Source organism: Hyperolius riggenbachi, chromosome 3, assembly GCF_040937935.1.
Source record: "Hyperolius riggenbachi isolate aHypRig1 chromosome 3, aHypRig1.pri, whole genome shotgun sequence".
Taxonomy (NCBI): domain Eukaryota; kingdom Metazoa; phylum Chordata; class Amphibia; order Anura; family Hyperoliidae; genus Hyperolius; species Hyperolius riggenbachi.
The window spans coordinates 297,039,136-297,111,224 of NC_090648.1; the positions used below are offsets into that span (position 1 = coordinate 297,039,136).

Here is a 72,089-nt window from a genome sequence, read left to right on the forward strand (position 1 = left end):
GCCTGCGAGCCGCCATCGGCGGCCCGCAGGCTATTCACGGAGCCCCCCGCCGTGAATTGACAGGAAGCAGCCGCTCGCGCGAGCGGCTGCTTCCTGATTAATTAGCCTGCAGCTGGCGACGCAATACTGCGTCGCTGGTCCTGCAGCTACCACTTTGCCGACGCGCGTTATGAGTGCGCGGTCGGCAAGTGGTTAAACAAGTGCATAAATACGTGTAGAAAAAGTTCTGTTTAAGTGCTCAATTAATGTGTATAGATAAAAATATGAAAAAATAATAATAAAAACATTTTTACATTTTGAAATATAGTTATATTGTACTTTCAAGTGATACAGCCTTAATAGTACTATAGGACCTTGTGAACAAAGGAGCAAAAAACAAAACAAAAACAAAAAGGATGTCAAGTTAATTTAAAAATATGTTAATACATACAAAGCCTGAAGGACACAAAGTCTTATTTTCATAATAAGAGTCCAGTTACTGGACATTGGGGCTCAATCAAAAATACAGCCTTAGAAAGGCGATAAACAACAGTGTTAATTAAAAATGTACGACATAGTAGCAAAGCATTATATGGCAGATTAAACAAAGGAAACACAGGAATACAAAACTAAAAGGGGTTTCAAAAAGGCTAATTAAATAAGGTGACCTCAAAGATGACATTAAAATTGGGATTGGAATTTATTGTTAAACAAATGGATGTCTGTAAACTGAGTGATAAAAAATGATTGTTTGAAACCCAGAGTTAGGCCTCTTTCACAGTGGGACGTTGCGTTTGATGCGACGTTAAGGTCGCATAACGTGCCCCTAATGCAACGCATTGAAAGAATATAACTTGGACTTTACAGTACACTCTTTAGCCCTGCGTTTGGTGCGCCATTTTCGTCGCACAGTGATGGAACGAAAACGGTGCATGCGTTACATTAAAAAGAAAAAAAACATTACTGAGCATGTGCAACACACACACAACGCAGCAGATTTATTGCTAAACGCACAGCATGCAGCACTTTTGTAAATATTGCTACACGTTACACACAACGCAACGTGTGCACTGTGAATGTTGCAGAGACTTAATATTTCTATACGTTAGTCCACGTTAAAACATTTCCTAACGTGCGACTTTTAATGTCGCACTGTGAAAGAGGCCTTAATGTCTGGAACTGCCAATAAAAAAACTAAAATATGGATTAATTGTTTTAGTAAATAGAACAAAATTGCCATTATCCGTGGATTTTTAGCATTCCATGGAGAAATAATCATCACCATGTTGTGGTCACATGTATGTAACTTTTTGTGGGTTTTCTCAGTAACTCTTTCATATGTTGCTCAGGGTCGGGCCGAGGCAGAGGCAAGAGAGGCTCCAGCCTCAGGGCGCATTGTAAGAGGGGCGCACAACTCACTCAACTATCATTCTCCTTTTGTGTTTGAAGCAGAGAGAAATAAGAAAAGGGGATACATGGCAGTGACTGCAAGCCAGATAACTAGAGATTAAGGTGTTGGGGGTCCTGGGGTGCCTCTTAGTCTAATAGCAATCAGTGTGTAACGGCTGGGGTGGGAGGGATGGAGGGGCGCACTTTGTGGTCTCAGCCTTGGGTGCTGGAGGACCTTGTCTCGGCCCTGATGTTACTGTCCATAACATGACAACTATGCTGTCCCATCAGTTAATTAATATGACTGTGTAAAAATGACTGTGAATATAACGCTCACTCACACTTACCCTTTTTAGACGCAACCTAAAAACTCACCACTTCGGGTAAGCACACTCTCTCACTTAGAACACCCTGGCAACTGACCAGACCACCATTATACTATGGCATACACAGCTTCCCTTCACCTATTGTCATATCCCTTCACCCTTTAGACCAGGCATGGGCAAACTCACCCCTCCAGCTGTTACGGAACTACAAGTCCCACAATGCATTGCAGGAGTCTGACAGCCACAGTCATGACTCATAAAGCCAAATGCATTGTGGGACTTGTAGTTCCGTAACAGCTGGAGAGCCGAGTTTGCCCGGGCCTGCTTTAGACTGTAAGGCCAATTGGCCACCAGTGCTCTCTTCCCCTTGTCTCATAATGCTGTGTAATGTGTGTGCAAATCTTCCACCATTATGTAAAAATCTGTAATTTATTTGTTCACTGCATAAGCTGTAATCCATCATTGTCTTGCACTGTTATTGTAATTGTTGTATTTTTTTATATTGTATTGTTATACCTTTAAAATTGCAGATATGCTCCCATGCATTCTCTGTAGCTTAAAAAGTCATGTTACAGGGTTTGCAGGAATGTATGATCTGAAAATTACATTTCTCTTAGACTAAGTGCACAATGGCATTGTGATGCAACATTAAAGTTGCAGCGCAAAATTACAACATAGCAAAAAAGTCGTAACGCACATTAACACTGCATACAGCTGGATAGTGTAATGGTTAAGGGCTGTTCCTCTGACACAGGAGACCTGGGTTCGAATCTCAGCTCTGTCTTTTCCGTAAGCCAGCACTTATTCACTAGGAGACCTTGGGCAAGACTCCCTAACACTGCTACTGCCTATAGAGCGCGTCCTAGTGGCTGCAGCTCTGTCGCTTTGAGTCCGCCAGGAGAAAAGCGCGATATAAATGTTCTGTGTCTGTGTTAGATACAGTGAAGCATGCAGGCAATAAAAGGTATGCTTCCCTGTATCTGTTAACGTGTGAGTTTAGAGGTAATGCACTGCAGCAGTTACAATAACGCAACATCTACAACGCAACGCTAACATCACACTCTGAACATCGCATAGCCTTAACATTGCAGTGCAGTAAATAGTGTTATATAACTTTATAACGCAGGACAATAATGTCTCACTGTGAATGTAGCCGGTGGCTTCCCAAATGTGGGACTGGAAGAAAGAGAAAGAGACAGTGCAAGCTCAATGAGCTGAGAAAATTCTTATGAATCAAATCCTATACCCTAAGTAGAGAAAAATATATCAATATATATGAAAGTTGAATGAACTTGTTGCATTTAACTAGAAAATAATTTGTTAAGGAATAAGAAACCTGTGTTGCAAAATAATGAATTTAGAATGTTTTAAAAGTTGCTAGTTTACATAAGAAACAATAACATATGGTGCTGTATATATTCCAATTCTCATTTTTGAAACTGGTGATCAAATGAACAGCAGCAATATACATAAAAAGAATGTTCATAGACAGGTCCAAGTTTATCATTACCAATAATGATGATGACTGTTACTTACTAGAACTTTTGAATTTAAAATATAAAGCCTGAAGTTTTCATTGCAGGTACACACAACAGCAAATGGTAATTTATTAAAGCTCTAGCTCAGCCTTACATTTTTAATGAATATGATAGTACATTTCCATCAACTGGAATGGAAGTCAAAGTTGAAATTCAGAATCTGAAATTCACAGAACTCAGACATGAAAATTCAAGTTATTTGAGATATAGTTCAAGTTATTCACAAACTTTTTTTTGCCATAAATAGCGAAAAATGTCTACTGAATGTGTTAAAGGTACATGAAAGTGAAAACTGTAAGTGAACTTGTAACCTACTGTGAACATATTCTTGCAAATTTGATCTAACCATAATTAATTTAAAGGTTAGTGCAAAAATATTGCAAACTCAGAATACACAATATTTGGAATTTGTTAAGATTTCCATGTGAAATTTCAGAATTTTGCAATATCATGCATCTTTTAATTAACCTTTTTCTAATTAACCATGCAAAAGCTGTACTAAATATGCCTGTGTGGTCTCTAGTAGATTTTTGATGCCAGAGAAATAGAAGTTCTTCTCCAAAACAAAGCAGATCACCTGGCATAGGCTGCCTCCTCCTACTGTACTCCTTGTAGCCAGTAATGTAACAATAGTTCTCCACTGCCTAATGTGTAATAAAGTATTTCACTCAACCCACATCCTCCCAAGTGTCTCTGTAAAAACCAATGTGTACCTCTGGTTCCCCTGACATAACTGCAGAAACTATTCACTCTGCTCTTTTGTTTACAATTGTTTGTCTGGAGAGGAAGTGGGAAAGGGAAATGTCTTATTACACACTGAGTAGGGAGAAGCTAGCCTAGAAATACAGGGTAGCTTTGTGTTCATAGAAAAAAGACTAGCTGGTCAAGCTGCATCTGACATTCACACAAGGAGTCAGGATACCAAACCAAAAAAGCTAGGTAATAAAAAAATGCACAAACCTTTGCATTACAAAAAACAAGAGCCTGAACCAGGGCTTTAATCATTCAGCAAGCATTGTTTTTAGGTTATTTGACCCAGGAGAAGGTTGTGAACTTTCGCCCACATAATAGCCAACATTTTTTGAAACCCCAGACCAGGTTTGCTAAATTACTCATATTCTATCTAAGCACTGTGAAAGTTAGTAAAACAAGGACATAGCTTTCACCTTGTACAATGCAAATAAGTAAAGCATGGTGTATGCATGAAATAACCTTAGCAACTGCTTAACTTAATTTCCTCACTGACCAAATTACACTTTTTGAATAGTGGATGTACTTTACTTTGCCTTATTGAATAAGCTTATCGTTCTTTGGTTATGTATAGCTTTTGCTTTGACCTAGTCACCATTATTGATGTTGTTAGCTAATAGGTGGTAATTATTCTGTTAATGAAACGTGCTGCAATGAGGAAAATAAAGGTGGTCGCAATTTGATTAAATTACATTAAAGGTCTTCCTTTCTATCTTAAAATGTAAATACAAATAAAGTGAGAAAACAGATAGCAGACTTGAGTCCCTTAAGACAAATGTTGTTTGAAGATAACCTATTACAGTTCAAGAGATGGATGGCGTAAGGAGTAAAATCAATGGTATCCTAGTGAAACAAGTTTGAGCTCATTAAAGTCAATAAAACAACTCAATTATAAAGGATCCAGAAAAGCTACAAAACAGCTTTGAGAAGATATAGTGCTATTTCTATTACTTCAGCTATCATAAAATGATCAAAAAATTAGATGAAGAATCATATTATCTCTGTCTGTAAATAAAAGCCATGGATGGGCTCTTGAGGAGGCAGTCAAGGGGACTGTACAGAGTATAGCAGCCTTTTTTGTCCCCAAATGCTACAGAAATTGTAACGTGCAAAGCTTCCATAGGAACTTAGGCCTGCATTTTTGTTCATTGTTCTTACCTGATTCACCTGATTCTTCACCTGATTTTTATCACATTCTTTTTTTTTTTTTTTTTTTTATTTAGAGTGTTTGTGTTTCATATTTTTAAATATATTGTTAATTGATCTGTCTTTATGTAGGCACTATTTTCCAGCAGCATCGTACCAGTGTGACAGGGTGTCTACTATGAACAGATCAGTCATAAGCAGTAATAAATAATAAAGTGAAGCATAATCTCCAAATATTCCATAGGATCAACAGTGGCAAATCAAGAAATAAAAAAGGTCTCTTTTTTTAAAGCAGGAGAACAAGTATGTAAAGTACAAACACAGAATAGTATCAGCATGTACAAAATAAAATTTGTCATAGCATATAGTTTTTAAAAATGTAGAATGATATAAAGGGCAATGTAAATCCCCACTGCTGTAGTGGCTGGATAGCGTACTGGTTAAGGGCTCTGCCTCTGACACAGGAGACCAGGGTTTCGCAACTCAGTTCTTCCTATTCAGTAAGCCAGCACTTATTCAGTAGACCTTGGGCAAGACTCCCTACCACTGCAACTGCCTATAGAGCGCGTCCTAGTGGTTGCAGCTCTGGCGCTTTGAGACTGCCAGGAGAAAAGCACAATCAAAAATGTTCTGTGTCTGTCTGTGTCTATCAAAGCAACCCCACAAATGTCAAACCACCCAGGCAGTATGTGTATGCAATAGTAGGGGCATATATAAAAAAGGGTACTGGGGAAATTTGGAGCAGGGTTAAGACATGAGCAGAATATCAGCAATACTATCGATATCCTACTATAGGGTGCTGCATAATAGAATGTTGGTAATTTTACCGATATTCTATTATCGCTTTGCCTAACCTTCCTCTCACACTATCTACTCCTAAAACTAACCTACCACTATTTAACCCTAACAATAACCCACTTTACTTACTCCTAATGCTAACCCACCGCTATCTAAGCCTAACTTTAACCTACCCCTGCCTACTCCTAAAGTTAACTTGGTAACGTACCCATGTCATTGCTATCTCCACCACAATCTCTGCCACTTTTGGTATCCCTGTCACCCCTGACATTTCAGTTACACTCATCACCTTCAAACACCCAAATTATCCACTGGGTGCTGCTATAGCTTCAGCTAGTATTGTGGTCTCTGCATTGCCCATGTTTCCTAGCAGCCGTGGGCACCTACATTTTCCCCAATTTTTCCCTTTGTACTGAGTGTCCCATGCCTCAATATTATACAAAAAATTCAGGAAGTAAATAAACATAACCAGGAAATAACTGACAATGACAATGATTTTTATAACATAATATGACACTTACAGATAAGTACAAACAATGTGCTGCATACACACTTTTTAGAAATGAAAGCACCCATACTTATTTAAGTCCAACATAATGAAATGCTTATCACACCACTAAATGTACAATAATAGCATTTTGTGCAGTAACCATAGCCACAGCTCCCCAACTATGAACTTGACTTCCCCGCAAATTCAATGTAGAGCAAAGAACTACATAAAGGTATGTACTGTATATTTACCTCTCATCTCATCTGCATGTCTTCTTTTCCTGTGTGTCTCCTTTTCCAACTGTCCCACCTAGAAAGAGATTTGGGAATGGGTGGGAAAGGGATTTTTTTAAGAGGAGGGAAGAGTTTAGAAAGCTTATGAAATGCATATCTGATTATAAAATCGTATTCAACATGCAGTTAATGCAGGTATTATTATGTTTTATGCATTGTATGTTGGCTATATAGCTATTTATTTTCATGTATTGCCTATGTATGTAGTGATGAGCATGTACTGTATATGTACATAACAATAAACACAAAGTACTTGCAAAAAAAGACATTAAATGATAGGGACTTGTGCAATAGGACCTTAGATAAGGATCCAGATAGTAGATTAACACACATTTGTGTTTCCAAGTACAGTATGTGAGTACCCACACAGCAGATAGCCAATATTGCAATGCTGGAGGCAAAATTCTTGCAGGTAAACACATATAGATGATACAGTACTGATGATGTCAAGCTCCACACAGATAAGCAGATCTCTGGTGCTTTCAAGATATAAGCAGATCTCGGGTGCTTGCAAGATATAAGTTAACACACATAGTTATTGTAGGACAGATTTAATTTGCCGCTTATTTCATTTCAAAGGTTTAAACACTAGTACTACAGTAAAACAACTGTTTAAGTCACTCTATAAAGAATCATATAAGTTAGAGCAATGCCACAGAAACAGCCACCTAGTTGGATTCTTCTTGCATGCTGTTGCCAGATGAGGATATCAATGTCCAGCATGTTCTCTCCAGTGGACTACACACAGCTATTCTGCAAATAAGCTCTGGGTGTGGGAGTGGTAGGCAGGGATACTCATCACAAGGTCATGATCACAAGTAACTCCTGATCTTGAACCATTTTTTTTGCGATCACGAGGTCATAATTGGCATAAGTGATTGGCTCTTGATCACAAATGACGATCACGAATGTACTCGTGGTTGCATTCGTTACCCGACTAGTCATCCCGAGTTACTCGTGATCACTAGTCTGTATTCGTGATTAAAAACCAGCCGACCGGCAGTTAATAGCAAAGCCCCCTTACATGCCAGAAACACCAAATGTGCCAGATATGTTAAGAAGAACAGTGGGAACAAAAGGAAAATGTATACTTTTTTTCTTTGAAGCTAAAATCGATTTTCTCAAAAACTATAAGGTCTTTTTGAAAAATGTTCCTATTGTTCCCACAGTTCTTCTTAACATATCTGGTAAATTTGGTGTTTCTAGCAAGTAAGTTTTGCTATTACCCGTTAAAGTCGGTGGGTTTTAATCACAAATTCCACTCGTGATTCATGATTACATGTGGTTATTCGACTCAAAACCGCACTCAAGTCGGATATCCCTTTCTATCGTGTTCGTGATGAGTCAATTCGTAAGTGGGTGGAGTCAAATTCGTGATCACTCAAATTTGTGATTGGGGGTATCCGAGCACCACCGGTGGTAGGGATGGTGAATCCTGCTTCACTTGTGTAAATACCTTGCCGGGATCTATATCCTCAATATGCATTTTTCACCACACTGCAAAATAAAATCAACTGCTCAATTAAGGTTTCAAGCTCTTACCATAAAAAAAAAAAGATGGGGCAACTAGACCTGTACAACCATCGCCATTGCAAAAATACCAAAAAATGTTGTGCTCACCAGCAATTAAAATGCAAAACTTTATTAATTATCAAAAGTGCAAAGATGCAACAGATTATCCCTGCTTACAAAACCCACCCCAGCCATTCCTCTCCACTAAACACATAATCCACAAAAGTACATTGCGTGGAAAGCCCCACCTGACACACACCTGACCACTAAATAACAGGACCGCCCTGCACACACCCCACAGACACACCACTCTCTCGGGTGCCCTCTGGGCTATTGTGCGGCAGGTTGAATCATCGTCCAGCAGTAGTGACAGGTACCCAGCCTGCAAACACCAGGGCAGAAGCAGAGTACATAGACTTGGAGACTGCACTTCTTGTACTACAGCAAAATATCTTATAGACATTAGTGAGGTTAAAAAAATGAGGGGTCTTTATAAACAGTAATTTGGCTATACTGCCTGCAGTCATATAACCCCAAAGCTCTATTAATTAAGCAGCCCCTCCACCATAAGGCAGTGCAGCAGCACTGTTAATAGGGATGCTGCAATATATCCAGCAATATGGAACTTATTAGAAAAAGACAGAAGCTCTGAAGTGTGGTTTGCCTTCTTAAAACAGAAGGTATTTGCGATAATGCAGATTTAAGTCTGTAACTGTGGTTACCCACGATGCACCTCTGCTGAATATGTAAATGATCTCTTAATGCCCCTGAAACCAGGCTTACACCCAGAACCGCTGGTGTATAGCAAGCCTCTAGTTTTATACAGTATAGAAGCTCTGAAGTAAAATTACTGTATAATTTTTAAAACTGTCACTAATGATTATGAAATGTGCAGGTAGAGAAAAGTAACTACAAAGGGAATGCAAAAAAAAACCTGTAGATTTAATTCAGGCATCTTACATTTGATTTTCCTATCCCAGATGGTTGATAGGTGATTGAAGATTACCTAAGTTGGTCCATCATGGGCCCTTGAGGTGGTTTCATAATTGTTACAATGTTTAGGTCGTTCATGAAAATAATATGAAATGTCTGAGGTTTGTGAACTTTTCCTCCATTAGAATCAACAAAATTCACACTGTGTACTAACATTAACCTGCAAATAAAGCATTCATCTTGCTGCCTGTCCCCCAGTACTTTCTACAAGCATTAACAGTTAGTCATCAGCAAGATAGATGATTCAATTTATCACAGGGTCTTCATAAAGTTAACGGTACCGATAGTTTGGTTCTAACTTTGTAAACTTCCTGTACATTTTTCATAAGAGAAAGTTTCTAACACAATCTCCCTTAGGAAGAATTCTGACTGTGAACTTATGAGCCTTTGAACATTCTGCCGCAAGACTCTTATCTTCCAAGCTCTAGGGATATGTAAGGAAAGGGAGAGTGATATCACTAAGCAGGTAATGCTGCATTATTTCTCTCTTCCATCAAGGTGCAACTTAACCTTTGTCTGACCTCAACAGTGTCACAGCAGTTATATATCATGCGAACCGACGTCTTAACTGCTTGTAACACAGCAACTCTGATGTTAAAGCCTAACTTTCTTCATAACAATCACTATTGCAAAATTTGGTAAGTCAGTTTCTTGTTATACTGATTTGAATTTAGGGCTAGATTTCCAAGGGACATATTTTTGCTACTGCTTGCCTAGTTTTGTTAAACACCCAGTCAATTTACAAAATGTTTCAGTGTTATGATTGCTGAATACAGAATATTTGCCATTGGGTGCAATATGATCTATGAATTGCAAACACTTGCTAGGCTAATATTTAAAATAGTGATACTCTGTATTTAAAGAAGTAGACAAAGATCATTTATTTTTACTCCCCTTTAAATTAAAAGAGTAAGGTCGAATTTACAGTGGGACATTGCGTTTTAATGCGACATTAAAGTTGCAATGCGTCTGCGTTAAGAGGTAACGCACTGTAAGCAGTGAGTTACCACAATGCAACATTTTTTACGCAACTTTAATGTCACACTGGGAACTGCAGATAGGATTAGCATTGCAGTGCAGTAAGCTGCGTGATAAGACTATATAACGTGCAATCATAACGTCCCACTGTGAATGCAACCTAACTAGACTGATTGTACAAGAGCTCTTTTTAAAGCATGACTCTTGTGTAACAAAAAAACAAGAGGTACACTAAGTTATAATGATGTGGCAGGTTGGCGTTTGGCTTGTAGATCCACCCCCTCGCAGAGAAAAGTCTCTGCCTTTTCTCTATCTCCAAAAGGCAGTATGGAGCTAGTGGATGCCCCTTAGATGCGATCTGGCCCCCACAGTCTGGACTTGGCTGCTCCCGATAACCACTGCAGTAAAAGAAGAAAAGAGAGGGGCGCTCTGAGTCCGTTGCACCGCTAGACTGTGCTCAAATAGGACAGGTCTCACCTGTTTGTGGTGGGGCTTGCACAGCGTACACAGCCCGGATCTGCCTTGTCCCTCTTAGCCGAGCCGGGGACTGAGCTCTAACGCGGGGCGGAAGTGACGTCACTCGCTCCTGGAAGTAGTAGGTCAGTTGCTGGGTAACGCCAGACAGCTCTATACGGAGCTTCTGGCCCTATACAATGTATATTGCTGAGCAGGAAACTTCACAGAGGTGAAGGTAAATAAACTTGGATATAATAGGGATATAAAATTTTATTAAAACAACGCGTTTCGCGGAGATACAGTCTCCGCTTTTTCAAGTTAATGCTTATGGAACTAGACATCTCTCGGAAATAAATACCCTCCCCTCCATACAAAGGCCCGACTTGACCAATCCGCACTGCAGTGGGTGGGGTCCAGGAATTCATATTGCTTCTAAGTAAAGGGCAGGTGCCGTAAAGCACCTAATAAGGGGACAGGGGATAATATATAGGAATAATAAAATATAATATAATATAAGGAACATAGTGGCCTGAGGGAATTATAAAAGGGACTCTACATACATGCAGTGCCCACTGATCTCACATGAACATAATCTAAAAATAAACAGACTAAAAAGTATCAAAAATTTACTTTACGGCACCTGCCCTTTACTTAGAAGCAATATGAATTCCTGGACTTTCCTGGATTTTGGCAATTATCCCTCTATAAAAATCTTTTTTGAGGTTATGCTAAAATCGATTGCACAGATGGTACCCAAGCCACATCATATGTTAAATCTGAGTAGGAATGAGGTTTCAGCCATGAATAGTTTGAAAACAAACAGTCAGTTTATCATCAAAGAGGCTGATAAAGGGGGCAACATTGTGCTATGGTCAAGGGAAATGTATTTGAAGGAAGCTCACAGACAGTTGGACAATCGCACTAATTATGTGGTTCTACCCGGTGATCCTACCGAATACTATCAGACCCAGTTGGAAGTGTTATTATTTGATGCTAGACAAGGTGGTGTTATTTCTCCTAGGGAATTTGACTTTCTGCTTCCTAAGTGGCCAACTGTACCCACTTTTTACATGCTCCCGAAAGTGCATAAGACTATTGACAATCCACCTGGCAGGCCCATAGTGGCGGGAATTAACAGTCTGACTGCTCCAGCATGTTCCTTCATAGACTTCTTTCTGCAGAAACATGTAACATCTTTAGATTCCTATCTTCGTGATAGTATGGATTTGCTTCGGATTCTTGATGACATTAGGCTGCCATCTGGTACGTTGCTGGTTACATGTGACGTGGAGTCACTTTATACTAACATATCACATCAATGGGCTATGCACTCTGTCAAATATTTTTTGAATATGGAAGATCTTACAAATTCTGACCTGCATGTGTTTTTGTTACAGCTGCTGAATTTTGTTCTTGGACACAATTACTTCATTTTCAACGGGAAGTTCTATAAACAGGTATGTGGCGTGGCAATGGGTGCCAAATGTGCACCGGCCATAGCTAATCTGTTCCTGGGATACTGGGAGCGTGAGATAGTTTTTGGGGATCTCTATGTGGCATACCACCCCTACATTTTGGGGTGGTATCGCTACATAGATGACCTGTTGATTATGTGGAATGGCCCAGAGGACAAATGCCGACAATTCTTTTCAGAACTGAATAACAACCACATGAACATTTTTCTTACCATGCAGATATCCGCCTCTGAGGTGCAGTTTTTGGACTTGACCATACGGGTTGAGGAGGATGGGTCTGTCACATCGGATTTATATCGTAAGCCCACTGCCGTAAATAGTTTTCTACACTATCAAAGTGCGCATAATCGGTCTCTTAGAAATAACATTCCAGTTAGTCAATTTTTACGGTTACGTCGACTTTGCTCTAATGATGATGATTTTTACAGACAGGCACGGGATCTACAGGGGAGATTCCTGGCTCGTGGATACCCCAGAAAAATCGTCAGGAAAGCCTTTCATGTCGCCAAGGCCAAGGACCGTACGGACTTGATCAATAGTAGACCGAAAATTCAATCTAACTTGGTGAGATTAAGCACTACGTTCAATAACGGGTGGCCGGATATATACAAAGCACTACAGCGTGCATGGCCAATTCTACAAGCTGACCCTGATCTGGTTAATCATATTACCCCTCACCCGTCTGTGACGGCCAAAAAGTGCCCATCATTAAAAGATAAACTCTGTCCTAGTCACTTTAGTTCAGTTGTTGGCCATACTCAAGGGAACCGCATTTCTGGAAGTTATCCATGCGGATCTTGTAATGTGTGTCCTTTTATGCAGAGACAATTATCGATTACAAATCCAATGCAATCTAAACAATTTAAGATCGAACATTATGTTAATTGTAGGACCCGAGGTGTTGTATATGCCTTGAAGTGCAGTTGCCCAAGAATCTATGTAGGTCAGACAAAGAATGCTTTAAAAACTAGGATCCAACAGCATTTGTCTAAAATTAGGTTGGCAGCAAGGGACTTTGCAGAGGGGAAAACCCTTACCTCTGTAGCGTCTCATTTTTTACATGTGCATTCTAGCAATGTTTCCAGATTGCAGGTCTATGGCCTGGAGCAGGTTAAAACAACAGTAAGACGTGGGGATATAGTGAAAAAACTATTGCAGAGAGAGGCCAGATGGATATACATGTTGGATGCCAAGTCTCCACATGGCCTGAATGAAGAAATTGATTTTTCTGGGTTTCTGTAATGGCTACTAAGTTTGTATGTTATAACAATATCTGTAATACTAATACTCATATGTTTGTTCTGCAGATTGGATATGGGTTTCCTTGTTCAAAAATAGATATACCATGTTTTGCTGCATTTATAATTGATTATGGCGGACTCCTTATTGTATCGTGGACTTTGTGTCATACCTGAGATGGATGGACTCTGTTGATCTTGGGACCTTTTGCTATGTTGGACCTATTGGATGTCGATTCGTCGTTTATGCGCGGGTTTGTTGTGGATCAAGGACTTTTTGAACTGACTTTGCCCTTTTCGTCCTTGGATTGGACCTTCTTGTAGACTGTACAAACTGCAGTGTTTCTCTTCACTTATTGGGAGGGGATGTTATGTGATATAGAATATGTATGTTCAACAGTTGTTGCTGTTTGTGTAACTAACAATATAAATTGCTTTACAGGTAAAAGAGGCTGAAACACATGTATATAAAAGTGTATTATGCGCTTTTTTGAATTATATCATATGTACTATTCCCTGTTCTTGAGTTGTGCATTGCTCTGATATTTACTTCCTGTTTGCGCTCCAGCGTGGTCTTAGTTGGCCTGGTATCCTTTCCCTCCCCCTATAGCCTTTATTGGCATCATTGGGCGGCTCTGATCATGTGCCTCTTGGATGCCGTGTGACGCTGACGCGTCACGCGGATAAACACACGCGATTGGCTATGCGTACGATGAGGCGCGTGCGTATGACGCATGCGCTCCACGCGGACATTTTGACGCGTCATGCGGACACGTGACACCCGCCCCTCTCCACTATATAACTTGGCGTCCTTCGCCATTTTCAACACATGGAGATTCCCCAGCTCTTGATAAAGCGGCGTAATAGCCGCGGAACCGGTGGAGACATCCGCCTGGGGCCCTTCTTCTCCTCCTTGCCAGCCTGATGTTGCGCTCCTATTTTGATAAGTATATTGCACATGTGTCCTCCGTGGTTCTTGTCCAGTATGCAGTATCATAGTCACTTTTGTTAATGGTGTTTCAGCCTCACTTGTATTGTGTATTCACTTAGGGTTGTTTGATCATATTGCATCGTTTTGTATTATTGCATCATATTGATAGCATTTAGCACTGTATTGGGGGTTACTGTCATTAGGACAGAATTGCACTTATTATTAGTGTACTGGTTAACAATTGAACCCGGGTTCATACCCAGCGGGTGGCTCTTATGTGAGCACCCCTGAGGTTGATCTATGACAAGTACATTCAGATCGGTCTATTGAGCGCTGTTATTTCATGGTTATTGATTATACAGGTGGCATATATGTTTTAATTGTTTTTATGTGTATAGTGATGTTATTGTACTGAATAAATTGCATATATCCTTTCATTACTGTATATGTGTGGTGCTGTTTCTAAAGGGCCTAGTTTCTTTGCTACTTGTATAATGATATGGTAGGACATCTTGCTGGGTACACATAATGCAATTTCCCTTCTGACCAACCAACAACAGGATTGATCGGGAGCAGTGTGGATACAGATAATAATGAGCACAGCCGACAATGGTAATGAAGGAGAAAGTGAAGCATTCACACAGCAGGGCACAGTGCTGTGCTCATACCTGACTCTGTTAAGTTCCCCAGAGCTGCTGCACGCTCTGTACACACACTGCTGCTACATCCAAAGTTAACTGTAGCTGGGAAAGAAAGGTGACAGTGCTGTGGGCTGCAGGATGCCTTCAGACAATCTGGTGTCTCAACTTGTGCCTGTCCCCAGACACTGCACTCGCCCTGGTCTGAGGGGGGATTCTGGGCACCTATAACCCCCCCCCACACACACACACACACACACACACACACACACACACACACCCCGCATTTGCCTATGCAGGCAACTGGTATTTTTTAAAATGGGAAAAATATGGTAGTCTCCATATTCCTTAGACAATGGTTTCCTTTGGAGGGAAATATACACTGAGAGAAATATTGAGGCTGCAATTATTATTGTATTTTTAAAATAGTAGTTTCAACTTTAACTGGAGTAAGCGAGCAATCAACTCTAAAATACTAGTACAAGCCCTGATCCTTTCTGGTCTCAACCATTGTAATATGTTTATATCTTGTATTCCATCAACAAGCTGTAATGATCCGCTCAGCTGGATGCACTGGCAGACAGCTGTTTGACCATTCCTCTAGTCTGTGGGCTGCAGGTCTCTGCAAGAGAGACCTGTCTTTCCATTACAAGTTTCTGGTCTGTTCTGCTGCTGAGGAATTTGCATACACTCGTTATGCAAATCCCCTACCTGCCTCCTTTGATGACTGGCAGTATAAAGAACTATGTTTCCCAGAGTCCTTTGCTGGTCATAAGGGTTAGTCCTGTGGAACACTCTTGGAGTGTCAGCCTTGCTCATTGTTTGAAGATTAGTTTAGAGTAATTCCTGGAACTGCACTAGGCAGATTCCCTAGTGCAGTTAGGATTGCATATCTGTTTTGTTTGTCTGTTGCGATTGTTCTGTCCCACCGGTGGTCGACAGGAAGTCATTCTGATCTTGTTCTTGGAGTATAGGTGGAGCAGCGGTTGCTACCAGCTATCTCCTCTAATCTGTCTTGCCTGGATCGCACTCGCCTTGCGCTAGTGCTGTGGATCCGTCTCTCTCACTTATTCCTGTTTTCGTGTATCTGTCTTGTCTGCTACGAACTCTTGCTGGAGGCTCGGTGAGGTAACCGTTAAGCAAGCGCTCGCGTCCTCTGTTTCTTGTTTGTCTGTCGGTGGTTAGTTAGGCGTGCTTGTCTCTGTTGTGCTTATCACGCGGAGACCGCGCATAAACGCGTGCACTGTTGCGAATGAGTGCGGTGTTCGCGTTTAGCTAGCGTTTGTTATTTTCCTTATCTTCTCATTGTATGATTTGCTGTGCCTTTGCTACTCTTGTGCTCTGCCTTGCTGTAGCCTTGTGTCACCTCTGGCAATCGCCTCTCTCGCGATTGCGTTCCTACTTCATATTTGCTGTTGTGTATGCACCGTCGCGGGTTGGTGACTAGTTTGGTGCACACACATACAATCTGTCCCTGTGCTCATTCTCTTTCGCAATCGCTTCTCTTGCGATTGCATTCTCACTTGGTTTTCTTTGTTGTGTGTCCGCCGTCGCAGGTTGGCGGCTAGATTGGTGGACATACATACATTCCTTATCTGTGCTTATTCAGTCTTGTGTCGCTGTTAGCAATCGCCATCTCTGGCGATTGCCTTCTCTCCTGTTCTTCAAGTTTGTGTATGCACTGTCGCGGGTTGGCGACTAGATTGGTGCACATACATACCCTCTGTTGCTTTGCTCTCTCTCCTTCAGGGCTATCTTGCCCTGCGTTTCTTCCCTTCATGCAATTCCTGTCTTGCGTCTGTGGCAGGGCAGAGGAGCTGTTCCTCTGCACTCCACAGCTCCTCCTGCCGACAGGAATTTCCCTCTACAGGTGCATTGCACCTTTTGCTGGGTTCCCTCAAATTACACGCTTGTGGAGGATTTCCGCAGTGTCAGCGCACGTCTTGTGCGCTGATAACGGAGAGAATTCCACAATCGTTACACAAGCCTCTTAGCTCCACAATACCAAATTGGGTAATTTGGACACCCCTGTGCACCTGGTACTTTGGACTCTACATAGATCGCAATGTTAATGCCAGCTATTGTAGTGCCTAGAGAATAATTTGGGCACCGGAGGCACAGGATTTAGCCAGACCTGGAAGAAGTTAAGTTGCAGTAGAGGAATGTCATAACCCAGTGCATCTCAAACCTGTCCTGGTGACTCCCCAACAGTGCATGTTTTGCAGGCAACCTCCCCTATGCACAGGTGGGGTAATTAGTGTCTCAGCTAGGTGAATTCCATGTAGCTGAGACACTAATTACCCCACCTGTGCATAGGAGAGGTTGTCTGCAAAACATGCACTGTTGGGGAGTCACCAGAACAGGTTTAAGAAACACTGCCATAATATAATAAATAACAGTGGATAGATGGTGCAGATAGTGGCAGAGGAGAAAACAGTGGTAAGGGTGGGAATGGGGTTAATATTAGGAGTAGGAAGTCAGTAGGTTGGTGTTAGGCGTATTTAAGGGGGGGTTAGGTGTAGGTAGTGCTAGGTTAGTGTGTTTTAGGGGAAGGTAGAGGAAGATTTAGTTTGAGAGGAATGTTAGGTAAAGTGATAGTAGAATATATATAATGTTACTTATATTCTACTATCAGCACCTAAAAGTAGAATATCAGTAATATTATGGATATTCTACTAGTGACTTCACCGGGTGCCCAAAATTACCAGATGCCCTTTTTCCAGCATACACATACAATCCTTCATAAACTCTACAGCTAGATTTCTTCTCACTAGTCTTCATCTGATGCTACACTCTGCTAATCTCTTTCCTGGCTTTCAGATAACATCGGAATATGGGATCCTGACACAGTAGAGAAAGCGATGAGACTCTTTTCTGCAAGGAGGTGGTCCTATGCACCTGAAGCCGGCAGACACAGGACTGTGAGTGGGATTTGGAAGAAAAAGACCTGGCAGGTTGTTATAACTTATAGTAGAACATTATCAATTAAATGTAGAATTTACACTAAATTTGCTCTTTAAGACTTTACTAAAGGCAATTGCAGATGAATGTAATTATACGTGATTTCCATCTAATTACAACTCCTAGCACTGCTGTTCTATGAGCTGGGGAAAATTTCTATTGTCCATGAGTTATAAAATCTGTGTAAAAATCATAACTATATGGGAATTGGGCAATAATGAGTATGTAAACAAGTGTTAATAGTGTACTATTGTAGACTGCAATTCTAGGGTACGGAGGGAAGTTAGAGTTAGGCTTCAGGAAGGGGCTAATATTAGGAGGGAGGTTAGGGCAAAACACTGGGAAGGAGATTTAATGATTAGGGGCCTGGTTTGGATTAGGTGTTTGATAGAGAAGGTGCATAGAAACTGTTGATGAAAATAGAGTTCAAAGCTAATATAGTAGTATATTCATAGACTAATTCTTAATACAAAAATATATCCCTATCTATGCTCTCTGCTCTTGAAATGATCTACTAATAGAAATAACCTCTTCTTATACATTGCTTCAAGAGTTCTCTGGAATTGCTTTGACATTATGGAACCTCTTCCCTCATCCTATCAACCTGCTCCTACCTTCAAAATAATTTGAAAAGTTCATCAAAATATACATCATCAACAATGCCAGCCCACCTTCTCTCCTGTCCTGTTCGCATTCTTCCACCTATTGTATCATACATACAATACCTAATCTCCCAGACTGTAAACTTGTTTAGGTAAAGCGTGCTTTCCCCTTTCAGGATATTTGAAGGCAGGAACTGATAAATGTATAGAGGGACCATTTACTACTTTGTACATTGTTTGAAACATGATATTGTTGACCACTAAAAAAATGATTGTAGTTGGTGGCCAGAGGTTTGCCCACTAAGTGGGATCAGCTTGTATTTTATGAGTGCAAGCTCTGTTAAAGGACACCCAAGGTGACATGTGACATGATGAGATAGACATGGGTATGTACAGTGCCTAGCACACAAATAACTGCTGTGTTCCTTTTTTTCTTTCTCTGCCTGAAAGGTATGTAAGTGGCTGACTCAGTCCTGACCGGAAGTGACTACAGTGTGAACCTCACCGATAAGAAATTCCAACTATAACACACTTTCCTAGCAGAAAATGGCTTCTGATAGCAGGAAAGAGATAAAAAGGGTCAATGGTTCATAGATTTTAGCTGTGGCATACTTCAATGAATGTGTAATTGAGCAGAAACAATAAAACAGTTAAAACTTAAAAAGTATATTTAAACATTAAAAAAATGTGGAATATCTTAAAAAGTCATTTTGAGGAGAAGGAAGATAGATACAATTGTTCATTTAATTTCTTTATTTTTGACTTGGGTGTCCTTTAAATCTCCAGTGAGTCTTATGGAATAAGCAGCTCTTGCTACTCTGTGGAAACCGGTTATGCCACATTAGCAATATGCCCATTACATGGCTAACAATTTTGCTCATGTGCATTGATAATTTGCATCGTTAAAGGTGGCATATAAATAGACCCCATCATTTTGTATAAACTGATCATAAACTATGTGAAAATGCATCAATAACTGTACTGTCTGAAAAAAAGTTCCAATCATTTTCTTGACTAAATTTTCTGTCTTGGTAGAATAAATTATTGTTGCTTTTCCAAATAAACTGAAAGAGATTAAATATTGATTTCATTTTTATGCGCCACCCTTTGTGAGAGTAAATGTCAAAAGGAGGTTGAGGAAATATTAACTGTTCATTTCATAATATCAGGGCAAATATTTCCAGAAATACTTTAATATTAGCTACATTGTTTTCTGATAGGCTGAAGCTCCTTCAAAGTAAATCAATAGATTCTTTTTTTTTGACCTGGGAAATGCATCTGCTTTTTAATAAAAGCTTTAATAGCATCCTTGGAACCTGAAGACTTAACACTTGCTTTGTAGTGCAGAAAGCCCAGTTATACCTTCCCTGTGTTCATGTAACACTTCTAAAAATAGCAATAGAATATGTTAATACTAAATATAGTGGATAAATTGTATGAGCAGATTTCAAGGTTTATGCACATCTGCTCCCCATCTCTTATACACAATGAATAGCCCACATTTACAGACAGAAAAAATGCCCACATACCTTTTTTTTCATACCCCAGGATTCTGGTCATGTGACTTGTGTACCTCTTTCAAAAACTTCTTTGAATCAGCTCACTGGGAGTATCCTTGGTTATGTCAATGAGATGCTGCACTTTTCTCCACCAACCTGATTTATGCAAAGGGATGTAACCCCAGCTCAGGCTCATCTATCTGTCTAAAGTCTTGTGTACATGAGTGAGGACTGTCACCGGAGGACAGTGCAAGGCTGTACAGACATGTCACCAGCCTATTGCTATGCGTTAAGGAGGATGGCTGATGGAGTGCACAGAGTAAGCAGGGTGAGTGGGGTAATAATGCCCTTGGTAAGCTCCAAGTGGAGTCATGTGATTCCGATACTTCCTCCTTTGAAAGGAGGAAGTATAAAGTTACATGAAATGCGCCATGAAGCACAAGTGAGTTAACTCCCCCTGACCCTGTCTACCGGTTCAGTGCTGAATGGTGCCAAAGTGTGCTGTTAGTGTCAATGCAGAATGATGTTCCAAATTCGAAAAACAACATCAGTCAGTGTTTGGCAGGGAAGGGTTTGGGAGAACGACAGGAGCAGCAAAGAACAGATAAAAAGCTTTATTGTAAAACAGACACAGATTAAGATGCTAAAATTAATACAATAGTGTATCAACATAATTTATCACCATGTAATTTTTTTTTTATTTAACATTTTTTATGTTGGAAAGGATAACGATGACTAATGTATCCCTGTACAAATTTACCATAGAGGGGGCAGATATGTGGAGGCCTTTTGTATTATTACAGTGCCTTTTGGAATTCACCATAAGCCTCCCTCATACGTTTACCTCACTTCATTCTTGGGGACTATAGATGGGAATTAGGGGCCCCATGACCTTGGCCTCTGTCTTCTTGGCTACCCAGCCTTCATACTTAGGTAAGGAACTAGTAAAGTTTGCATATTGCAATCCTTAAATCATCCCCAAGAGTTGCTAACCTTTAGGCACCTTTGATACTGGCGCATTGCGTTGCCCTGTTTTGCCACAGTGTAACATCACTCCAATTAAAGTCTATTAGGGATACCATAGTTGCGCTGTTCAATGTGCCAGAAGTCTCCAATTTCCCATGCGGGCCACACAGGAGCAGCAGTGTGTTGTGGCCAGCATGCAGGGTGATATGCGGTGAACCAGGAGTCCTGTAAATCTATGGCGACGCTTTTTTTTTTAATTGTTTGGTGTCAGCATTATGGCGAGCATGCAGGGAAGCGTATTTTTACGATACACTTCCATGCAATTCTTAATTCAGCCCCAGGAAGTGAGCGCTAGAGAGCCTCACTTCCTGCTTGGCCTGCAGCCAGAATGGCAATTACCGCGCACTGCCACAGTAATCTTCAAAGGCTTTTTTGGCATTTTGGTGCCATCAGCCGATCGCATCACATTAAAACCGCAGGTCAGTAGTGTGAAACTGGCCTTAAGGTAATTGGTAAAACTTCATTGGTAATTGGTAAAACTTCATTGTTGCAGATAGAGCTTTGGACTTGCTACATGTGATCTATAGGACACGTGTTCAAACACAGCTACTACTGAGTGTTTAGCACACAACTATGCATTTTTGTCCTTTCTAACCATAGTATTCTGGCTGACATGACAAGATTATCTATTTATTCTATGGGAAATTTTCATTAGCTAGGCATTCATAGAAAATCATGTGATTGATTTTATCAAATGTTTAATTTGTAAGCCTTTGGCTAGTTAGTCACAATCATCTGATAATTTCTCACTTCTGCACTCATTATTTCAAATCAATCCCATTTTTCTGTGTATTCTACGTTAGGAGGATTTTTAGAAATAATCAAGCCTCACTAGACAGTGTAGCTTTGAGGCAAAATTCCAAAGCATGAAAGAAAACTAGCCATTTGCTTCCCAACTTTTCTATACAACTAAAACAGGAGTTTGTATCATAAATGTGTTTTTCCATTTAATCATTAAGCCCATTTCTCTATAGGTGCTATGCATTAGCCTTATGATCCAATATGACTGCATCCACTACATTTCAGGCCAAGCTACTTAGTTAGGATTTCATGATCAACACCTTATCAAGAGGTCAGCAATTTTTGCCTTAGCATGTATTTATTTTTAGTGCATAATGAAAAATTTTTTAGCCACAATATTCAATTATAAGAATGGAACATCTCAGAATCCTTGTCTGATTTTGGTAAATAATGACTATGGATAAGCCATATTTTGTGCTTGTCACCAAAGATGTCAATGTTCCCTTCAAGTTGGAATTACCCAAAACCACTGCTACCGAAATGTTATTGTTGCAATTACAGTGGAGAACAGAGCCGCTGATAAGGCATCACAGGGGGGAGAGGTGTATGGGACCCCAGGGATTCTGGGCCCTGGATAGGGGGGGCCCTACCATGAAACAAAGTGAAGCACATGAAGGCACTTAACACTTGACCAGAGCTTCAAGTTCAGAAGGGAATGTTTGCTGGTATAATATAGATCCTGAATGTCAGTCAATTGTAGCTGTCTCTCTGGACCCCCATATTGTGTGTTTGCATTTTGTGTGCTCTATACAGTATGTACAGATGGTTGTGCTATTTTTGGATCTGAGGGCTCATGTACACATATAATGCAAATGCCAATGCATTGTCCATCAGGCATTGTGTAACTCTCCCTGTGCCTTTGTACTCTTGAAAATGAACTCCTTTTCAGTTGCAAACAGCCCAGAAACACTAGAGTTGAATATGTCATCTATAAAAATGCATCCTGGCATGTGGTTATGCAGACTATAGAAATGCATGTTAATATAAAGGCTTCACATGTCTGTGCAAATCATAGAGCATGTGAAATGCACCAAAGCTGGCTATCTATCTATCTATCTATCTATCTATCTATCTATCTATCTATCTATCTATCTACCTAGCGCCTACTACGTTTGCTTCAGGCAGTAGAAAGTATAGGACCTGCACTGGGCCCGGCAAATTTGTGCCTGCCTTGCTCTCATTGCCTTTAGTGACGTGTGCTGGAGGGTGGGGTGCTTTTTAGCAACACATCAATGTTACATATGAAAGATGAAAAAAGCGTGAGAAGCCAACACAAAGGGGTTTGTATGTTCACCGACCAGTGTATGGCCATCTTTATGCTTATTTTAAAAAATAAAGGTGTCTGATTGATCTGGTTTGATCTGGATCTACGTGACGCTAAGCTATAATTTACACGATCTGTCTATGTGAGCATGTTATAGATTATCTGAGAATTATATTTGAAACAAAAGTGTCAATGTATTTGTAAAATTCATAATCTGTAATTCAGTTTTTTTATACAAAGAATCTTGTCATTCAGAAATAAATAGTGTATACTCTCAGTATTACCTTAGAATATGACATTTTTGTGGACTGTGCATTTTCCCAGTACATGAACTATAAAGAAGTTTGCTGAAATCCAGGTTGCTTCAAGCAGTGCTTCTGAGATAGTTCACTATATTATTACTAATAAGTCAATCAGCTAGATTTAGGAAATCTGAGCTGAAAAGGAGCTTTCACTGGATTTATAGATTTTTCAGATGGATTTAGCAAATCTACTGTGAAGTACGTCAAGCCCTGAATAAGATTTCACTGGTATTTAAATTGAAAACTTTTTCTGTACCATAGAAAAGTGGATTTGCATCAGATTCAAGAGAAACTTAGCTGAGCAAATCTTCTGGGAGATTTACTGTTCCAGTTGCAATCATCATTCAACCGTAAATGTTACAGAAAAAAAATATTTTCTTTAAATAGAAGTTCTTTAGTTCAGGCTGGCAGCCTTCACCTGCCTGGCCAGCATTAGGTATTTAAAGAGGACTGCACTTGCAAAGCAATAATTGAAGATAATGCTCACAATTCAGGTTTACCCATACTTGAGGGAGTTAATCCATTTAAGCGTGACTCAATGTGCAGATTTTAATTTTAAATATAGCAGCCATGTTCAGCCAATGCATGTGTGGTGCAATGAGATGCTAGAAAATGGAATTTAGCTGATGTGAGATCATGATGATGTACATCTCCTCTGGATGGGACCTGTCTAACGACACACTGGGAAATGATGCCTACCTTATAGGAACCTGAGAGTGAAAAAAGCTGCCTTCTGTAATGGTCAATTAATCCCAGAAATATTCATCATGCAAATGAACAAAACTGTTTGTGCATTGGTGCATGTCGCATGTACCATGTCCAGTAGTAGCTGGATAGTGTAATGGTCTCCTATGGTCCTCTGACATAGGAGACCTGAGTTCAAATCTCTGCTCTTCCTATTCAGTAAAATTTTAAAAAGATATTTTTGTGTAGGATCCTTTATGTTGTGAAGGATCAAAAACACAGTTCTCTTTAAGGGCAGTCCACCTTGCCCACCATGACTAGTCTATTGCTTTAGAAAAGGACTCATATGATCTGAGATTGCATCGATCATATGAGACCTTTTCTAAAGCAATAGACTTCCTATTCAGTAAGCCAGCACCTATTCATTAAGGAGTTCTTTGGGGAGACTCCCTAACACTAGAGATGTCGCGAACCTCCGATTTTAGGTTCGCGAACCTCCGCGAAAGGTTTGGTTCGCGAAAAAGTTCGCGAACCGCAATAGACTTCAATGGGGAGGTGAACTTTGAAAATTTAAAAAAAATCTACTGGCTGGAAAAATGATAGAAAACATGTTTCAAGAGCTCTAATACCTGGAGGCACACCTGATTGAGTGAAATACACATCATTGCTGGAGGACCCGCCCTCCCTCCCTCCCTCCTCCAAGCAAGGTCCTTATACCATTTGACTCAGTTGTCTGCCTACACTAATTAGTTATGGGACAGCTGCTACACACTCTGCTAGGGAGATTTTAATTAGCCTCTTGTGGGTCCCCACCTCCCTCCTCCCAACCTAAAACCCTTCTACTTACTCCCTCCTACCGGAGGGAGGAGGGTCTCATCTGCCAGGGAATTATACTATTTCAAAAACCAGTTTACATCATACCATGGCTGGGAATCGAACCCAGATCTCACTGTGTGGTGGGCAAGTCACCCTAACCACTGTACCACTACAGTAGTAACTGAAGCTGGCCTAAAATTTACCATTTATGCTCAATTCAACAGAAACATTAGGTTGCTTAAAGGGAACCTTAACTGAGAGTGATATGGATGTTTCCTGTAAACAATACCAGTTGCCTGGCAGTCCAGCTGATCTTTGTGACTGCAATAGTGGCTGAATCACACCCTGAAACAAACATGCAGCTAATCCAGTCTGACTTCAGTCAGAGCACCTGATCTGCATGCTTGTTCAGGCACTGGGGCTAAAAGTATTAGAGACACAGGATCAGCAGGCAATTCAGGCAACTGGTATTATTTTAAAAGGAAAAATCCATATCCTTCTCCGTTTAGGTTCCCTTTAAGGATTTAAAGGGAACCTAAAAGGAGAGAGAGAGATATTAATCTACCTGGCTATCTGGGGTTCTCTTTGGACAACTGTTGAACACAAAAGACAAGGCCATGTCTGGCTACATATCCGTAAGCAGTGGCTGCATGGTGTAATGGTTAAGGGCTCTGCTTCTGACACAGGAGACCAGAGTTCAAATCTCAGCTCTGTCTGTTCAGTAAGCCAGCACCTATTCAGTAGGAGACCTTAGGCAAGTCTTCCTAACACTGCATGATTCTGCATGGAAGTACCCACAATCATATTAAAGGGAACCTAAACTGAGAAGGATGTGGATTTTTCCGTTTAAAATAATACCAGTTGCCTGACTCTCCTGCTGATCCTGTGTCTCTAATACTTTTAGCCACAGCACCTGAACAAGCATGCAGATCAGGTGCTCTGTCTGAAGTCAGACTGGATTAGCTGCATGCTTGTTTCAGGGTGTGATTCAGCCACTATTGCAGTCACAAAGATCAGCTGGACTGCCAGGCAACTGGTATTGTTTACAGGAAACATCCATATCACTCTCAGTTAAGGTTCCCTTTAAGCAACCTAATGTTATTGCATTGAGCATAAATGGTAAATTTTAGGCCAGCTTCAGTTACTACTGTAGTGGTACAGTGGTTAGGGTGACTTGCCCACCGCACAGTGAGATCTGGGTTCGATTCCCAGCCATGGTATGATGTAAACTGGTTTTTGAAATAGTATAATTCCCTGGCAGATGAGACCCTCCTCCCTCCGGTAGGAGGGAATAGGGAAGAAAGGGAGGAGGGAGGAGGGAGGTGGGGACCCACAAGAGGCTAATTAAAATCTCCCTAGCAGAGTGTTTAGCAGCTGTCCCATAACTAATTAGTGTAGGCAGACAACTGAGTCAAATGGTATAAGGACCTTGCTTGGAGGAGGGAGGGTGGGCAGGCCTCTAGCAGTGAGACCAGTGTGTTTGGTAATAATGTGTCTGCTGACAGTGATATGGAGGGTCAAAGTTTTGCTCAATAGAGCATTATAGGGCGAATCGAACTTCCGCAAAAGTTCACCTGGAACCGTTCGCGACATCTCTACCTAACACTGCTACTGCTGACTGCGCTCTAGCGGATGCCTCGCAAGTGCTTTGAGTTCGACACGAGAAAATTGCTATCCAAATATAGGAAGTAATGTCCCATTCAGTAGTGGCCTTCCTCCATCAGTATAACCAAATCTGAACCTCCAGTAGTGTCTTTTCTCTCCAAGTATTGCCATGTCAAGGTGCACTACAGGCCTCTTGTCCCATCTGTAAGGACTTTGCCTTTCCACAAAGTGGTGCATCAGATTACAGGAATGTGTACCTTTCACATAATCCTTAAAGTAGTTCTTATATGCTGACAACTCTGCATCCGTGTAAATGAGCTAAACAGATCTGCTAACTAGCACCTGTGCATGATTCTGCATGGAAATACCCACAATCATATTAAAGGGAACCTAAACTGAGAAGGATATGGATTTTTCGTCCACGCTCAGCCGGCGCCCTTTTTGTCCTGCTACTGTTTTTGTCCACATTGGTAGCTGCATATCAGCTTTGTGTGTACTCTACCATTGTGAAGTCATATGTTTATCTGTATGCTTACAGCACTTCTTTACACAAGTAGCTCAGTCATTCATGGAAAGAGTATCTCCCTAGGTACAGCCACCCTGCTTTTGCCTGTGGGTCAGCAACGCATAGCTGTATGTTGCATAATCAAACCTATGTGCAGACCAGAATGTATTTGTGATTGGAAATTGTAGTGTAAAAAGGGTTTAAAGACTCAAAATGAGTGGAAGTAGTGGCCTGTGAAAGACATTTTACACTGCAATAATTTAATTAACTCACATAATCCATTATTCATTTGGCCATCCTGCCAGTTCATTAATCAATCACTTTCTGTGTTGGTTGGAAAGAGCCTGTTGTAATGTGTACATCCAGGCACACACTGGATACTTATAAATTACAAGAAAACATTATATGCTAGCCAAGTACGTACCTTACAGAATTCTCTGCCAAATTCGGGAGAAATTCACACCTCAATAATGCAATTGTTTATCAAACTGGCCAGGCTGTCAGTTCATTAATCAATCACTTTTTATTTCTATATGACCGGTGAAAGATCCTGTTGTAATGGGCATACAAGTGCTACTTTATAATTTAACTAGGAACATTTTATTTTCCTCAGACACCAATATATTTTGCTGAAAGATTTTTAGGGTTTTTCCTTTTGCCTTTCATTTTATACTGTATCGATTTAATATTCAAAAATCGCAATTAATGAACATCAATTTTTTGAAATGTCACTTCCTGTTACTTTCTTCGGTGCATGCGTGCTTTTCTCACAGGATCCACAATACTTGTGCATGTTCCCAACATTAAATGACAATCGCCAAAAAATACATCCTTTAAGATTTTGTGTGAACATCATCATTTCTTAGCTTAGCTGGTGGAACAAGGGTCTAGTAACAATGACAACTGACCGATCCTTCCCAAAACAACCAGTTTGTCAGAGAATTCTTTAAAGTAAGTACCTCACTTTAGACATGAAAAAGCATTTACTACCATATTACAGTGTACTGCAATATATGATAATGACTGTGATACTGGTTACAGCTTACTAACTATTTTACGTTCATATCTAGAGAGTAAAGTATTTTATTGTATGCAAAATGCTGTGAGTAGTCAGGAGTGCCTGATCTTTGCTTTGGAATATCATAGGCAAGAAATTATTTTTTCTTCTAGATTAAAGGATACCCGAGTTGACATGTAACATGATGAGATAGACATGGGTATGTAGTACGTACAGTGCCTAGCACACAAATAACTATGCTGTGTTCCTTTTTTCTTTCTTTGCCTGAAAGAGTTAAATATCAGGTATGTAAAAGGCAGTTCCTGTCTGAGTCAGGACTGGGTCAGACTACAGTGTAACCCTCACTGATAAGAAATTACAACTATAAAACACTTTCATAGCAGAAAATGGCTTCTGAGAGCAGGAAAGAGATATACGGGGTCAATAGTTCATAGATTTTAGCTCTGCATACTTCAATGAATGTGTTATTGAGCAAAAACAATAAAAAAAAACTTTAAAAGTATATTTAAATATAAAATAAAACTGTGGAATATCTTAAAAAGTCATTTTTAGGAAAAGGAGGATAGATACAATTGTTTATTTCATTAGTTTATTTCCACCTCGAGTATCCTTTAACACAGGGGCAAACAGAAACTGTATTTACATGCAGAAGTACAGTTAACCTGTAAGCCAACTATAAACTGACTGCTGGAGTATCTGATGTAGTGATCTTCAGGTTTCTTTGGAATTGGAGAAATAAAACCTACTCAAATCCACAGATAATACAATTACATTACATCTAAGCCTCCAAATTTATTTAAATCCAAAACAACTTCCTTTAGCAATGGAAAGCATCCATCTATCCCGCAGGTCATGGTGAAATGCACCAAGCATTTTTACCATGTCACCATGTTTTCATGCTTACACAAGAAACTTGATTTAAAAGTCCACAACTGGAAGACCTTCAGCAGACTGGCACATGGTAAGAGACAACTTTTGAACTAGAAAATTTCCAGTTACATCGATTATGTAATGGCAATTATGGCAACACAAAACTGTTGCTGCTAAGCTATTTCAAAAGAATTCACCACTACTAGAATCCAGTCCAACTCGCTGAAAATGTCCATTAACATGTAATACCTAAGGCTTGAGCTGCAGATTAGACTTATAAAACACCAAAGTTCTTCCTAAAATACACATAATTCTATTGTACATCACATACATAATACAACCTACAGTGTATCTTCTCCACTTACATACCTTAAAGGATACCCAAACTGAATTGTGACATAATGAGATAGACATGTGTATGTACAGTGCCTAGCACACAAATAACTATGCTGTGTTCATTTTTTTTTCTTTCTCTGCCTGAAAGAGTTAAATATAAGGTGTGCAAGTGGCTGACTCAATCCTGACTCAGACAGGAAGTGACTACAGTGTGACCCTCACTGAAAAGAAATTCCAACTATAAAACACTTTCCTAGCAGAAAATGGCTTCTGAGAGCAAGAAAGAGGTAAAAAAGGGGAATTTCTTATCAGTGAAGGTCACAATGTAGTCACTTCCTGTCTGAGTCAGGACTGAGTCAGCCACTTACATACCTGATATTTAACTCTTTCAGGTAGAGAAATAAAACAGCACAGTTATTTGTGTGCTAGGCACTGTACATACACATGTCTATCTCATTATGTCACATTTCAGTTCGGGTATCCTTTAAGAAAAATAAACACTCCTTTTCAGGTCATTCGATATGTATGTCATGTACTTTATTAAGCTGTATTGTAGAGATATATCTGTGATTATTCTGATTATTGCCTAGACAACTGCTCTAAAAGTTTCATTTCAATGCAGAGAACAGTAAAAGTTTATACTGCCCTGCTTATTTTTCAGCTTGCTAACTTTTTGAGTTTTGTGCATTTAAATAATATCACTCCTATGCATTCCTAACATGAACTGGAAGAGAGGAGTGTCAAACTTTGCTGCCAGTTACTGGATTAGGTAAGGTGTTGACAAATCAATGAGTAGCAACAGATCCTCCTCTGTGCACCTTATTATTCATGCAGTAAGGTGCAAGATTATTGGCAATCTACAAACCAAACAAAGTACCTTTGTCACGGTTGCAAAGAAGTGCAAGTAGGTAGTGGTTGTGCACCACCCAAAAGAAGGGCATGTAAAGTAAGCTCTAGTAGTGTAATGTGCTACAGAAGTATATGCAAATGATGTACCGAGCACAAGTACAGAGGCCCCAACACTAAGAACAGATATATGAAAAAAAGGCTTTATACAAATATTAATACAAAATGCGCAATTAATTCATTAGCAGCTTGGTACACTAATAATAGCAAACCCACCCAATAAGAACAATTTAAAGCTTTCCACAAAAGCTGCACTCTGTCATAGCAATAAAGTTGCTATAAAATGTCAAAATAACCCCTTTCACGCTGCAGGAAGCAAAGAAAACCTCCAGAGTTCCAAAGCCTGGTGTGTAAATTAAAACTACACATCATAAAAATAAACAAAGAAACTGAAAGCTATGGAAATGCAAATAATTAATAGCCTCAGAATCTCTTCTAAAGGCAGCAAATGTTTAGTTGTAATAATAAATGTGCAAAAAAGGGAACACTGTAAAGTGTTGTGCTAAAAAGGAATCACAATAGTTGGATATAAAAATATAATAATACCTATTGAAACATAGTAGACAGATATATAGCACAGTCAATTAGTAGACAGATATATAGCACAGTCTATTACGAAAACATGTAAAAATAAAAACCAGCCAATATAATTACCAGACTATGGGGTAATGGATGGCTCTATGCATTACATGATCACCAGGGCAACTTCTTCAATATAATGTGTCCTATGGAATTGGGCAAATTACGAATATTTAAGGGCCACATAGAGCACATAGATGATTAAACAGAGGTAAGCGATGGCCATGGCATTCATTGTTTAAACTCTGTCCATTCAAGTGAATGGATGACCATCACCACAATCGTTTACCATCATTCATGCAAATACTGCGCTTGATCACATTGTTTACTTTTCTCACTTTTTCCTGGATGTTACATGTAGTGTCCAAGGTCAACTAACAGCAGCTTTTCCGTGTTCCCTTGCGGGGTCAAAAAGCGGTGCAAAAATCAAATGATGGGAAGCACTGCCAGATGTTGCCAAATGCTTTGCTACTCACTCACATAAAAGCATTTGAGTGGCTGCTTCTGATACCCATCTGAACCAGCCCTTAAACCGGACCTGAACTCAGAATTTGCTCTGAAACGTTACACTTTAACCACTTAAGGACTGCAGTCATAAAACCCCTTAAGGACCAGAGCCTTTTTTTCCATTCGGACCACTGCAGCTTTCACGGTTTATTGCTCAGTCATACAACCTACCACCTAAATGAATTCTACCTCCTTTTCTTGTCACTAATACAGCTTTCTTTCGGTGCTATTTGATTGCTGCTGCGAGTTTTAGTTTTTATTATATTCATCAAAAAAGACATGAATTTTGTCAAAAAAATTACTTTTTTAACTTTCTGTGCTGACATTTTTCAAATAAAGTAAAATTTCCTATACATTTGAGCGCGAAAGTTATTCTGCTACATGTCTTTGATAAAAAAAAACCCATTCAGTGTATATTTATTGGATTGGGTAAAAGTTATAGCGTTTACAAACTATGGTGCCAAAAGTGAATTTTCCCATTTTCAAGCATCTCTGACTTTTCTGCGCACCTGTCAGGTTTCATGAGGGGCTAAAATTCCAGGATAGTACAAATCCCCCCCAAATGACCCCATTTTGGAAAGAAGACATCCCAAAGTATTCAGTGGGAGGCATGGTGAGTTCATAGAAGATTTTATTTTTTGTCACAAGTTAGCGGAAAATGACACTTTGTAACAAAAAAAAAAAAAAAAAAAAGTTTCCATTTCTTCTAACTTGCGACAAAAAAAAAATGAAATCTGCCACAGACTCACTATGCTACTCTCTGAATACCTTGAAGTGTCTACTTTCCAAAATGGGGTCATTTGTGGGGTGTGTTCACTGTCCTGGCATTTTGGGGGTGCCTAATTGTAAGCACCCCTGTAAAGCCTAAAGATGCTCATTGGACTTTGGGCCCCTTAGCGCAGTTAGGCTGCAAAAAAGTGCCACACATGTGGTATTGCCGTACTCAGGAGAAGTAGTATAATGTGTTTTGGGGTGTATTTTTACACATACCCATGCTGGGTGGGAGAAATATCTCCGTAAATGACAATTGTTTTCTTTTTTTAACACACAATTGTCAATTTATAGAGATATTTCTCCCACTCAGCATGGGTATGTGGAAAAATACACCCCAAAACACATTATACTACTTCTCCTGAGTACGGCGATACCACATGTGTGGCACTTTTTTGCACCCTAACTGCGCTAAGGGGCCCAAAGTCCAATGAGTACCTTTAGGATTTCACAGGTCATTTTGAGAAATTTCGTTTCAAGACTGCTCCTCACGGTTTAGGGCCCCTAAAATGCCAGGACAGTATAGGAATCCCACAAATTACCCCATTTTAGAAAGAAGACACCCCAAGGTATTCCATTAGGAGGATGGTGAGTTCATAGAAGATTTTTTTTTTTTGTCACAAGTTAGCGGAAATTGATTTTAATTGTTTTTTTTCACAAAGTGTCATTTTCTGCTAACTTGTGACAAAAATAAAATCTTCTATGAACTCACCATACTCCTAACGGAATACCTTGGGGTGTCTTCTTTCTAAAATGGGGTCATTTGTGGGGTTCCTATACTGCCCTGGCATTTTAGGGGCCCTAAACCGTAAGGAGTAGTCTTGAAACCAAATGTCGCAAAATGACCTGTGAAATCCTAAAGGTACTCATTGGACTTTGGGCCCCTTAGCGCACTTAGGGCGCAAGAAAGTGCCACACATGTGGTACCGCCGTACTCAGGAGAAGTAGTATAATGTGTTTTGGGGTGTATTTTTACACATACAGATGCTAGGTGGGAGAAATATCTCTGTAAATGACAATTATTTGATTTTTTTTACACACAATTGTCCATTTACAGAGAGATTTCTCCCACCCAGCATGGGTATGTATAAAAATACACCTCAAAACACATTATACTACTTCTTCTGAGTACGGCGATACCACATGTGTGACACTTTTTTGCAACCTAGGTGCGCTAAGGGGCCTAACGTCCTATTCACAGGTCATTTTGAGGCATTTGGATTCTAGACTACTCCTCACGGTTTAGGGCCCCTAAAATGCCAGGGCAGTATAGGAACCCCACAAGTGACCCCATTTTAGAATGAAGACACCCCAAGGTATTCCGTTAGGGGTATGGTGAGTTCATAGAAGATTTTTTTTTTGTCACAAGTTAGCGGAAAATGACACTTTGTGAAAAAAAAAACAATACATATCAATTTCCGCTAACTTGTGACAAAAAATAAAATCTTCTATGAACTCACCATACTCCTAACGGAATACCTTGGGGTGTCTTCTTTCTAGAATGGGGTCATTTGTGGGGTTCCAATACTGCCCTGGCATTTTAGGGGCCCTAAACCGTGAGTAGTCGTCTTGAACCCAAATGTCTCAAAATGGCCTGTGAAATCCTAAAGGTACTCATTGGACTTTGGGCCCCTTAGCACAGTTAGGCTGCAAAAAAGTGTCACACATGTGGTATCGCCGTACTCAGAAGAAGTAGTATAATGTGTTTTGTAGTGTATTTTTACATATAACCATGCTGGGTGGGAGAAATATCTCTGTAAATGACACATTTTTGATTTTTTTTACACACAATTGTCCATTTACAGAGAGATTTCTCCCACCCAGCATGGGTATGTGTAAAAATACACCACAAAACACATTATACTACTTCTCCTGAGTATGGCGATACTACATGTGTGACACTTTTTTGCAGCCTAGGTGCGCTAAGGGGCCCAACGTCCTATTCACAGGTCATTTTGAGGCATTTGTTTTCTAGACTACTCCCCACGGTTTAGGGCCCCTAAAATGCCAGGGCAGTATAGGAACCCCACAAGTGACCCCATTTTAGAAAGACGACACCCCAAGGTATTCCGTTAGGGGTATGGTGAGTTCATAGAAGATTTTATTTTTTGTCACAAGTTAGTGAAAAATGACACTTTGTGAAAAAAACAATAAAAATCCAATTTCCGCTAACTTTTGACAAAAAATAAAATCTTCTATGAACTCATCATACACCTAATAGAATACCTTGGGGTGTCTTCTTTCTAAAATGGGGTCACTTGTGGGGTTCCTATACTGCCCTGGCATTTTACAGGCCCAAAACTGTGAGTAGTCTGGAAACCAAATTTCTCAAAATGACTGTTCAGGGGTATAAGCATCTGCAAATTTTGATGACAGGTGGTCTATGAGAGGGCAAATTTTGTGGAAACGGTCATAAGCAGGGTGGCCTCTTAGATGACAGGATGTATTGGGCCTGATCTGATGGATAGGAGTGCTAGGGGGGTGACAGGAGGTGATTGATGGGTGTCTCAGGGGGCGGTTAGAGGGGAAAATAGATGCAATCAATGCACTGGGGAGGTGATCGGAAGGGGGTCTGAGGGGGATCTGAGGGTTTGGCCGAGTGATCAGGAGCCCACACGGGGCAAATTAGGGCCTGATCTGATGGGTAGGTGTGCTAGGGGGTGACAGGAGGTGATTTATGGGTGTCTCAAGGTGTGATTAGAGGGGGGAAATAGATGCAAGCAATGCACTAGCGAGGTGATCAGGGCTGGGGTCTGAGGGCATTCTGAGGTGTGGGCGGGTGATTGGGTGCCCGCAAGGGGCAGATTAGGGTCTAATCTGATGGGTAACAGTGACAGGTGGTGATAGGGGGTGATTGATGGGTAATTAGTGGGTGTTTAGAGGAGAGAAGAGATGTAAACACTGCACTTGGGAGGTGATCTGATGTCGGATCTGCGGGCGATCTATTGGTGTGGGTGGGTGATCAGATTGCCCGCAAGGGGCAGGTTAGGGGCTGATTGATGGGTGGCAGTGACAGGGGGTGATTGATGGGTGGCAGTGACAGGGGGTGATTGATGGGTGATTGACAGGTGATCAGTGGGTTATTACAGGGAATAACAGATGTAAATATTGCACTGGCGAATTGATAAGGGGGGGGTCTGAGGGCAATCTAAGCGTGTGGGCGGGTGATTGGGTGCCCGCAAGGGGCAGATTAGGGTCTAATCTGATGGGTAACAGTGACAGGTGGTGATAGGAGGTGATTGATGGGTAATTAGTGGGTGTTTAGAGGAGAGAATAGATGTAAACACTGAGCTTGGGAGGTGATCTGATGTCGGATCTGCGGGCGATCTATTGGTGTGGGTGGGTGATCAGATTGCCCGCAAGGGGCAGGTTAGGGGCTGATTGATGGGTGGCAGTGACAGGGGGTGATTGATGGGTGGCAGTGACAGGGGGTGATTGACAGGTGATCAGTGGGTTATTACAGGGAAGAACGGATGTAAATAATGCACTGGCGAATCGATAAGGGGGGGTTTGAGGGCAATCTGAGCGTGTGGGCGGGCGATTGGGTGCCCGCAAGGGTCTAATCTGATGGGTAACAGTGACAGGTGGTGATAGGGGGTGATTGATGGGTAATTAGTGGGTGTTTAGAGGAGAGAATAGATGTAAACGATGGATTTGGGAGGTGATCTGATGTCGGATCTGTGGGCGATCTATTGGTGTGGGTGGGTGATCAGATTGCCCGCAAGGGGCAGGTTAGGGGCTGATTGATGGGTGGCAGTGACAGGGGGTGATTGATGGGTGGCAGTGACAGGGGGTGATTGACAGGTGATCAGTGGGTTATTACAGGGAAGAACGGATGTAAATAATGCACTGGCGAATCGATAAGGGGGGGGGGGTTGAGGGCAATCTGAGTGTGTGGGCGGGCGATTGGGTGCCCGCAAGGGTCTAATCTGATGGGTAACAGTGACAGGTGGTGATAGGGGGTGATTGATGGGTGATTGATGGGTAATTAGTGGGTGTTTAGAGGAGAGAATTGATGTAAACGATGGATTTGGGAGGTGATCTGATGTCGGATCTGCGGGCGATCTATTGGTGTGGGTGGGTGATCAGATTGCCCGCAAGGGGCAGGTTAGGGGCTGATTGATGGGTGGCAGTGACAGGGGGTGATTGACGGGTGATTGACAGGTGATTGACAGGTGATTGACAGGTGATTGACAGTTGATCAGGGGGGATAGATGCATACAGTACACAGGGGGGGGGGAGGGTCTGGAGGGGTCTGGGGAGAATCTGAGGGGTGGGGGGGGGGGGTGATCAGGAGGGAGCAGGGGGCAGTTTAGGGACTAAAAAAAAAAATAGCGTTGACAGATAGTGACAGGGAGTGATTGATGGGTGATTAGGGGGGTGATTGTGTGCAAATGGTGGTCTGGGGGGTGGGCAGGGGGGGGTCTGAGGGGTACTGTGGGCGATCAGGGGGCAGGGGGGGGCAGATCAGTGTGTTTGGGTGCAGACTAGGGTGGCTGCAGCCTGCCCTGGTGGTCCCTCGGACACTGGGACCACCAGGGCAGGAGGCAGCCTGTATAATACACTTTGTATACATTACAAAGTGTATTATACACTTTGTAGCGGCGATCGCGGGGTTAACAACCCGCCGGCGCTTCCGATTGGCCGGCGGGTTGACGTCGCGGGTGGGCGGAGCCTATTGCCGGTGGATGCGCGCGCATCCCAGCGCGCGATCCCCGGCCAGAGAGTGCCCCAGGACCTGACGCCAATCTGCGTTACGTGGTCCTGGGGCTGCCACTTTGCCGCCGCCAATATGAAGTAGGCGGTCGGCAAGTGGTTAAAGGAGTTGTTGGGGGAAATATAGTAAAATGAATGGTACTTACCGGAGGCTTCCTCCAGACCCAAGCTCCCAGGACCTCCCTCGCCGCAGCTCTGCCCGCAGCCATTCGCCTGCGCGGTCCGCTCCGGCCCATGTGGCGGTGATTGACAGCGCCGATCGCGCAGGCGCAGTACAGAGCGACCTCCAGGTCGCTCTGACGTCATCGCCGGGGACCGGGTCGAAGCTCCGGCGAACGGCTGCGGGCAGAGCTGCGGCGAGGGAGGTCCTGGGAGCTTGGGGCTGGAGGAAGCCCCCGGTAAATACCATTCATTTTACTATATTTCCCCTGACAACTCCTTTAAATAGATTTGTAATATATACCGGTAATATATACCGGTATATCTTTTCACGCAACTACATATGCAGTTTTGAATTGAATGTCATGCATGGCGCACTTTTAATAAGGTTCGCATTATACACTATTGCAATGGTCATTGGTCAGTACCTGATGTTCCCAGTCTCTATTGTTTTTAATTTGTAATGTATTGTCCAACAAAATTCATACTTATATACGTATTATTACTTGGTGGGATTGTGATTGCATTATATGCATATGGTTGTTGCCTTAGTGCTCTAAAAGAGAACTCTTTTTCTTCAACTTTAGATATAAAACACTATCATCCATATAAAATGAAAAAAAGAATAATAAATGTTTAACATGTTGCACATAAATCACAGTGTACTTTGGTATTATGCCTCCTGCTTTAATTGCTAAAATAAAGGCATGGGACATATTATTAATGTCTTTTTCTTTATAAAGCCCTTAATCGCCTCCCAAGTATAGCGCAACAGTATTCACAGACTAATAAGACACATAGCACGCTCATAACTCACCCTAGATCTGTCATGGCCTAATTCTGTCTATGCCAGACTACAACTCCCTAGTGATTAAAAAGTAACTGATGACCAATCAATTGTTTTACGCAGCATCAGCTAAATGACATATTTTATGCTATATTTACCTTTTTAGGCTTTAGCACGTGTGCACTGCAATGATCTCTAGTTTCATCTGTAAGTGTGATGTATAAATATCAAACATAAAATTATAATGCTTCCCACTTCTGAGCTGGCATATTTGCTATTTCCTAACCGAAAAAAAAATCTTCTATTGGATGAGGCTAATTTATCAGAGTACATTGTAGAAAAAAAATCCAGTTTTTCCTCTCTCACTGTTTCTTACCTCTGTACTCCGCCAGTTTTTCTCTTAATATGCTGGAGGAGGTAAGGAGATGCCAGAAACATAAGGCTTTAGGCTGCTACCATGCCCTCTTTTTCACTCAATTTTAAAATAAACAGTACCAAAATAAAACTATCTGTTCATATAACAGATTTTTAAAAGATTAAATAAAAAATATTGCAAAGAGCTTTATTAGAGATTTTTCACTGAAACATGCCTTTAGGTAGACAAAAAGGAAAAGAGAGAGAAGGCTCCAGTAGGAATAGAGAAGAGATTTGCTCATAAAGTAGCTATAGCAGAAAAAAGGTTGTAATATGGGTTCTTGGTTTACAAGATGCTAGGTATGCATTTTATTCGCTACATTTGATATTAGCCATCATTTCTACCACAGCATATGGACAATGTAATAGGGTGGCTGACCCAGCATGAGTTGCCATAATCTGCCACCTATTCTCCCTTGAGAGTGACACAAATGTTGTGCTCTGTAATATTTGCAGCTTCAGTTTTTAAGGTGTCAATTTACATAAGAGAGATCAGATTTACATAATCAGATGCATATTAACTAAATGCAGTAGTTGCAATGATCTTTATTAGCATAAAAAGTGAACTAGAACACAAAACTCATGTACACTGTACTTTGCTAAAAAAAAAAAAATACAGCAGACATAATTATTATTATTAATACATTTTCAGTATCATCAAGCACTTCAAGGTGTGAGGTTCAATAGTGGTCAAAAAGAGAAAATATCCAAGAGTGTCCAGCAAGGGCCTGATTCCTCCTGAGGTGTCAACAACATAATTATGTTGACACCAGCACCAGTGCAGAACTCGCTCAATATTGGCAGCATGTGAGTGTGAGTGCCTCTGCATGCACAGTGAGGCAAAACGTTTTGGACAATGACCATGGGCCAAGAAGGGTAGAAAAGGAACCACTTTTTTCCAAGAAAAACATAAAGGACAGACTCATCTTCTGTAGGAGGTTCAAGGATTAGACAGCAGAAGATTGGCGCAAAGCTGGGGGCTGGCTATGGAGCTGGAGGATGGGCTGTCGAAGAGGTAAGCCAGCCTTCAGAAAAGCGTAGAGGTGCTTTTTCTAAACAGGGACTCCTTATAAGGCATATAGTGGCTGAGCAGGTGAGCAAATGCAATTGTCTCACTCCAAACTGATTATAGCATACAGAGAAAGTGTCCCTGACACAAACTTTGAGTGCATTGAAGGTGCTCTTTAACTTATGTAATGCTTATAATTGTTCTTCAGCATACCACATAATCATGCAAAATGCTGAAGCACCAAAGTTTGCAAAACACATTTACAGCAATGCAAAAACTTTTGGCCAGTACTGTAGGTAAGGTCACTCTACACTGCATTCTGCTCCTTGACCTCTTTCAAGGTTTTTGCTCCCTGTTCCTGATTTTCAACAGAATCTCCAAAGTCAGAGATAGCAGGCTTGCTGCCAGGACTAATTTTCCATGTCTGATTCTAGATTTCCACGTTTTTTTCTGGAAATTTGCTCTGTTCCTCCATCCACCTGTCCTGTGCTGTAGTGCTTTGTCTCTCACAACACTTGCTCCATATTTTCCAGCTCATATCTATGGATAGCTATTGTTTCCTCTGTGCACTTTTCATATACAACTTTAATTTCCAGGTCCTGGGGATATAAGAATTCAGATAATTTTTTACCATCTGCAATAACATAGGATTACCTGCCTGGGGAACACTGCAATGTAGAAAGGTAAATTCCACTTTAAGTTTAAATATTTGTCTAATGAAAAAAGACAGTGTTCAGCTTAACAGATTCTCTTTTTATATAATTTATTTACATTTTTATCGTTTGTCGCCAATTTCACCTAGAAAACTGCAAGATTGTCATATGCCATTAATATAATATATATATATATATATATATATATATATATATATATATATATATATATATATATATATATATATATATATATATATATATATATATATATATATATAAATACACTATAGAAATCAAATAAAGCTTCTCATGTGAGTGTCTCTTGCAACTCCATTTGCTAGTCAATAAACAACATGTCAAGCAGACAGATTATGATGTTCCTTTTGAAGAATCTAACACTGAAACATTGCCTTAAACTGTTAAGGAATAATGAACCGTGATATAAGTCATATGCTGTATTTTTCTGCTATTTTTCTGCTTTGCTAGGGGCAACTTAATGCTCCATTAAAGTTCATTTTTTGGGGGATTGGCAGTGGCTCTCTGCATAGTCCTTACCTGGATTCGCCATGCTTCCAACCTAGGTATTAAGCTTATGCATTAAGTTTGATTTAACCCGATTTATATGCATTTTAAACTAGGTTTTAGGCAAACTGACTTTTATGCATATTTCATAGTGAGGTTTGTTGGGACCATTATAGTACTACATTGAATTTGCATCACTAGCACGCAGTATTAAATGCATTTGTATTTTAATAAAACATATCATAGATCACAACAAACAGTGAAAAAGTTTGGAAGAAATCCCTGCAGAATTTATAGTGAAATACTACTCTATTCTACATAATTCAATGCATGATTTTTCTGCCAAAAATATACAGGGATGAAATGATATTAACCACTTAAATCGGAACTGTAGTTAGAAAATAAACATATTGTTTCACTTACCTGGGGCTTCCCCAAGCCCCCAGCAGCTGTCCTGTCCTGCGCCGGAGCCTCCGTTCTCCCGCCGCCGCTACGTCCCATACCTCAACTTGTAAGTCGAGGCCAGCGCAGCCCTGCCAAGTGTATCCTTTCTTTGCATTCCCCTCTGCAATAGCGGGGAATGCTAAGAAAGGATACGCGTGGCCAGAGCCGTGCAGGCACAGTGGCCTGGCAGTGAAACCGAAAGTAGCTGGCGGCGGGAGAACAGAGGCTCGTTGAGAAGCTGCGCGGGACAGAACAGCTGCTGGGGGCTTGGGGAAGCCTCAGGTAAGTGAAACAATGTGTTTATTTTCTATCTACAGCTCCGCTTTAAGCCCACAGGGTTGTTTATTTTTTGCATCTGAGCAACTTTCACCTCCCATTCATTTGCCAATAACTTTATTACTACACAATGAATTGATCTATATCTTGTTTTTTCCCCCACCAATTAGGCTTTCTTTGGGTGATACATTTTGCTAAGAATTAATTATTTCTAAATCCATTTTAACAGGAATATTAAGAAAGAAATGGAAAAAAAATCATTATTTCTCAGATTTTGGCCATTATAGTTTGAAATTAATACATGCTACCGTAATTAAAACCCATGTATTTTATTTGCCCATTTGTCCCGCTTATTACACCATTTAAATGATGTCCCTATCACAATGTATTTTATTTGGAAGTAAAGGTGCATTTTTTTCACTTTGCATCCATCACTATTTACAAGGCCATATTTTAAAAAATTATATTAATATACTCCTTTGACATGCATATTTAAAAAGTTCATACCCTTAGGTAACTATTTATGTTTTGTTTTTTTTAATTGTAATTTGTTTTATTTATTTTTTTATTAAAAATTTTATTTGGGTAATTTTTGAAGTGGAAGGTAAACAGCTAATTTTAAATGTAAAATAATGTGTTTGTTTAATAAAAAATAGATGTGGGTTTAGTTATACTTTTTGGCCACAAGATGGCCACAGTCAAAAAATCCTGGAAGCGTATGATCACACTTCCAGGGTGCATTAGGAGGACGGGAAACTTTTTGTTACACAGAAAAACCCGCAGCCTCTGATGAGACGCTGTTGGCTTTTCTGCGGGGGGGCTTCAATCAATGAATGGGATCTATAATCCCATTCATTGATCGCTGGGCTAATGACCGGGGTCCGCGGGAGTGCATGCAGCCCAACTGGATGAGAATGTTCATCCAGTTGGGCTTAAGTGGTTAAAGAGGAACTGTAACCAAGGATTGAACTACATCTCAACCAGTAACTGATGCCCCTTTTCCCATGAGTAGTCTTTACTGTTTGTTTTTTAATAGATCATCAGGGGGTTATGTATGGCTGATATTGTAGTGAAACCCATCCCACAGTGTGACATCAGGACCTAGGTCCTGACATCACAGTGTGGGAGCCTTGTTGCATTGTCTCCTCCTCTCTCTGTATAGTGCTGTGGTAAATGTTTCAGGGCTGTATAATAATGAAACATGAGTGAACTGCCTGGTTGAGTGTTAATGTTTATTTCTATAGAGAAATCAGGTAGAAGGAAGGGTGTGAGTGAGCAGTTGCTGCTGCATGGGTGATGGGGTAGAAGTATTCATGTTGACAGATGTTCCAGCTTGTGGTATTGATTGTTCCTCAACAGAGTGGGTGGTTAGCTTTACAAGGAAAGTCAGGCTTTTGAATATTTGTTTGTTCATTGCAAAATGTTGGAAACTTCTGGAAAGATACAGCTCTATAAATTACATAATAATGAAAGTGAGGTGTGGTTCAGTGTTGAGCCTACCGTGCACTGGTAGACTTTCTCCTGATGTGCTCAAAAGATAAATCAACATCTGATCAGAGAGGAATCTATCATTGTCACACACTGCAAAACTATGAACAATAAATTATTGCCGCTTACCCAGGTGTTATCTCTGCTAATGCTGCTCTTCCTGGGGTCCCATGCAGCAGACGGAAATGGCAGCGCTTCCAAATAGACGCTGCACTTGAATTGACTACCTGCACAAGTATGCAGAGCTCGAATAATGGGCAGATTACACATCTTGCATTCAAAACAGGTACAGTAAAGGAGGGTGTTAGCTTCAGCATAAGTTGTGCACAAATTATCCCTACTAGACTCTCCCACGGCGGTGATGGGCCCCCACGGGAGAGAACCTAACCCTTAGTCTAACAGTGAAGCATATCAAATAGTGAAGCATGTTCAAACAGTGAAAATTATCCAATCAAAAGGTTAAAACCTCAAACTAATGTAACAGTGAAGCATATTCAACAGCGAAGCATATCCCATGCAGAGTATTATTGCAGCAAAGAGCTCTAATACTCACCTTTCCAGCCAGCACACTCTTTCCTCTCTGCTGTCTTTATCTCTCGGGCCTGTAGTGAACTGGCTCATGTACACACTCGCATACACTCTGCACAGGGCCCCCCGAGGAGAGCAGCTTTAGCAGGGGGAGTGTCACCAGCTCTAGGCCCCCTGCACCCCTGATCTAAATTACAATCAGGCAGTATGTTGGGGCAACAATCTTATTAAAGCAAACCTGAAGCGAAAATAAACTTATGAATTAATGAATTGTATGTGTAGCATGGATAATAAATAGAACATTAGTAGCGAAGAAAAGAGTCTCATATTTTTATTTTCAATTATATAGTGTTATTTAGAACATTGCATCAGATTTTCACAGTTGCATTTCAAAATCCACACTATTAAAGCTGTAAAGCAAAGCAGAAATAATGTCCCTTTGAACTTTCAGCAGTAAAAACTTATCTGAAAACTATCTCTCAGTTTCTTGGCTGTTTTTCAGAAAACAGGACTGAGTTTGACAAAGTTGGTTGAATAGCTCAGAGAGGCTCTTTTGCACAAAGAACAACTCAAGTTTTTTAAACTCTTTCTATACTGAAAAACAACATGAGACTCTTTTCTTTGCTGCTAACGTTCTATTTATTAACAATATTACACATTCAATTCATCATCTCATACGTTTATTTTTGCTTCAGATCTACTTCAACTCATAGTGTATGGACACCTTTAGTCACTGAAAAGAGCCAAAGACACACTATTTGTTAAAATAGCAAAGTTGGTTTTGGTAATACTTTTAATGACTAATCATACATAGTTTTTTTTGCAAGCTTTTGAAACTTAGGGTTTCGCCCTCAGGCATAATACAGAACTGAATCAGAACCATACCATACCATCAAATATTCAGTGATATGATGCTTTTGATGGGCAGGCAGCTTTGGCACAAATAAATACATCCAGAGGTCTAGAAGAGAAGAGTGGCTGGAGGGCTATGGATGGAGGAGAGATGCTGCCCTCCATCACTTCTCTCCAACTGCATGATCTAGCACACTGTTGCCAAGGTGCTACTACCACCAGAGGGAATGTAAGAGTCTAACACTACCTGTTAGAAGCAGAAATTTTTGAAGCCTGTGGCCTCTGGAAATTTGGGCAGCGCCATAGCCTGTAAAGTTGATTGCTACTATAGCACTATTTGGGTGCCAGAGGTGCCGGATGTAGCCGAAGCATCGGAAGCGGCGCAGATAGTGGGAGGTTAAACTGGTATTAATTGGTGCAGACAGTGGCGGAGCAGTTGAAACCAGTGCTTAACAGCGCAGATAGATGCAGCAGGAGGTAACTGGGAGCATGAGGTTCAGATATCCTGTAGCCATATTCCACATAGCCTCTAATAGAGTTAGCCATAGGTAGGAGCAGGGGTTAGTGTTAAGGTGGCCACACACCATACAATTTTTTAAATATCTGTTCAATTTAAGAATTGCAATCAATTTTTCTGACTGATTGTAACATTTCAAAAAATATGACCAATGTACCACACACCTATGTTCAATTTTTCCCCAATTATGATAAAAATGATTGGAAACTCTGAAAAAATTGATAGGGTGTGTATATTAATAAGTTGACAATCTGACACACACCATACAATCTTTAGAGAAATGGAACAAAAATATCTGGCAGTCCGGATAGATAAAAATCGAAAAAAATCGAAAAAAACGGGAAATCCGATCGGATTTTTCAGTCGAATGAAAAAAAAGCTTTCTATTTTTTCGCGAGATCCGATCGTTTTTATCGAATTGCCATAAAATTGGATCATTTTATTGTATTGTGTGTGGCCACCTTTAGGTGTAGGTAGGCTAGTAGGTTAGTCTTAGGAGTAGGCGGAGTAGGTTACTGCTAGTCATAGACTAGAGTTAGTGTGAGAATTAGGTTACAGTGGGGGATAGTAGAATATCGGTATATTTACTATCAGGGACAGTAGAATATTGGTAATATTACCAATATCCTACTAGCGGCTTCACCAGGCACCCAAATTTCCAGATGTACATCGTCCTGTCGCCTACTGTCTTCCTTCACAAGCTGTCACCTACTGCCTGTCACTTAGTAGCTATCACTTATTACTGCATGCCACATACTGCCTCTTACCTACTGCCTGGGACTAAAATATACCTATTAACCAATTCACCCTCAAGAGTTTTTACCCAAAAGGACCAGAGCAATTTTCACCTGTCAGTGCTCCTCCCTTTTATTCCCTAATAACTTTATTATTACTTATCACAAGAAAATGATCTATACCTCGTTTTTTTTGCCACCAATTAGACTTTCTGTGGGTAGTACATTTTGCTAAGAATTTTTTTATTCTAAACGCATTTTAATGGGAAAAATAAGCAAATAATGAAAAAAAATCATAATTTTTCAGGTTTCAGCCATCATAGTTTTAAAATTAAATGTTCTCCTGTGGATAAAACTGACACATTTTATTTGCCCAGTTGTCCCGATTATTAAACCATTTAAATTATGTCCCTATCACAATGTATCGCGATAATATATTATTTTGAAATAGAGGTGTTATTTTTCTGGGTTTTTTTGTCAACTATTTACGTATTTTTTTTAACTGATTTTTTTTTTTTACAGGTGTTTTTTTTTCCACAAGATGGCGCTAGTGAACACTCTCCCTTTATAGGAAGTGTTCACTTTTTTTTTTTACATTTAACTACTCTGTGACTGTTTCCTGTTTTATTTTATTTTTTTATCAAACCAAGTTTATTAACGTATTCAAGGCACAACAGAGAAAACCATAATTCAGACTTATATCTAGTTGCAATAGAAATAAAGAGTACTTTTTGTGTGAACGATTTGGAGCTTCTAGATCATCATCATAGAACATATTACTAAAGAGATGTGTATATATTTTACAGATAGAAAATGTTACATTCCACCAGATTCTTATCGAAATAATCTATCCCTAATCAAGTCAAAGTCAACCACCTCAGGGGTATCCAACCATTTATCCCAAATATTCTCAAACCGAGCCCCATTACCTCTATGCATATGTACTATTTTTTCCAGCTTAAGATACTCATTGAGTTGTTTAACCCATTGCGTGTAAGTAGGGGGAGTTTCATCTATCCAATGCTTAAGAATTAATAGCCTCGCCTGAAAAAGACTTCTATGAATTGCAATAAGGGATACTTGTTTGGGGTCAGAAAGATCAGTCGCACTAAGAATACATGTATTGACATCATTCACTATTTCGGTTTGAAAAATCCCTGATAAAGTATTAATAATCATTCCCCAATACCTGTGCAGTTTGGGACATCTCCACAACATATGTACCAAACCTCCATGATCCCTTTGACATCGAGGACATAAAGGATCTTCTCTTAGACCCGTTCTGTAAAGTCGTTTAGGAGTAAAAAAGGCTCTATGAATAATTTTAGTTTGGGAAAATTTTTGTGAAGCATTTACAGATAAATAAGGAATAGCTTGTAAAGCATCACTCCAGAGCTCATCTGTTAATTCTGGAATTTCATTTTGCCAGCCAGTTTTACTTTTAATAGGATATTTATTCAAATAGGGACTAAGGAGAAATGCATAGACTGATGAAATAAGCCCTTTTTTGGAGGAAACATTTTCAATCATACCACATATTGGGGAAGGATGTTTCCTGTTTTATGAATGGACCATTAACTCCAGTCATTGCGATTGGGAAGAGGACCGCTCGACCCTCTTCCCCAATCACTGAACATGGAATCCTGATGGAAACGATGGCGGGAATGGTGCACACACGTGCGGAGCGGCGGTGGGAACGAGCAGCATATTAAAACATCCTGTTGCCGTTAACAGGCTCAAACATGACATTTTAATACGCTACATTGTCATTAACTGGTTAATATGTTCCTACAAACAACCCATCACTGCCTGCCTTTCATTAGAATCTCAATCTACCTATCACTACCTGCCTGTCAGTAGAAGCTAACTATTACTGTCTGTCACTAGAAACCACCCATCTGCATCGCCCTGTCACTTAGATTATTTGCCTGTGATTTATATAATCTGCTTGTCATTGGTAATATAGCATCTGCATAACGTTGATATCTGCCAGTACTGCCTGCTTGTTTAATTAATCATTGCAATATGCAGCTGAAATACATACTGTAGATCATGTTTTGTTTTTTGTATTCTGAAAAGCCAAACTTCAAAATCTAAGAATTTGAATTCAGTACAAATAAAATTATGAATTAAGAGAGAACTATTTTATAATTCTTCAAATTACATAGTTTTGTATCAGAAAGTCTTGTGAATTATTTCTCATGTACTGAAATGCAATTCAGCGTTACACCAACAGTGACTATCCAAAAATCTGCAAGTGAACAGCCAAGTTTCCATAATTCAGACCTAGGACCTGGCACATTGTTTCAATTTGTAATGCATTGGTGGTGAATAATATCCTGCAGGAAATGAGCAGTCACCGGTGATGGGACTGCAGCCCACAATCTGTGCTGTATGTCATTCTGCACACAATGCCCCATCACATCTGGGTGGTAGGAGTCATCCAATATTCCACCGATAACAAAATAATGTGACATGATAAAGTAATAAATGGAGATAATAAAAGAGAAACCAAAATGTATAATACAGATTTCCTTTCATCGAACAAGGACAACCAGAAATTACTTAATAAACGTGGACTAGGCAAACAATGATTTCTTATCTGGATGGTCCATCAAGACATAATTTTTGGACTTATGAGTTTTTAAGAAAAGGCTTGTTAGATGTGAAGGAGAACTTGATTTTCCCTTTTCTTCTCGTGACATGTAATATTCCTAGTAGTGTGACAATGACACAGACCAATAGTAGGGAACAAAGGATTCTAATGTGTTATATCCCTTCCCTTTACTTTTTAGGCTGTAGTATTAATATAAGAAGTTACATATTAAATAGCAGAAAAAGATTTGTTTTGATAGGATAGCTAGCTGGCTAATGTTGGTCTAATAGTTGCTGGTGTTGTTTGTTTTTTATTAGCATGCATTTATATATTTATTAAATAACCCTTTAGTGAGAGGGATATGGAGACTGCCATAATTCATTCCTTTGAAAAAAAAATGCTGTCCTGCTGGAGTACATGCAAAAAGGGCGAAATGGAATTTGGAGCACCAGAAATAGCCAATTGTAGAATATTGGTACATTTATAGATATTCTCTTTTGCAGTGCAAAACTAACCCTATTCTCACACAGAATCCTCCCTCTACCATTGCCTAACTCTAACCACCAACCTACTGATGCCTATCCTTAACCCCTACCACCTCCCTCCCCAGATGTCTCACATTAACCAGCTGCCCCCCCTCCCATACATAACCTTATCCAACCCTTGCATGCCTAGCCTTAAGCACCCCACCACCACCACTACCACCAACCAACAACAACAAAAATGAACATTATTATATGGGCGCCCATGGCTGTGACTAAACTTCCACAGCTCACGGGCACCCAAATTTCATGTTACCATCCTTCTGATCCTTTGCCTCTAACACGTTGAAACCGTGGTCAACCACAATATCTGATCAGCAGCCAGGGATGAGTAGGGTACTCTAAAAAATGTTGCTCTCTGTAGTGACTGGCACCCTATAGGATGCATTGACAGCCTGGTATATGGCCCTATCAAGATTCATTCTGACTCAGTTGTTTTAAGAAGTTATATCAGTGCTGCTGGGCTTTCACCACAAAATACAAGCATGTTTTTTTCTATCCATTGTCTTTGCAATTTTTGACAAATTCCCATTCAGTTGTACTGAATAAGACAAAAATGCCATCTCACCCAAAATGTAGCATGCAGAGCTTTTGAAGAAGAATTGCAATGCACTGGTATAAATGGAGGACAATGGTTTTCATTATTAACAAAATGTCTTTGGTTAACCTGTTAATGTGAGATCAGAAGAAGAATCCTGATTCAAATAGTATCCCTAAGCAGTGAGCTTGATGAAGTGATTTTGTTGGGGTGATATCAAGTTAATAGTAATAAAGCCCATAAGTTTAGTTTGCATACGTTTGTAGTCACCCAGCCATCTAGTTATAAAAGGGGTCCTTCCTTTATTTCCCTCATTTATGACTACAAGTTAGTGTTACTGTTTGGGGAAAAAAACTCTTCTTTGTAGGCGTACATTTGATATTACACAGTATAGCAGCCAGTTGGAAAGATAGGCCGTGATTTATTTTCAATCACTTGTCACAAGTTAGTATCACTGTTGAAAAATACATTGTAGTGCATACATTTGTTATCACACAGGCCAACCAGTTGTAAAGGTGATCTGTCATTTAAAGTCTTTCTCACTTGCCATGACTAGTTAGTGGCGCCTTGAAAAAATAATTTATTGTGTGTGCACTTGTTATCACACAGGCCAGCCTGTTGTAAATAGGCCTTTCATTCATTTTTGTATCACTTGTCACGATAAGTTAGTGCTGCCACTGTAAAAAAAAGAAAAATAAAGTACTCAACCTTCAATGTGTACATTTATCATCACGAAGGACAGTCAGCTGTGAAGGTGGTGTGTCATTTATTTTCTGTCTTGCTTGTCACAATAGGTTAGTGTTACCATGGAAAAATAAATACACAACTCAGTTTACTCACCATCTCCACTTTCCAAGCTCCACAAGGAGAACAACACTGCTCAAGCACCTCTATTAGTGACAGAGAGATGACCGCTGACATACAGATCATTCATCTGTAGGGTGTGCAAATATTCTTAAGAGGTTGGGCTCCCCTTAGGAGGTGAATAGGTGAAATTTGCAAACTAAAATTTGCAGCGAATACAGTAGATTTGCCCAAGGACAGATTTTCACAGATCTGCTGCCCAAAATTGCCAATAACAATGAAGGCTATGGCGCTGTGGTTCTCTGTTAATTGCAAGGTCCTGTGTATCCTATACATGCTATTGATCTCGAATTTCCTAAGTATGACAAAACCAATTGTGGAAAAGTAAAAAAAATGCAATACTAAAGGAGAACACTATGGAATATGCATGCTCTCACATGAATTAATTGTAGCTAGAAAAAAAGCAATATTTATTGGTAAATAAAATAGCAAAAAATCGTTAAAATAAGCATAGGAGTGACTAATACACCACACTCCACACTTATGCACACCCACACGTAAAAACGATTTTCGGAAAAATAAAACTTGATGTTCTTCAGAAAACTGATTCTAAAGTTCAGGCTATAAAATGTAGTTTTAACCACTTGACGCCCACAGTGCTACCCCCCCCCTCCCCCGACCAGGCCAGTTAATGCAGTACTGGGCTGTGCAGGCTTTTCAGCCTCCTGCACAGCCCAGCTTGGGAGCCCAGCGATCAGACTCAGACTGCAGACTTTGTTTATTTTGTTTTTACTGCAGCCTCAGCGAGGCTCTCTCTCTCCCCGTCCCTCCCCTTCCCTCCTCCCCTCCATGCACTAGAATTGGAACAGGACGACGATCCGTCCTGTACCGCCTCTCTTAGGCATCAGCCTATGAGAGCAGGGCACTCCCCGGCCAATCAGAGACCGGGGATCGCCGATCTCGTACAGCGCTGTGGCCCCTGGCAACGCTGTACGCTTGTAAACAAAGCAGATTTCTTTCCCCTTACATTTACAAGCAGCCTGCTAGCCGTGATCGGCGGCTAGCAGGCTATTCATGGAACTCCGTTCCGTGAAGCGGCAGGGAACGATTGCGCATGCGCGCGTCTGTTCCCTGGGAAACTGCAGCCCCAGGACTTGACGTCAGGCGGTCCTTAAGTAGTTAAATGGGAGTCAAGTACCAGTCAAACATTCTCAACACACTATCATCACCAAATTTGCTACATATGTCAGGGTAACTAGTGGCAACATCTAAAAAAAATAACAAAGACCTTGTAGTTTTGAGTAGATTAATTTTAAAATTCTAAAGGGAAAAATGCTTGTTATACCCCCTGCAGCATCAGGTTTGACTCTTAAGCTTCCCCGTCCTTTAATCTATTGAATATTTATTTCCCAAGTCAATTAGTGAAACTTTTTAAAATATAAAGTGACAAAGCGCATTTTTTACCAATATAAATTGCTATCCTTCCCTAGGTTACTACAAAATCATACTGTATTAATCAAAATAGTCGGTATAATGTGTAATAACAAGAAGTAATCAATTTATTATATCAAAATTCGATAAAATCCAGACAAACATTTAAAAAGACAGAACAAGTGTATTTCAGAGCCTGTCACAAACAAATTCCTGGCCGGCCAAGGATACCATCATCCACAAAGCACACACAGCCCATATACACCTGACTGCCTATAATGATAATATTATACTAGCAGATCAGTATTGATAGATAATCGGTTAGCTACAAAATCATATTACAAGAGATCAGTTAAAGCCATTTATTTGATGGAAATGTATTTTATTTATTTTTTCCAGGTGGTATTGATGTTGTATGTAAAGAAAAGGTATAGAAACCAATGCTGACATATAGAGCAAAGTATGCACTGTGAACATACTGTGTCCCCTTATACAGCACTAAAGGATGCTACAAACATGAAAAGTGAAGCATTTGCATATGTCCCATGTTGCCTTCCAAATCATGTAGAGTATATTGTTATTCTCTGTTCACATTTTCCCTTTTTTTTAATAGCAAATCTCTTCTCAGACTGTAGATTGTCTTTGCAGGCATTTTGGTGCATTTTACTATCGTAATGATTCTCCATAACCAACAACCCATTATTCCCTAAAGAATTCAATGTTTTTTTAAATCAGGACTTTCTGAACCCAAAACATTCTGACATGTTTGAACAGCTCACTAGCGAATCAAAGTCAGATTAACTTGGGCTTTCAGCAAACGTTTACAGTATCCTTTTTTTGACTTTAGCATTATTAACATTTTTACTGGCTGATTGATCGAATCTGCCTGTTATCTGTGAAAAATGAGACACATAAATTGTAATTTTGCTCAATTCATGGCAAAAATCGATCAAAATTAAGATCAGACTGGATAGTACATTTTGGTTGATTGGACACAGCTGGGAAGTTTAATAGATTTTCAATAGATTTCATGGTGATTGTGTTGAAAATCTGTGTGTGTATGGAGGGAATACATCCCTCTCTAATCAGATTCAGATCAGAGAGGAATTTATCTGTTTGCCACATTGGGCAAAAATCTAAACGTGTATGGCCTCTTTCACACAGGAGGCTGAAGGCAATGCCAATGCTCAGCACAGGCAGTGGAAAGGAAGACCCCTTATGGAGTCCCATCTGAGTTTAGCGGCGGCCATGCTCAGGTGCCTTGATGACATGAGTGGTATTACAAGTGCTGCCATTCAGCTGAATCAAATTGCAGCCAAAGGGTGCTTGTGGCTGGGAGCCTGAACTGCCCAACAAGTGTGTAGTGCAGCTTCCCAGGTGGAATAGGCCTCATTAACACAATGACAGGTGAACGTTAACATTATGATCAGCTCTTTTTTTCTATGCTTAAACAATAATAATATATGTGACATTTTATTAAAAAAAATGTTATACAAGCACCAGGACATGCACAACTAGCGCAATAACACATATACCTAAAATATTTATGCATGTCTCTTTAAATTATTTCTGAGACCAACAAAATGTTTTCCACTCTGGTGTTGCTGGTAAGCATACTTCACAAAGCTCCAACTTTAAAAGCAATGCCCATACAAACAAACAAATCATGTACTATCCTAACTATACTAGTATTGATTGTAGTTAGTAGACAAAGTGCCTTGTCACCCAAGATAGCTATGCAACATGTTACATGTCCACACAACTGATTAACTCTAAACAATCTCAATGTCACCAATTCATCAGTTCCAGTTAGGTTACCTGTACAGGGATAGTAATCGTATTTCAGCAGAGGAACTAATATTGGCATTAGTGGAGTGTTTTTCTGTTTGCTTTTTTTTGTTGCTTTTTGGGGTGTTTTTTTGCAATTATAAGGTGTCTTGAGTTAATACAATTCTGTGATCATCTAGTATAAAATGAGTTAACTATAACAATACACTTGTTTGGATATTTATGTATCAAAATTATGTGTACACAGGAAGCTCTTGCAACTCAAATTAGTTACTGTTAGAGAGTGTCTGGAAATGTGGACATCTTGGTAAAGTTAAAGTCTGTTAAATGAGCCTGAGAAGATTATTTTTATTGTAATGGTAAGCAAAATACATTGATGTTCATGGAGAAGGAGTGGTACATTTAATGAAAGTGCTGAGCCAGCACATAATAAAACTGAGTATCAATGTTACTGCTAATTTGTACATAACAATTTAGGCTGCTTAGTGTCCATTAGGAGTGTGCATATTGCTGGAATGTTAAGAGGATTATGTTGCATAATTAAGTAGAAGTGTCTGGTGTCTGGGGCAAAAATATTTTCTTACTGAATCTGCACATAGCTATTGTCTACATATAATTTTGATATGATATGGGCTTTTGACAAAGAACACAGGAAATAAGACCTATTCCTAAAACACGCTCATACGTAATACAATTCCAGGACTTACCGATATGTTTTTCATTTTTTAGGATACATTTTACTGAATCTCAATCCATGTGATTGGTTTTTATTTTATTTTTTATGATTACTTATAAAAACTTTTTCTAAAACTTTGTTTCTCCTACTGGACTTTTTTCTTGGCTATGAAAATATTTTAGACAAAAGATAATTTACTAAAGAAGATTTGTAAGGAAAAAAATAAAGAAAACATACACCTCCTATTTATATTGTTTATTTATAGAACATATTCAGGGGTGTTGTACAGCAATCAATACATAAGAAATACAGATGCATATTTAATAAGGGAAATACAGATAATACAAAGTTACAGCACACCTCATAAATTGTACACAGAAGAGGAAATAGCAATATATTTATACAGCAGTGGGGGAAATACTAGAAGAGAAAGAGAGAGCTCTGCCCTTACAATACATTTTAAATATAATTAGTTCCGGTTTGTTTTTCCCATTTATGGTTAGGAAAGATAACTTTTAACAAATTGCTGTAAATATAAAAATTCTCAAAATGTCCTTTTTTGTAGTGGTGTCACATGAATCTTAGGGAGAGCCCATCTAAAACAATATGGCTGTGAGAAGGAAGAAGATGCTATAGGGTCTGAGAAAAGAACCAGAAGTCTCATTTTAACACCAGGCTGACAATTGTAACAGAGGGAGTTTATTAAAAACAGTGTTTTAAAGGATACCCAAAGTGACATGTGACATGATGAGATAGACATGTGTATGTACAGTGCCTAGCACACAAATACCTATGCTGTGTTCCTTTTTTTCTTTATCTGCCTGAAAGAGTTAAATATCAGGTATATAAGTGGGTGACTCAGTCCTGACTCGGACAGGAAGTGACTACAGTGTGACCCTCACTGATTAGAAATTCCCCTTTTTACCTGTGCTCTCAGAAGCTATTTTCTGCTAGGAAAGTGTTTTATAGTTGAAATTTCTTATCAGTGAGGGTCACACTGTAGTCACTTCCTGTCTGAGTCAGGACTGAGTCAGCCACTTACATACCTGATATTTAACTCTTTCAGGCACAGAAAGAAAAAAAGGAACACAGCATAGTTATTTATGTGCTAGGCACTGTACATACACATGTCTATCTCATCATGTCACATGTCACTTTGGGTATCCTTTAATAATGTTCAACATTTGGTGTTGGTGTTTCTTCTACTTTTTTCGATGATGGCTTTTGAGTAAGGGATCTTACGCTTCAATGCTGACAGGCATGACATGATGATCACGCGTTTAAAGCAAACCCATGCCCAAGCTCGGGTCAAAAATCACACACTGGTGTAGAGGGAAGCCCCTGGATCAAAGTCAATGGGCATGAGAAAACATGTTTTCAGAAAAAACGTTTTAATTCTCTCATAAATGTGTATCTTATGAAAAGCCATTGAGTCAGGTGAAATTATAATTTAGAATCAGAAATTGAGCTTATCCCTAGTTTACATCACAGGAGGACATACCTGCACCTCCACTACCGTATAATGCAATCGAAAATAGGTACCTAATGTACCATGATGGGGGAGGGGGGGGGGTTCATTTACACAATGGCTAACAAGGAATGCTAAGTAACATTGCAATGAATGAATCTTAATCTTCCATTGCAAATAACCCAGTTTTTGATTGGGGAAGCCATATAAAAAAACAGAGCAAATGTATGTATTAATAACATATGTTGGCTAAAATAAAAGGCATTAAGAAACAGATAAATCTAATTTGAAATGATTGCAAATAAGGCAACATTTTTCTCAAAAGCAAAGTGAGAGAAGATAGATTCCTCCTGTAGCGTATTCTGTCCGTTGCAGTGGAGCTGCAAACGGACAGTTCTGGCTTATCTGCTTGCATTCGGTTGTGCATTTGCAATGGGTCTCATTGTCATTTGCAATCGCTCTGCAGTTCTGGGCAGCTCAGGATGCTGTCATCATTCCACCAATTGCTTGTTGCAGCTGAGCTGCGGCCAGATAGCCCTGGATTTCCTGCATGCATGTTGTTACATAATACTGCATGTATTTCTTATGGGAGTCCTTTGCATTCACAGCCAGCTAGCAAATGGTAATCAAGCCAGCTCAGGATTGAGTGATTACCATTCAGCTGTGTGGATATTTGCATACCTGCATCCATTGGATGATGCCAGCATAAAAGTCTGCTTCCCATTTCATACCCCGCCCATCATAGTGGTTAGTACGCTGATCTGCTGTGCACCTTGTTACTCTGTATAGCTCTGTTATTGTAGTTCTATGCGACCTTATTACTTGTGCTTTAGCTAGTTCTTGATAAATATGCATGCAGACTTGCTAATATATATTTATCCAGGGCAACAATGGAATGGTTTAAAACAAAACATATCCATGTGTTAGAATGGCCCAGTCAAAGTCCAGATCTAAATCCAATCGAGAATCTGTGGCAAAATCTGAAAACTGCTGTTCACAAACGCTGTCCATCTAATCTGACTGAGCTGGAGCTGTTTTGCAAAGAAGAATGGGAAATAATTTCAGTCTCTAGATGTGCAAAGCTAGTAGAGACATACCCTAAGACTGGCAGCTGTAATTACAGCAGCAGGTGGTTCGACAAAGTATTGACTCAGGGGGCCGAATAATTACGCACACCCCACTTTTCAGTTATTTTAAAAAAATGTTTGGAATCATGTATGATTTTCGTTCCACTTCTCACCTGTACACCACTTTGTATTGGTCTTTCATGTGGAATTCCAATAAAATTGATTCATGTTTGTGGCAGTAATATGACAAAATGTGAAAAACTTCAAGGGGGCCGAATACTTTTGCAAACCACTGTATGTGCTGAATGAAGGTATTGGGCCTGATGCAATTAACTTTTGCTCCTAAATTTTCTCCTAGGTGAATTTTCACAGCTTGTCAATAAAATGCCTTTTAAGCCACCAGCACACAAGAAAATACTCAGAATACTTTTGTCAGTATTTCTTTAATTTCTTTTAGGTACTTTTTCAATCGCATTGTGCTGAAAAGCTATTTAAACAGAAGATAAAAAAAAATCTTCTAGGAGAAAACTTAGGAGAGAAAGTGAATTGCATCAGGCCCATTGAGATTATATCATACCAGAGCATCAAATATCTAAAATCTTAAAAAAACACATTTGAAAATATTGATTATGTGTATGGTATACTAAGTAATGGGACTATTGTACATATATCCAACTATAAAATTGGGGGGGGGGACAAAGCAGGTGGTTTCGGTGCACTGCACTCAGCTCTCTCGGCACTGAAACTAGGTGCCGCAGTAGCAGTAATGTTATACTGCGCTGGTGATTTCCAGATCCCAAATTACATCTCCCTCCAAGTTGCGATGGCTAGGAGGGGGAATAGTATTTTACACCACCAGGGATTTGAGCGGCAGCAGGGTAAGCCATTATCTGGCTCACCCTGTGCCCCTGTGCCCAGCTCCCCAGCAGCGTACATATACATACGCCGGGGAGGAGTTCTAAATAATTTGTAGATGTAATAAACAGAGCAATGATTCAGTTTCTTGTAAAATGAATCTAGATGACAGCTGCATGGGCCTACATGGTTGTATTTCTAACACTAATCTGGAAGGAAAGCTAAAACACACAGGAACAGAAATGTACAGCACATCACCAGCGAACGCTGACACATTCAAACAAACTATAGATCTTGTGTTACCTTGTTGAATTTTCTACATTGAAAATAAAAAGCAGCTTATCTTCCTTAGCAGGAAAGCTTCTTGCTCTTTTGTGTAAAGGAAGAATTTTTATGGCATAAAATGCTTACCTTCTATTTCTTAAACATGGCAATAAAGAGGAAGTTTCCCCCCCTCCCGGCGTTATTGTAAGATGATAAAGCTCAGTGTAAAACAATGAAATAATCACTATCAATTATTGTCTGCATGTTGTAGTTTCATGCATAATTAAAGATGGACAAAGGCAGCTGTAGACAACAGTGAACTGCATTACGGAGAGACCAGAAGCCTGGCGTTGATAAACATGATTTCTAAACATCTCATAAACATTTATCGTTCCCTTTTTCAATTAAAGGATTTACTGGTGTGTGCTCTTGCCATTCACCAAAAACTGCTCACAATAAATGCTGCTTTCGGATATAAATGAATGAGCATTAAAAGTCAAAATGCTCAGTGAAATTCAGATAAATGGGGTCAGAGGATGTTTACCAAAAAATAAAAATGACTCACAATAAAATTTGTCTTAAAACACATCAATGAATCAAGTGAGATTTTATGCAAACACATCTGCTTTGCAATTCTTCTGTAGCAAGTGTGGATAAGATATTCTGTAAAACAGGACATTTTCCTTTTTTTAATCCACTGATTTGTACCCTACCTCTATATTGCTATAATATACGGTAATATAAGCAATGGTAAGCTATGTAGCAGTGCAGTAAAAGGGGGTAGAAACACCTGATTTATGCAGTTTTAGCTACTTAAACATTTTAACACTTTGTTTTAACTACTAGATAGTGCATTTAGAAGTGTGTTGGATTTGTGCTTTAAATCCAGCTATTAAGAGTCAGATTCACTGTGTAAGAGAAACTTTTATGCACTTTATAGACTATGACTGTGGTAGGATTAGATTGTGAGCTCCTCTGAGGACAGTCAGTGACATGACTATGTACTGTGTAAAGTGCTGCAGAAGATGTCACTGTTAAATAAATACATAATAATAATATGGTAGGATATTAGGCTATGACTATGGTAGGATTAGACTGTGAGAGCTCCTCTGAGGACAGTCAGTGACATGACTATGTACTGTGTAAAGTGCTGCAGAAGATGTCAGTGCTATATAAATACATAATAATAATATGGTAGGACATTAGACTATGACTATGGTAGGATTAGATTGTGAGCTCCTCTGAGGACAATTTGTGACATGACTATGTACTGTGTAAAGTGCTGCAGAAGATGTCACTGCTAAATAAATACATAATAATAATATGGTAGGACATTAGGCTATGACTATGGTAGGATTAGACTGTGAGAGCTCCTCTGAGGACAGTCAGTAACATGACTATGTACTCTGTAGAGCGCTGCAAAAGACGCTTTATAAATAATAAAAAATCTCCCTGAAGATATTCCCTGGTGGTCTTATGGTCCCTTGATCTCCATATAGCTTTCCCTAATGATCTTGTGGCCCCCTCTCCCCTTTACAGTAAGCCCTGGTTTGGTTGTTTAGTGGACCCCTATCCTCATTTAGCTCCCCTAGTGGTCACCCTCCCGCTCTTCTCCAGTATAAACAGAGTAGTGGTGCAGCGGTGGTGCTTGACAGTCTTACCTCCTCCAGCAATGTGTCCGTCCTCCACAGCTAGTGGCTGTCTGCTCTCTGTCTATCTCCATCTCCTGCACATTGTGTGTAATCAGGTGATGTTCAGGATAACCAAGTCGTAGTGAGCAGGTGGCCGCTACAGAGGACAGATATCTAGCTGGATGAGCTGAGACTGCTGTGCTGCTACTCTGCATACAGGGGAGCACAGTAATATAGCAGGTAGTGTCTCCTCCTCTGCTCAGTGCAGTGTTGGTCCCCTGAGTCATGGAGCCTAATGCAGCCACTACGAGCCCCACCCCCTAAGGCATTGGTGCCCAGCGTCCCTAAATGAAGCAGGTGCCACCAGCTTCATAATGCCTAGTACACACAAAGCTATTTTCCGTCAGATTGATGGGTGTGGTTAAGCATAGCGTGGGCGTGGTCATGGGTGGGGCCAAATATACATGGCCTTAGCAGTGGTATAAAAGGTCTGCCAGGGGAAGTTTGAGCTCTGTCATAGTGTATCCCCAAAAAGTAGATGTAATCTGACAGCATTTCACCAAAAATACACATAATCTGGCAGAGGTTCCTCCAAAATACAGATAATCTGGCAGTGGTTCCCCCAAAATAGACAATCTGGCAGCAGCAGTTCCCCCAACATACACATAATCTGGAAGCAGTTCCCCAAAATACGTGAAACCTGGTAGTGGATCACCCAAAATACACGTAAAATACATGTAATCGGGCAGCAGTGGTCCCCCAACATACACAATCTGGCAGCGGTTCCCCAAAATACACGTAATCTGGCATCAGCGGTTCCCCAAAAATACATATCTGACAGCAGTTCTCCCAAAATAGGTACCCCCAGTATATCTAGCCAGGTGTATAGGTGTCCCCAGTATAAGTAGCCATGTGTATAGTTGTCCCCAGAATAGGTGGCCAAGTGTATAGATGTCCACAGAATAGGTAGCCAGGTCTATAGGTGTCCCCAGTATAGCCAGGTGTCCCCAGTATATGTAACCAGGTGTTCAGGTGTCCCCAGTATAGCCAGGTGTATAGGTGTCCCCAGTATATGTAGCCAGGTGTATAGGTATCCCCAGTATAGCCAGGTGTATATGTCCCCGCAGTATATGTAGCTAGGTGTATATGTCCCCAGTATAGGTAGCCAGGTGTATAGGTGTCCCCAGTATATGTAGCCAGGTGTATAGGTGTCCTTAGTATATGTAGCCAAGTGTATAGGTGTCCCCAGTATATGTAGCCAGGTGTATAGGTGTCCCCAGTATATGTAGCCAGGTGTATAGTGGCCCCAGTATATGTAGCCAGGTGTATAGTGGCCCCAGTATATGTAGCCTGGTGTATATGTCCCCAGTATATGTAGCCAGGTGTATAGGTGTCCCCAGTATATGTAGCCAGGTGTATAGTGGCACCAGTATATGTAGCCAGGTGTATAGTGGCCCCAGTATATGTAGCCAGGTGTTTAGCGGCCCCAGTATATGTAGCCAGGTGTATAGTGGCCCCAGTATATGTAGCCAGGTGTATAGCGGCCCCAGTATATGTAGCCAGGTGTATAGCGGCCCCAGTATATGTAGCCAGGTGTATAGTGGCCCCAGTATATGCAGCCAGGTGTATAGCGGCCCCAGTATATGCAGCCAGGTGTATAGCGGCCCCAGTATATGCAGCCAGGTGTATAGCGGCCCTAGTATATGCAGACAGGTGTATAGTGGCCCCAGTATATGTAGCCAGGTGTATAGTGGCCCCAGTATATGTAGCCAGGTGTATAGTGGCCCCAGTATATGTAGCCAGGTGTATAGTGGCCCCAGTATATGTAGCCAGGTGTATAGTGACCCCAGTATATGTAGCCAAGTGTATAGGTGCCCCCCCCCCCAGCTGGAGGGGAGCAGCGCAGCAGAGAGGAGCATTGGGCAGAGCAGCGGGGAAGGGTGGACGTTTCCCCCCCCCCCTCCCTCACCTTAGGGCTCCTCTCCCTGGCTCTCCCCTCCATAACATTGAGGCTGTGGCTGGCGGCGGTGGCTGGCAGCGGCGGCAGTGGGCAGGACTTACCTCCTCCAGTGTTCCGGCGAGTGGACGCTGTGGCTATGCATGCAGCTAGTCTGGTCTAGTGAAGACCAGACTAGCTGCACGCACGCACGCACAGCGTCCACTCGCCGGAACACTGGAGGAGGTAAGTCCCGCCCACCGCCGCCGCTGCCAGCCACCGCCGCCAGCCACAACCTCAATGTTATGGAGGGGAGAGCCAGGGAGAGGAGCCCTAAGGTGAGGGAGGGGGGGGGGAAACGTCCGCCCTTCCCAGCTGCTCTGCCCAATGCTCCTCTCTGCTGCGCTGCTCCCCTCCAGGGTGCTAGGGGGGACGGCGTCCACTCTGCAATAATAGTAAGTGGACGTCATCCCCCCGCGTTCACGCAGGACTCGACCCCTCCTCCCACCCCAGCCGTCACACACTGATTGCTATTAGACTAAGAGGCGCCACAGGGCCCGCAACCTCCCCAATACCTTAATATCTAGTTATATGGCTTGCAATCACTGCCATGTATCCCCTTTTCTTATTTCTCTCTGCTTCATACACAATTAGGAATGACAGCTGAATGAATTGTGCGCCCCCTCCTACACTGCGCCCTGAGGCTGGAGCCTCTCCAGCCTATGCCTCGGCCCAGCCCTGCGTGGATCTGATGGGATATAGCATTGTGTGTATCAGCCTTAAAGCCACATTGCCTGTCCCCTCCATCCAGTATTTCACAATACCCCATCTAACGGCAGTGACAGTACAGGGAAATAGTCACATTGGTTTCTTCAGTGCACAAGCTTGACCGTGGGCAAGCGTGTCCATACTGGGCATGCGCAAACGAGGTCCACACATGCTCAGGAGGACTAAAGCACTTGTGCATGGCTCTTTTCCTTCATGTAAAAGCACTCCATTTGACTGGGCATGTGTGAATGTTACTTGCGCATGCGGAGTACAGATACAGCTCCCAGCATACCTCTCCCACTCCATAGAGGCACTACAGCTCCCATCATGCTCCTCCTCTTCCAAAGAGGCACCACCGCTCCCAGCATACCTCTCCTCCTCCATATAGAATTAGATAGACCCCAGGGCTCCCCAGGCCTTTTTCAATGTGAATAATGGTCCCCTGGTGCCCCTGTAGAGTATTTACAGTGGCGCACACTCACCTTTCTGGCCAGCGGGCTCCCTCCATCTGTGTGCTTTATCCTCACAGGCACCTCATCTCCGTGACCTGGTGACATGTACACACCCATGTGCCCCTGGGTCACTGAGATGAGGCGCCTGTGAGGATGGAGACGTTAGCACATAGATAAGCGCGCCAGCTGGACAGGTGAGTGAATACTCTGCAAAGGCTCCGGGGGTCCACTATTCAATTTGGGGAGAGCAGGGGGGAGGGGGCAGCAACCAGCTGTGGGGCCCTGGGGAACAACCCAACAATATAAGGAGTAGGGGTATGCTGGGACCTGTGGTGCCTCTAGGGAGGGGAAGGAGCATGATGGGAGCCATGGTGCTCATAGGGAGGGGCTTGCTGGGAGCTGTGGTAACTCTATTGAGGGAAAGAGGCCTGCTGGGAACAGGGGAAGACTTGATGGGGCTATGGTGCCTCTATGGGGGGGAGGCATGCTGGTAGCTTTAGTGCCTCTATAAGGGAGGGGTAGACTTCTTGGGAGCTTTGGTGCTTCTATTGAGGGAAAGGGGTATGCTGGGACTTGTGGTACCTCTATGGAGGGGAGGGACATGCTGGGAACAGTAGTGCCTCTATTGAGGAGGGGGAGACTTCCTGGGAGCTTTGGTGCCTCTATTAAGGGAAAGGGACATGCTGGGATCTGTGGTACCTCTATGGAGGGGAGGGACATGCTGGGAACAGTAGTGCCTCTATGGGGGGAACCTGCTGGGAGATATGGTACCTCTCTAGAGGGGAGGGGAAAAACGGGCTACCTATTGCTGTGGGGTGGGGGAGGGGTATCAGAAACTTACAGGCATGCAGCGTCACAGCAGTAGAAGGAATTCCCAGCCAGGCATCTGATCCTCTCCTCCTGCAGCTAGTGTGGTGTCTCTCTTCTCTGGGAAACTGGCTGCACGGAAAGCCCTGGCTGCTTCTCCCCAAGGATGCATTATACCCAACAGCCTGGCAAGTGTGTCTCAGCGTGGTCTCCCCAGGCCGGGGGGTGGAGCCTACACAGATATACACACACACACACAGTGTACCATGCAGTCTGTTGGTGCCCAATGAGAAAGGATGCCGGGAGAAGCAGGAGCTTTAAGCCAATGCCCTGCTCCCTGACCCTACACATGAAGCTGAGTAAGCCTATCAGAACAGCAGTGGGCTGCTGGGGGCGGGGCTGAATCAAGTGGCCACGGAGCTGCTGAGCTGACTAACCTCTAAACCATTTCACCACTGCACCGTCCCTGATTGATTGAGGTGGCGGCGGCCCGGGGGGGAGAATGCCACCCGTCCCCCCGGGCCAGTCTGCGCCTGGATAGATGGATCCGATTGATAACATTCGTCATGTCTGATATTGCTCCCGATCGTTTCTGCGCTCGATTTCTCATAGCAGTGAATGGAAAAAGATAACAAAAACGAATGAAGATATGAGAATCAAGTGCAGAATCTAGTGCAGAATCTTGTGGAAAAAACAATCGGTTCGCAAAACCGCACAGAAAATCTTACCGTGTGTACCCAGTATTAGATTGTGAGCTCCTTTGAGAAACACTTAGCGACATGAATTATTCATTGTATTCTGTACAGTGCTGTAAAAATAATAAGCATTCTAAAAATGCATTGCAATAATTAAAATCTAGGAAGCTGACATGTGAAAATGAAAAGTTGAGAGTTAATTTTATGTTACAGTGGTTTTCGTAGAGTCTGATTAATTCTTTCTCTGATGCTGCCCAGATTAAAAGAATGTATCTATAAACCAGAAGTAGGCTCCTTGGTTTGATGTCACAGTTTGAGAGGAAGTATTCCTCCAGCCTGACCATAATCCTGAATAATCATCTGTAGATACAGGTCTTACCCAAAAGAAAATAATTAGGTGTCAGTACATACTTTGTACAGTTGCTGTTTTCCTACTCTAACTATGTAAGCTATGAATTGTAATAGTAAAACATTTAAACTACCTCTGTACAGAAATGGGATGGCCATTACCCTATGTGGACTGTTTCTCACAGTAGTTTCTGTCTCCAGGTTTCAGTTGAATAGTGACTGATACATTAGTCACTTGCAGCTGTTCATACTTTTGACCCAAAAATATGCCTGCTGCAGCAATGCCTAGCTATTTTACCCACAAATTTGTTATAAAATGCATATATAGGCAGTCTGCAGGGTTGTCCCTTAGATTGAGTGACCTTAATCACGATATTCAGGCGCCAACTTCTAGGGGGCAGTGTTTCCAGTGCTGTACTCTGGTACACAGTGGTCATGCAAGCACAATGCTCAGAAGCGTGCACAGAGGGATTCGCCAGCTGAGGAAAGATGGGTCAGCAGCAGAAGAAGAATCAGCCCATACATGCAAACAGTGTGTTGCAGCTGTACATTGGAGACTCAGCTGGGATGAGGAGGAGTAAAAATCCTGTGCTTGAGAATGCTGAAGAGGAGAAAGTACTAGCCTCAGCTGGGTGGGGGAGGAAGTGAAAGAAGAGTTGCTTTCATTGGAAGGGGGAACAGAGGAGCCTAGCTGCGCCTCTGCCATGAAGACATGATATGGATGACCTGGAGAAGTTAGTGCTGGATGGTGAGGCTGCTATTGAAACAGTGGCCTAATTAAGTAACCTTGGGCAGTGTCTGAGCAGTGTGTGAGTGTGTCTGTGCAATAGGAGTATGTCTCTGTGCAGTGTGGCTATGTATCTGTGCAGTGTGTGAGTGTGTCTGGGCAATATGTGTATAGCTAAGTACACACATGCGAGAATTATCCCCCATCGGGGATCGGGAAACGATCCCTTGAGCAACAATTGGGGGAACGATACTATACAGACATATTCCTATCTTCGAGGCTAGCCATGTATTATGTTGCTTTGAAGGGTGCCGGAGGGACAATGATTGGCGGACGTTTGAGAGAATTCAATCAGTGACGAGGTTTTGAAAATAGCATTATAATTGGTATTGCTTTGGCATCGGGGGTTGTTAAGGATCTGACAGAACTGATCCTTAACAACCCCTGATGTCCGAGCAATATCAATCAGCGACCTTTGTACAAATATAACGATCCAGTGTAATCATAATGCTGCAGCGTTTCAGCAGAAAATACTTGTAATGCGGCAGCGTTTCACAGAAAATAATCATAATGCGGCAGTGTTTCACCAGAAAATGTTTGTAATGCGGCAGTGTTTCACCAGAAAATAATCGTAATGTCGCAACATTTCACCAGAGAATAATCTTAATGCGGCAACGTTTCACCAGAAAATACACTTGCTGCAGCAGCATTTCATGAGAAAATACATGTATTGTGGAAGACTTTCACCAGAAAATAATCATTATGCAGCAATCTTCCACCAGAAAATACACTTATTGCGGCAGCGTTTCACCATAAAATACATGTATTACGGAAGCATTTCACCAGAAAATAATTGTAATGTGGCGTCGTTTCACCAGAAAATATATGTATGACACTACAAATATACGTATTGTGGAAGCGTATCATCAGAAAATAATCTTAATGCAGCGTTTCACCAGAAAATACACATAATGAGGGCATTCCCCTTCACGTTAACGCCCCCTAATAGCCCGAGTGCACCTGTAAAGAAAAACATTTACTCACCTCGCAGAGGACTCCTCTCCCAGCCTCCGGCGCGCAGCTCCCCCAATAATCTTCAGTGCAGCCAGTCCGGCTGCAAAACTCCCACGCTGCTGGAAGAGCAGGGCTATGGGAAAATGGAAATAGTCTCCAGTGCAGGGCTTCGGACACCATTTTCCCGTAGCCCTGCCCTGCCTGCCGGAACCCACAGACTGCACAGGCTAGAGAGGTGAGCTGCGGCTGGTGAACTGGCACGGCGTCTATTAGATGCCACAAGCTTGTTCAACACCTTGGGGACACCCCCCCCCCCCGTAGCTCCTCCATCCCCCTGTGTATATGTGCAATGTGTGTATGTCTCTGTACAGTGTGTATGTTTGCCTGTGCAGTGTGTTAGCAATTTGTGTCTGTGCAATTTGTGAGTGTCTGTGCGGTGTGTGAGTGTGTCTGTGCTGTGTGTAAGTATATCTGTTCAATGTGTGTATGTGTCTCTGTGCAGTGCTTGAGCCGATCAGCTACATTTGGTTGTGGCTTGCTCGATAATTTAGGTGCTGCCATAGATCACTGTAAAAATTGCGGCTATGTCAGGGCCGCCAAAGGAATTTGAGCATTGGAGTTCACCCGTAGAATAGTCGAACTCTGGCTCGGGGGGGGGGGGGCATCCTTCTTACAATGTTTGTTTCAGCTGGAAGAAAGTCTAGGCATACATGTGTTGGCTCTGCAATAATGAGATGGTGTTTACATCTCTGATCCTCCTCCGAAGTCTACAGACAGCTTCACTCGCAGCTTTTTGAGGTATGAATCTGCAGTATTCTGCATCTCTGACTACACAACAAGATGTATAAGTCTTGATGTAAATGTCATAGACAACACCAAGCATGAATAGATGTGTTTCAGAGACTATTTCCTGTTAACATGTTCTAATCAATATCAATATCACTACTTAAAGTACAATATCGTATGGAAATCTGAAGTCAATTTATGACTAATTTAATCATCTAAAGGCATTTAAGAAGGAAGTTAACTGCTGAATTATTCACACTGGTAACCTGTACTAAATCAATATGACTTTCCAATGAAGATTAGCATAAAAATGTCTGTTTGAAAAAGGAATGCATAATAACTTCAGATTTGCCTTTTGCATAATGAACTGTCAAAGTGTGACAGTAGCACAACAAATGTAGAATATACACAAGTGTTAAAAGACAAGACTTTAATATTTCCCATATTAGCGAATTTAATTCTGTTATGTCTAATTATTCCATTTGTCAAGAATATAGAAACTAAAAACTATTACAACCACTCCCTCACTAATACCAAAAGCACACAATGAACAATACATTTTTGACGGTGTATAGTAGCACACAAGTAGTCTATACATAAAGCATAGCTTTTAAAAACAGTACAAAAGATTTTGTGGACTTGGATTTAGAAAGGAGTTCTTTACAGTAAGTTTAAAATGTGGAATACCTTACCACAGGAAGTAGTTATGGCAAATTCGATATCAGTGTTTAAAGGGACCCTGAGCTCTTAATAAAAATGACATTTGGACTTACCTGGGGCTTCCTCCAGCCCCCATAGCCTGCTAGGTCCCCCAGCATCCTCCTTGTCCCTTCAGTGGTCCTGGACCCCGGCTCCGATAATGCAGCAACTTCGGCTGAATTTGCCCGTGTGCCCTCTGCCACGCACACTGCACGTCATCACACCGGCCGGTGTAAGAGTCCGGCGTATTCGTGGTTCAGTCTTAGAGAACCACGCATGCGCAGGACTCTTACGTCGGCATGACAATGCGCAGTGTGCGTGGCGGGGGTGCGCATGGGTGACATCAGGCAAAGTCACCAATTGTTAGGCTGCTCTCAATGTCAGGATTACTTTAGAGGGTACCTGAACTGATGTATGACATGATAAGATAAACATGTATGTAAAGCCCCAAGCCTACATAGAATTAGGCTGTATTTGTGGGTTTTTTTTCCCTCCTTGTAAAGGATTTAGGTATGTAAAAGACACTTTCTCTTCAATCCAACTTGAGATGGATTGTAGCTTAACCCTCTCTCATAACTAATTGTAAGCCATAAAACTCTTGCACGGCAGGGATACGGCACTTACGAGTAGTGCAGGGAATGGATAAACCCTAAACCAGCTGAGACAACAAAACATTAAATCTACATCTTAAGCTTTTATACACAAACTAAGAGTGTGGGATTCTAGGAAAGTCCCATTTAGGAGTAGGACTATATAAATGCAAATGTTTATCTCATGAGTTTATTTTCAGTTCAGGTTTGATTCAAGTATTCCTGTCAACACTTACATAGCTTGGTGGAAAAAAGACATTTGAAGTTCAACTAAGGTAAAATAGTAAAAACACAATTTTACCCCCTAAGAAACGTCACATGATGCAGGCAGACACAAAAATCCCTCAGAGCCTATTCAAACTGATAGCAATGCACACATATCTCTGTAGCCTTCCCCCCACTGTTGCCAGGGTTTCCCTTTCACTTATATAGTACTGTTTACACTTCCTCATGCTCCCAGTTACATGTTTAGTACGGGAATGCACTGTATGAATTCCTGCAATAAACAATAAAATTATTTTTCATTGTATTACAAAATTCTGCTGCACAAATTGGCTACTTTTTTGGAGCAGAGTAAAGCTCCGTACACTCCGGGGCATTTATTTTGCCCCAGCAGGGATTGGTACTTGGGCGACAGTGTAGTACAGATGCGACACTAGCCTCAAGACAGAGAATAATGAGCCACGAGCAACAGAGCAGTTTACCATGGGCGGAGGAGTATGAAGACCAATGCAATCCAGCAAGCCAAATCTTTAGGAGATGCTGGGTGGCCACTGTACACAGGTTGGTTTCTTTCAAGATCCAAGACCACCTTGGCTGAGTTCCATCCAGCACGTGTATGTAGCTTAAGAGCATTACCTTTGGATGTTATATTTTCTTTTTACAATTCTCTTTATTCTTAACCAATGAGGAGGGGGAAAGAAAAAATCATGGGGAACTGGAGAGAGCTAAGGGCACTCCCAGACTCAGTTTAGCTGTGTATTTAGCAGATCAGAAAATGGCAAGTTTGAGAAACAGATGGTATTTTAATTTTGAAGCAAAGGCTGGAAAAGCTAGTAGATTTTATGTATCTAAAAACTCATACACTTTCTGCACATGATTACAGGACTAATCAATGTGTAAGTTCACATTCTTTTTGCTGATTGCTTCCTATATATACACATTTTTCTGAGAGAGATATCTGTTTTTCATATTGTCAAATGTCTGGGTTATGCTACTGGACCTTTGTTCTGCATTGCTTTATATATACCATGCAAGGACTTCCAAGTAGTATTACAAGCTGTGAGGTGTGTGTTTACTCTGCGCTGACATTTGTTTCAAAATACGACAATTTCACTCGATTTTATTTTGAAATTGGCATTGAGCTATTCATGTTTCATGTATTAATTTAGAAATCAGGAAAGTAGACTTGGCAGTAAAATCCATAGTTTTAACAGGGAAAAGGGGTCCTTCTGTGCGACTGCATTGTTCTCTGCAAACCGCTCTGTGAAGCTGGAAATAGTGTCATGAAGAGATGATGAAACTACTAAGTAACAATGGCCAGGTATACCATGGTATTCATCAGAACACCTAGAATCAGTCAAAGGAAATTTCCTGTGCAACAGCATCACCAGCTAAAATAGGTCAAGTGTAAATAGATGGATTTGCTCTTTGTGCCTGCTGCATTTGAAAAATCTGCAAGAGCCGCCCCAGCTGCTCTCAGGGAACAATAGCTCACTGTGCAAACCTACAACCTTACTAAATTAGATCCTTTGACTTACAGCAAAATTCCTCCATTGTTGAAAAATGAGCCATTCCCTCCCAGGCCATACTGTACATTGTGGTGATTTTACTAAATATTATTTCAGCTTTTCAGTTTGTTTTGATGTGCATATGCTAACTCCCATAATATCAAGGAGTTCCTAAAAGAAAATGCAAAATGGGAGTGTAAGTCTGCTGCAAACCTAAGTCATTCTAAGTCCAGGTGCACAAACAAAAATGTGCAGCTCATTGGTCACGCAAGAAGAGGGGAACTTGATGTTCTTCCTTATGCCAAAAAGAGTACAACAGTGTAGGTTTATCATGCAAGGAAACTTATAGTTTATGGCATATTTTGAAATTTACAGGTAACTGCAAAATTAAATCGAAAAAAAATCACTTTTAATTACATTAGTATACAAAAATGACTTAATGCTTCAAAATATTCAAACTCCAGTTTCAGGTAAAAAAAAAAAAGCCTTCCAACCCCCAACTATCTTAACGGTCTACCCCCTCAACACCCCCTTGGCTCACCTATGGCTTCTTTAACTATCCTGACACACAGCCATGATCCCCAGAGGCATCCCATCTCTGATCAGCACTGTCTCAAATATGCCACCTCCCACAACCCTGAACCTGAGGCAAACCTTGGGTCAAAAAACACATACTTACCTAAGAAGAGGGAAGCCTATGAATCCTGCAGAGGCTTCCTATGTCCTCTTCGCCCCTGTTGCCACTTGCCAAGAGTCTCTGGAAAATCTAGGCTACACTCCACTTCATGCACGAGAGCACGGGTGTGCTGCACTCGCGTAAACAAGGGTTTTGCCTGCGCAAAAGTAAAGAGTGGCTCTTGGACAAAGAGGAGAGGATCTTCAACCCAACAAGCTATTTTCTTTCAGGGGTCCGTGAGTGTTAATAGAGATCCAGAGTACTGTGTGGAAAGCCTCTACAGGATCCAGAAGCTTCCATCTGCTTAGGTAAGAATCCACTTTTTGAGGTTCACCTTTGATAAACATTAAAGCGGACCCAAACCAAACATTTTTTTAATTCAAAATACTTAGTTGCACTACTCTGACATGTACAAAGATAAACACTCCTTAAAGCCTATGAGCATTTCAGTGCATGCTTTTCACCCTTCTCTTTTCATAACTAGGGTTATACAGGTGGCAGCCATTACTTCTGAGCTTAGTATGAGATTTTAGATCATGGGTGTGTTTGTCATCAGCTACTCTCCCTCACAGGGGCATAGTCTATGTGAAATCTCACACAAGCTGAGATCACCTCCCCTGTGACATCATCAGTAGCAGCCTGTGTTTTGTTTTTGTTTTTTATCTCCTCCTCCAGTTTGCCGGAAAAATGCCGGCAATATGAAAGGAAGGGAGGGGTTCCTCTAATAAATGTAAAATATTTTATATTTGTCATCATGCAGCTGAAAAAAGGCTGCTATTTATCATTATAATTTAGAAAATAGATTTTATTTCTGAAATCTTGTATTTTTAATTTGGGTCCACTTTAATAAGTGGAGGGTAGAGTGAGGGAGAAAGAGCTTCCAGGAACAAACAAAAGCAGAGAAACCCAGGACCCCAAGTATAGTCTAGTATGCATGATAATTTGCCTAAGTAACGATAAAGAAAGATACTCACAAAACCTCATTGCCTACAAATTGCCATTACATACTCTGACCAGAGACACTCTATTGAGGAATTGAGAAACACCCCTGAAACATGTAATTTAATTGTTCAATAAATTGTTTTCACTTTAACAGTTGTCCTAAACTGAAGCCCATCCCGTAATGGATGTGCCATCTTCTTCAGAGAGCGACTGAACTGAGCCACATTTTCAACTTCCTGGCAGTGTCTCAATACAATGCAATATGTGCCAGGAGATCTAGTCTATGGATGTGAGTACAGAGATGCACTTCCATCCATGAACTAGATCTCCCAACACACATTGCGGTGCACCTGTAAGACATTGCTGAGATGATGAAAATGCAGCTTAGTGTGATCACTCTCTGAAGAAGATGGTGCATCCCTTAATCACTGGACCAGAGCAATTTGCACATTTCTGCGCTCCTCCCATTCATTCACCAATAACTTTATCACTACTTATCACCCACAATCACCTATCTAATTTTTTTGCCACCAATTAAGCTTTCTTTGGGTGGTACTTTTTTCTAAGAATTTTAAGGGGAATAATAAGAAAAAAATGAAAAAAAAATCTATTATTTCTCAGTTTTCAACCATTATAGTTCTAAAATAAAACTTGCTACTGTGGATAAAAGCAACACATTTTATTTGCCCGTTTGTCCCGGTTATTACGTTTAAATAATTTTTTTTAACAAGTGTTTAATTTGGCAACTATGGGGGGTGGAGGTAAGTGGTTAATTGGGGATTTATTTATTTGTGTTTAATATAATATATGTAGGGTGTCTTTTTATTTTTTGGCCACTAGCTGTCCACCCAATTTCTTCCTGTGTACTGTGAACAGTACACAGGAAGTTAATGTGTGTTTGCTATTGCATGAGAATGACCAACAGCATCTTAATAATGCCATGGTTATTACAGGCACTTTGATCTGTGAATGGGAACACATGCCATTCACTGATCAGAGTACTAACCGCCGGCAACTAGAACATATGTGGGAGCTGGCAATAGCAAAAGGTACGTATATCTATGCCCCTGGAGCTAAGATGAATTCTAAAGGGGCATAGATGTACTGTACCCATTCCAATAACTGGTTAAGGGCCTGGGGCCAGAGGAACAGCAATTCCTCCCACTCCACCATAG

The 72,089-nt window shown here is 41.0% G+C and overlaps 1 long non-coding RNA gene across 1 annotated transcript; it reads left to right on the top strand.

Annotated features, from left to right (window-relative positions):
- The first annotated feature begins 28,721 nt into the window (after positions 1–28,721).
- Positions 28,722–45,631, top strand: LOC137561437 (uncharacterized). The gene is made up of 3 exons (XR_011030010.1): positions 28,722–28,974; positions 39,664–39,750; positions 45,607–45,631. It is a non-coding gene; the product is annotated as an uncharacterized lncRNA (long non-coding RNA).
- The last annotated feature ends 26,458 nt before the right edge of the window (positions 45,632–72,089 follow it).